Source organism: Ictidomys tridecemlineatus, chromosome 11 (genome assembly GCF_052094955.1).
Source record: "Ictidomys tridecemlineatus isolate mIctTri1 chromosome 11, mIctTri1.hap1, whole genome shotgun sequence".
Lineage (NCBI taxonomy): Eukaryota > Metazoa > Chordata > Mammalia > Rodentia > Sciuridae > Ictidomys > Ictidomys tridecemlineatus.
This window is the reverse complement of record NC_135487.1, coordinates 112,706,446-112,759,254: the sequence shown is the minus strand read 5'-3', so window position 1 is coordinate 112,759,254 and position 52,809 is coordinate 112,706,446. Positions and strand designations below refer to the sequence as shown.

The 52,809-nt window shown below is 39.5% G+C and overlaps 2 protein-coding genes and 1 pseudogene across 2 annotated transcripts; 1 reads left to right on the top strand and 2 right to left on the bottom strand.

The window, feature by feature from the left end:
• The first annotated feature begins 17,335 nt into the window (after positions 1-17,335).
• Positions 17,336-18,069, top strand: LOC144368651 (dual specificity protein phosphatase 4 pseudogene; annotated as a pseudogene).
• A 4,597-nt stretch (positions 18,070-22,666) lies between these two features.
• LOC144368306 (myomegalin-like) lies at positions 22,667-27,745 on the bottom strand. Its single transcript, XM_078027117.1, has 4 exons — positions 27,382-27,745; positions 25,149-26,423; positions 24,731-24,848; positions 22,667-23,146 (listed from the first exon to the last, which is right to left on the bottom strand). The coding sequence occupies exons 2-4, from the start codon at positions 25,276-25,278 to the stop codon at positions 23,143-23,145; spliced, it is 252 nt and encodes an 83-aa protein (XP_077883243.1). The 5' UTR covers positions 25,279-26,423; positions 27,382-27,745; the 3' UTR covers positions 22,667-23,142.
• A 6,839-nt stretch (positions 27,746-34,584) lies between these two features.
• On the bottom strand, positions 34,585-48,084 carry LOC144368650 (uncharacterized). The gene is made up of 7 exons (XM_078027812.1): positions 48,073-48,084; positions 47,081-47,267; positions 45,815-45,863; positions 44,842-45,005; positions 36,920-37,924; positions 35,914-36,080; positions 34,585-34,709 (listed from the first exon to the last, which is right to left on the bottom strand). The coding sequence occupies exons 1-5, from the start codon at positions 48,082-48,084 to the stop codon at positions 37,467-37,469; spliced, it is 870 nt and encodes a 289-aa protein (XP_077883938.1). The 3' UTR covers positions 34,585-34,709; positions 35,914-36,080; positions 36,920-37,466.
• Between the last annotated feature and the right edge of the window lie 4,725 nt (positions 48,085-52,809).

Sequence of the window (52,809 nt, the reverse complement as noted above, 5' to 3'; positions counted from 1 at the left end):
GTGTCTAGGAAGAACAGTCTCTAAATCAGTGAGAATAGAATCTGCAGTTGTCAACACAGGCTGCAGTGTAGTCTCCTGGGAACTCAAACACTGATGTTCAGTTCCCCCAGAGCAACACAGCAGCAGTCTCTGCATTAGGAGTAAGGGTGGGAAATGTTGCAAAGCTGCCAGGTGGTCCCCAGGGCATCCAGTATTGAGAATTACAAAACAGAAGCCATTTGGCACTGCCTGGCTGGGCCCTCAGCTGATGAGGGAGGGGCTTGTGGTAAGACTGGTGAAGCTATGGATTCCATAGACATGGTATGAAGATGCCACAATGCCAGGGACACAGTACAACTCCAAAGATAAATGAGGTCATTTGCAGCCCTGTTCTCCAAGGTGATGTGACCAACCTCAACTTCTAAGCCATAGGGGTGTTCCAAATCCAGCAAACATCGGTAGTTCTAAAGGTGGGTCCAGGATTCTGAGGCATTCATCCTGGTGCCTTTCTCGGATTTAGGAGAAATGTGTTAAAATCTGACTTTGCTACATGGTATATTTATCTCAGCAGTCTCTCCAATAGCCTGGGTGCAGCCTTATGATCTGTTAAGTTGGGAAGGAATAGTGTGAAATCTTTGATAAGCTCCACACCCAGAAGTGCCAATAGGAAGCAGCAAGGAGAACTGAGTGCCAGCCCCTGTCTGCATCATGAGACAGAGAAGTACATGTCAGCATGAATCCAGGGTTATTGTAAAGAGCTTTCAAACTGTGTACAATAGTTTTAATTCATGTCGCCAGTATTTAAATTAACATTTAAGTAAAGTGCATATGTGACAGATACTTTAAAATCCACTAAAAACTTCTCAGTGCTTTGGAGATAAAAGCATAGACAGAAAACTCCACTGAGAGCTCAGCACCCAGGCAAATCACACCTGTGTTCTGCCAAAGACCTCACATCCTGGAAATTTTATTAAGCTGGCATGAGGATGAACATCAGGGACAATTACCAAAGGAAAAATAAAAGTAAACTCCACGAGGAAAATCCAAAGGACAGAGTGCCTGGGATCCCAATTGCCAACTGTGGGACCCCGGAGATCCAGGCCCACTGATTCGTGCGGCCTACCCTGCGGCTACAGAAGGCGTGGCGCCCCAGGGAAGCCATTAATTAGCAAGCAGGGAGAGGCTCGGCTGCGACCAGGTGGAATCCCACCAGCCAAGCCCGCACTGACCCCCGGGCTGAGTACGGGAGTTTAGACGGGGAAGGAAGCGGTACAGTCCCATCCCCCACAGCGGACACTCCACCAAGGGAATCAGCAGTCAGCATCTTGAACAGCTGATATATCCACCCATTCTCTGACAGATCTCAACAACAAAACAGGTGTGTGGCACTCAGCCCATCCCCCATACATCGGGAACTCGCATAAATTCTCTCCTAGACTTGCCGGGGGAGGGAGAATCAGAGTGAGCCTGCATAAAGACTAGGGGGGAACTAGAGGCACCTGACCTGCAACCCCCCCTACCCATCTGCAGCCAAAAGGAAATCTGTCTAGCTAGAGCCGGGGGTGGGGCAAGCAGGAAAAATCCAAAGGACAGAGTGCCTGGGATCCCAATTGCCAACTGTGGGACCCCGGAGATCCAGGCCCACTGATTCATGCGGCCTGCCCTGCGGCTACAGAAGGCTAGCAGGAGAAATCAGGAAGCTAGAGGCAAGGCCCTCAAGATTGGGCAGCTGGAAATTGCAGGCCCGCTGGCGACAGTTCACCCACTGCCCGCATAGCTGGGCGGTAGGAGAACACCCGGCCGCAGGTGACCGATCACCCGCCCGCGGCCTGTGATACTGGGCGGCTAGAGACCGCCTGCCTGCCGCGACTGGGAGCTGAAATCAAACAGAGACAGTCCAGTCACACCACCTCATCAGGACACCCAGGCAAGGAACTGGGGCCGGTCATAGCAAAGTAGTGTCGTCACTGGAGCTGGGACGTCGGATCTTCCTTCACAGTGGAATCCACGTCAGCAGGCATAGTTTAACAACACTAAGGAGAGGCATCAGAGTAAAACAGAACCAAAACAAATCTATAGAAGAGAGTAGAAACACGACAATCAAATAGAGCTGGAAAGCAACGGGGACAACATGAGAAAACAAGGGAAAAAAGGAGTACAAACAATGCAAGACAACTTAATTCTACAAGAGGACATAGAAACATCAGAAGCAGGGATAGGGAAAGAACTCAAGGCATACCTAACTCAAATGGAAAGGAATATTAGAGAAGACATGAGACAGCAAGTCCAAGCAATAAAAATATATTTTGAAAATGAATTAAACAAACAAATTCAAATGGCAAAGAACGAGCTCTACCAGGAGATAGAGATCTTAAAAAAGAATCAAACTATAATCCTAGAATTGCAGGAAACTATAAACCAAATTAAAAACTCAAACGAGAATATTACAAATAGACTTGATCAAGTAGAAGTCAGAACATCAGATAATGAAGACAAGGTTTATCAACTTGAAAAGAGTATAGTCAACACAGAAAAGATGCTTAAATCCCATGAGCAATCTATTCAAGAGATATGGGATGTCATTAAAAAACCAAATTTGAGAGTCATCGGGATAGAAGAAGGCACAGAGATTCAAACCAAAGGAATGGACAGCATATTAAATGAAATAATTGTAGAAAACTTCCCAGAGATGAAAGATGGAATGGATTGCCAAATCCTGGAAGCCTACAGGACCCCAAACATTCAAAACTATAATAGACCAACTCCAAGACACATAATTATGAAGATAGCCAACATACAGGACAAGGAGAGAATATTAAAAGCTACCAGAGAAAAGAGACAGATTACATTCAGGGGTAAACCAATTAGGTTAACGACTGATTTCTCAGCACAGACTTTGAAAGCGAGAAGATCCTGGAACAATGTATTTCAAACGCTGAAAAATAATGGATTTCAACCAAGAATACTGTATCCAGCAAAATTGAGCTTCAGATTTGACAACGAAATTAAAATCTTTCACGATAAACAAAAGCTAAAAGAATTTGCAGCAAGAAAACCAGCACTGCAAAGCATTCTGAGCAATATACTACAAGAAGAGGAATTGAAAAATAGTGCCCAAAACTAACAACAAGAGGTATCTCAGTAAAGGAGGAGGAAAATAACCAAAAAAAGTAAAACTAGCCAAACTAAAATAAATAAATAAAGAAGCATGACTGGAAGTACAAATCATATCTCAATTGTAACTTTAAATGTTAATGGCCTAAACTCACCAATCAAGAGACATAGGCTAGCAACCTGGATCAAAAAAACAAATCCAACAATATGCTGCCTTCAGGAGACTCATATGATAGGAAAAGACATACACAGGCTGAAGGTAAAAGGTTGGGAAAAATCATACCACTCACATGGCCCTCGGAAGAAAGCAGGAGTGGCCATACTCATATCAAATAAAATCAACTTCAAACCTAAGTTAATTAAGAAGGATAAAGAAGGACACTATATACTGTTAAAAGGGACCATCCACCAACAAGACATAACAATTATCAATTTGTATGCACCAAACAATGGAGCTGCAATCTACATAAAACAAACGCTCCTCAAGTTCAAGAGTCAAATAGACCATAACACAATAATTACGGGTGACTTCAACACACCGCTCTCGCCATTAGACAGATCCTCTAGACAAAAACTGAATAAAGAAACTATAGAACTCAACAGCACAATCAATAACCTAGACCTAACTGACATATATAGAATATACCAACCATCATCAAGTGGATACACGTTCTTCTCAGCAGCACATGGATCATACTCAAAAATAGACCATATATTATGCCATAAGGCAAATCTTAGTAAATATAAAAGTGTGGAGATAATACCATGCACCATATCTGACCATAATGGAATGAAATTGGAAATCAATGATAAAAAAAGGAAGGAGAAATCCTACACCACATGGAAAATGAACAATATGTTATTGAATGATCAATGGGTTACAGAAGACATAAAGGAAGAGATAAAAAAATTCTTAGAGTCAAATGATAATACAGACACAACATACCGGAATCTATGGGACACAATGAAAGCAGTTTTAAGAGGGAAATTCATATCCTGGAGTTCTTTCATCAAAAAAAGAAAAAACCAACAAATAAATGAACTCACACTACACCTCAAAAACCTAGAAAAGGAAGAACAAAACAACAGCAATTGTAGTAGAAGACAAGAAATAATTAAAATTAGAGCAGAAATAAACGAAATTGAAACAAAAAAAACCATTGAAAAAATTGATAAAACTAAAAGTTGGTTCTTTGAAAAAATAAATAAGATAGACAAGCCCTTAGCTATGCTAACAAAAAGAAGAAGAGAGAGAACTCAAATTACTAATATACGGGATGAAAAAGGCAATATCACAACCGACACTACAGAAATACAGAAGATAATTAGAAAGTATTTTGAAACCCTATATTCTAATAAAATAGAAGATAGCGAGGATATCGATAAATTTCTTAAGGCATATGATTTGCCCAGATTGAGACAGGAAGACACACACAATTTAAACAGACCAATAACAAAGGAAGAAATAGAAGAAGCCATCAAAAGACTACCAACCAAGAAAAGCCCTGGACCTGATGGGTATACAGCGGAGTTCTACAAAACCTTCAAAGAAGAACTAATACCAATACTTTTCAAACTATTTCAAGAAATAGAAAAAGAAGGAGCTCTTCCAAATTCATTCTATGAGGCCAACATCACCCTGATCCCAAAACCAGACAAAGACACTTCAAAGAAAGAAAACTACAGACCAATATCTCTAATGAACTTGGATGCAAAAATTCTCAATAAAATTCTGGCGAATCGAATACAAAAACATATCAGAAAACTTGTGCACCATGATCAAGTAGGATTCATCCCTGGGATGCAAGGCTGGTTCAATATACGGAAATCAATACATGCTATTCACCACATCAATAGGCTTAAAGACAAGAACCATATGATCATCTCGATAGATGCAGAAAAAGCATTTGACAAAATACAACATCCCTTTATGTTCAAAACATTAGAAAAACTAGGGATATCAGGAACTTACCTCAACATTGTAAAAGCTATATATGCTAAACCTCAGGCTAGCATCATCCTAAACGGAGAAAAACTGAAGGCATTCCCTCTAAAATCTGGAACAAGACAGGGATGTCCTCTATCACCACTTCTATTCAATTTAGTTCTCGAAGTACTAGCCAGAGCAATTAGACAGACAAAAGAAATTAAAGGCATAAAAATAGGAAAAGAAGAAATTAAATTATCGCTATTTGCAGATGACATGATAATTTACTTAACAGACCCAAAAGGATCTACAAAGAAGCTGCTAGAGTTAATAAATGAATTCAGCAAAGTGGCAGGATATAAAATCAACACGCACAAATCAAAGGCATTCCTGTATATCAGCAACAAAACCTCTGAAATGGAAATAAGGAAAACCACTCCATTCACAATATCCTCAAAGAAAATAAGATACTTGGGAATCAACCTAACAAAAGAGGTGAAAGATTTATACAATGAAAACTACAGAACCTTAAAGAGAGAGATAGAAGAAGATCTCAGAAGATGGAAAAATGTACCCTGTTCATGGATAGGCAGAACTAACATCATCAAAATGGCGATATTACCCAAAGTTCTCTACAGGTTTAATGCGATGCCAATCAGAATCCCAAAGACATTTCTTGTAGAAATAGATAAAGCAATCATGAAATTCATATGGAAAAACAAAAGACCCAGAATAGCAAAAGCAATTCTAAGCAGGAAGTGTGAATCTGGAGGTATAGCGATACCAGAGCTCAAACTGTACTACAAAGCAATAGTAACAAAAACAGCATGGTACTGGTACCAAAACAGGCAGGTGGACCAATGGTACAGAATAGAGGACACAGAGACTAATCCACAAAGTTACAACTATCTTATATTTGATAAAGGGGCTAAAAACATGCAATGGAGGAAGGATAGCATCTTCAACAAATGGTGCTGGGAAAATTGGAAATCCATATGCAACAAAATGAAATTGAATCCCTTTCTCTCGCCAGCCACAAAAGTTAACTCAAAATGGATCAAGGAGCTAGATATAAAAACAGAGACACTGCGTCTGATAGAAGGAAAAGTTGGCTACGATCTACATATTGTGGGGTCGGGCTCCAAATTTCTTAATAGAACGCCCGTAGCCCAAGAGTTAATGACAAGATTAAATAAATGGGACCTACTTAAACTAAAAAGTTTTTTCTCAGCAAGAGAAACAGTAAAAGAGGTAAATAGAGAGCCTACATCCTGGGAACAAATTTTTACCCCTCACACCTCAGATAGAGCCCTAATATCCAGAATGTATAAAGAACTCAAAAAATTAAACAATAAGATAACAAATAATCCAATCAACAAATGGGCCAAGGACCTGAACAGACACTTCTCAGAGGAGGACATACAATCAATCCACAAGCACATGAGAAAATGCTCACCATCTCTAGCAATCAGAGAAATGCAAATCAAAACCACCCTAAGATACCATTTCACTCCTGTAAGATTGGCAGCCATTATGAAGTCAAACAACAATAAGTGTTGGCGAGGATGTGGGGAAAAGGGCACACTTGTTCACTGCTGGTGGGACTGCAAAATGGTGAGGCCAATTTGGAAAGCAGTATGGAGATTCCTGGGAAAGCTGGGAATGGATCCACCATTTGACCCAGCTATTGCCCTTCTTGGACTATTCCCTGAGGACCTTAAAAGAGCACACTATACGGATACGGCCACATCAATGATTATAGCAGCACAATTCACAATAGCTAGACTGTGGAACCAACCTAGATGCCCTTCAATAGATGAGTGGATAAAAAAATTGTGGCAGCTATACACAATGGAGTATTATGCAGCACTAAGAAACGACAAAATCATAGAATTTGCAGGGAAATGGATGGCATTAGAGCAGATTATGCTAAGTGAAGCTAGCCAAGCCCTAAAAAACAAATGTCAAATGTCTTCTTTGATATAAAGAGAGCCACTAAGAATAGAACAGGAAGGAAGAGCATGAGGAAAAGACTACCAGTAAACTAAGACGAATGGGGGGAGAGAAAGGAAGAGAGAAGGGAAAACATATGGAAATGGTAGGAGACCTTCAGTGATACACAAAATTATAAGAGGTTATGAGGGGCAAGGGGGTGGGGGGGAAAAAAGGGGGAGAGAATTGAACAACAGCAGAGGAGGTAGAGAGGGAAGATGGGAGGGGAGGGGAGGGGAGGGGGGATAGTAGGGGATAGGAAAGGTAGCAGAATACAACAGTCACTAATATGCCATTATGTAAAAATGTGAGTATGTAACAGAAGTGAGTCTGTAGTATGTATTTGGGGAGTTCAAAACCCAATTGAGTCGAATGTATGAAAGATGATATGTCTTGAGCTCTGTAATGTTTTGAACAATCAATAAAAAAAAAAAAAAAAGTAAACTCCACTTGAGCCTGGAAGAGACGGCTGTCCTGAAAGTGCTAAATACTCTTTGAAATTTGCTAAAACATCTAACTTAATACTGAACTCTAACCACCTGTTTCTAAAAATCACCTCCTGCCCACTTCAGCAACTTCATCACTCTGGTTTTCTCATCCTTTTTGCATAGATTTTACCTTTTAAGGATATACAGATTTGACTTATCTAAGGGCATATGACTTAATTTTCTATTTCTACTAATCACTTTTTAAACTTACCCCTCTTATTAAAACTCAATTTCTTTCTTATAACTAGTTAAAGATTTACTAAGTGGTGTATCCAATCCAAAGTCTCTGTTTAAAATGAATCTAGCAATAAATGCAAGTTTATTTATGCATTATTTCATAAATTTTGACAATGATTTTTTTTATTACTGTATGGCCAAGAGTTCACTTGATCATTTTGCTGTAAAAGTCAAAGATTCCATCAAATAAAAACAAATATACAGCATCAATTAATCAAATTAATAGGAAAATATAGTTCAAATTTGCACCCACAATTAGATGGAAAAGGTAAAAGCCAAAACCAATGGTAAAAAGATGGAGAACCCATGAGTTCTGTGTGTATTCATACAGCCACCACAAATATTTTAATCCAAGGGTCTTGGGGCACATGTACTTAAACTTCTTTAAATACAAAGAGCCACATCACCTGTAAAATGGTGCAGAATGGTGAATAATGAATAAAATACAAAACAATGCAAAAATACTACCTTTTGATAAATTGTTTTTTTTAATTTCTTAATTGATGTTCTATAAATGGTGACATTTAGGTAAATTGTCCTTTAGGTGTATTGATTGCTAGGAGAATGGGTGTTAGACAAATCAGTTTGTGTTGTTCCCAGTTAGAAACAGTTCATCACCTCCTAGATTCTGGGAAGAAGTCTGTTAGAGGCTGTGCAACACTGGCAGAGCACACTGTAGGAGCCCTGTGCATCCTTCTGTGCATCCATCCTGGGGCCCCCCTCCCTGTGTATCTCCCCTCCCCTGCATGTCTCAACTTCTTGCATGACCCCACCCACCTCCTACCTGGGGCTCTGCATCAAGTCCACAGCTGCTAGCCTGACACAGGTCCTCTGCTCAACAGACCCCCTCATGTCCTTTTCCTCCAGTGTGGTGCCCGCCTTTCCTTCTGTGCTTCTGCCTGGTGCTTCCTCTCTGCCCCTTCTGCCTTCCTCTTTTCTTTCTTGGACTCTTGTCCTGCCACTTGGGGATCTGCAGGTGGGTGCTATCTTGGTGTTGCCCTTCTGGTCCCTCTTGCACCTTGCTGATGTGGATGCTGAGGACCACCACACCTGGCCACTCACTTCTCTGATGCAGGAGCTTGTGGGGCAGGAGGCTGGCCTTCCACCTGGCAGAGGCTGACCCCTGGGCCCCTGGCAGGTAAAGAGATGGGGTGCTGACTCTTGGAACCTCCTCTCTGGAGGCCCTCTGGGCCTCAGAAGTCTGCTATTGTTGTTCAGTGCCTTCCTCCTCAGCCCTCTCTTGGGCAAGGGTGTCCTGGTTCCCTGCTAGCTGCTAGGATTTACTTACTGCCTTCTGCCTTTTTCCCACACAGGAAAGGTCCTCAGGGCTCACAGTTTGGCAGATGATGGCCACAATTGGACTGTAAAAGCTTATGCTCATCCTGGTCATATGGTCTAGGATGCTCCCATCCTCCAGACCCCAGTTGGAGTGCTAGGTCAGCATGGACCGCACAAACTCAGTGAGTCTCTGCAAGCATTTTTGGAGGTTGTAGGCTTCAGAACTTCCTCAGAGGCCAGCAGCAGCTCTAGCCTGTACTTTCCCCCAAACTCTTTGGGAGAGGGTTGGGCGCGGCCTCCGCGCGGCCTATGTAAGCGGCTCGCTTCTGAGGGGATATTTCATGGCAGGTGTCCCTTCCATGTATATCTGCCCCTGCATCAGGACTCTGGCACACTCCATTTAGCCCTACATGGTGACTTCATCATGGCAGTGAAGCTGATCTTTCAAGATCAAGACCAGAGAAATAGTTCAACAGGTAGTTGGTGATGATGGGGTGTCCTGCAGGCACAGCTGTGATTAGGGCCATGTTCTCCTCGTTGCCTTGCCAGTTGATGCTTATGGGGGCACTCTGCTAAGGTTATCACAGTGTCCACAAAGCACACAACAAAAAGGCCCATCGAGCACTGCAGTTGGTCCCCTGCACCTTCTCATTTCGAGGACCCCACTGCACCAGTGCTTGAAGGAGGAGCCCTCAATCCTTGGCACAGCCAGTGCACAGGAAGGTGGCCTCCTCCAGGACATTGTCCAGGGTGCTGTCCATGCTCACCACACTGCATTTCTTGTCACTTTCAGAAAGATAGAGGGAATGATCAGAAGAGATTCTATGGGTGTCTGGGAGAGTATTCTTTTCTTCACATTTTAGCTTGTCTGAAATTGGGATGCATCTCATTACCACCAACCATTTGATAGTCACAGAATTATCCCAGATTGTGCACATGTGAATTATAGCTTATAGTGGTATCCTCTTGACTGACCTGCATACCATTAATATAAAAAATGCCAGGTTTGATTGGCATTGTAAAATGGCTTCAAAAATATTACCCTATGACTCAAGTTTATCATATATGCAGAAAAGCATGGAAACAGAGCAGCAGGGTAGAAATTTGATATTAGTGAAACAAATACTCATTGTTAGCAGAACTGATCACCATTTCATATTTTCTTGAGTAGCACTCACAAAATATTTTGAGAGCTAACATAGGAAGATAAGCACAAATAGATGAAGTTGAACTACATTTTGTCAGTGAGGTCTTGCAAAAGGTTGCCTGTCTCATGCCAATCAATGAAGTTGAAGGCAAAGAAAATCACTGTCTCACACTGTCTCATATGTGAGACAGTGCAAGAAGGTTCAGAGGAGAAATGACTGAATGCTTGTCTTGATCTAATCAGTGAATTAGTTGAGTGGTAAACTCAAGGCAGGTGGGGTGTGGCTGGAGGAAGTTGTTCATTGGAGGCATGTCTATGAGGTATACATTTTGAATCTGGAGAAAAGAGTTTCTCTCTTTCTCTGCTTTCTGATCATCGTGTAAGTTGCCTCCCTATGACACACTCTTTATCCATTGATATTAAATTTATATCTAATTACACATGAATATTCATATTATTACATATGCTTTATATTAATGTAGTTTTATGTATAGAACTAAATTTAAGAATAGTGTAGGGTTAGACATAGGGCTAGGGAATGAATATATATATATATATGTATATATATATATATATCTCAAAAGCATGAATATTCATAAGAATGTACACGTGAAAATGTGTATGAAAATATATGTTTTGAAAAAGGCAAGGGTTTAATTTGAATCATAATACACATTTTTAATTTGCAAATGCAGTGATAAATTATGTAAAACATATTGATATATATGCAAATATACCATTGAAAATTGAATATATAAGTCAAAATATACATAAACATATTACTACATACACATTCATGTAAAATTAAGTATAGAGATATTTTGAGAGTTAATATTAAATTATAGCTTGGGTTAAAGTTAGAGAATGAATATGTAAATCAAAAAGAAAAATATAATTACACATGAAAATATATGTAAGTGTACATTTTTCAAATGGAGAAGGGTTTAATAGGAGACATAAATACACATTTTTTTAAAATTATAAACTCAGATAAATGTATATTAATATGTAGTAATACTTATGAAATGGACGTGTCTAATTAACAAAAATATTTATATTATTATATATGATGCTATATTAATATTTTTAGGTATAATATTAAATTTAGGATTACTATTGTTTTTAGTGTAGGGTTAGGAATTAACATATATATATTGAAAATCATGAATATTCATAAGAATGTACATGAGTATATTTGTATGGCAATATATATCCCTGTATATGGGTTTGTTTTTTGGGGAGGTATTTCCAGGGATTGAACTCAGGGGCACCCTTGTCCACCAAGCCACATCCCTAGCACTATGTCAGTTTTTATTTAGAGAGTCTTACTGAGTTGCTTATTGCTTTGTTTTGCTGAGGCTGGTTTTGAACTCCAGATCATCCTGAGACTCTAGAGCCACTGGGATTACAGGTTTGTGTCACTATGCCCTTGGTATATGTTTGAAATAGGGAAGTGAGTCTTATAAATACACATTTTAAAATTGTAATTGTAGAGATAAATTTTATATATGCATATACAATTATATATGTAAATATACCATTTGTAATTGAATATCTAAGTTGAAATACACATACACATTCATATTACTGCACATATACTTATGTAAATGGGTTTAGGTATAAGGGTGTTGTGAGAGTTAGTATTAAATTATGGCTTGGGTTAGGGTTGATGTTTGGGAATGAATAAATTTTTCAGAAAACATGAATATTAATGAACATATACTTGTGAAAATATCTATGAAAATATATATAAACACATATGCTTTAAAACAGTGAAAGGTTTAATGTGAGTTGTATGAATATACATTTCTTATTTTGCAAATGCAGAAATAAAAAATATATATTCATACAAAAATATGCAAATATGCCATTGATAATTGAATATATGTATCAAAATACACAAAAACATTTATGTAAGTACATAAGCTTTTATGTAAAATTAGATTTACTTAAAGGGGTATGCATAGGATTAGTATTAAATTATGGCAAGAGTTAGCAATATAGCTATGGAATGAATATGTATATCAAAAAACATGAATATTTCTAAGAATGTACATGTGAAAATATATAAAAATATATTTTTTTGAAATAGAAAAGAGTTTAATGTGAGACATATACATACACATTTTTAAATTTGTGAATACACAAATAAATATACATATATAATATATATGCAAATATATTTTTGATAATTAAATATATGTGTCTCATTACACATGTATATTCACAATTTTATGTATGCTTCTATATTAATGTAGATTTAGGTATAAGATTATATTTAGGTTTAGTGTTAAATTTTGTGTAGGGTGATGGTTAGGGTTAGTAAAAAAAAATGCATATGAAAAACCAAGAATAGTCATTAGAATAACTCATGAATATAAGTATGAAAATATAAATAAATACATATGTTTTGAACTAGGGAAGACTTTATTTTTTATTTATTATTTTAAAAAATTTAGTTGTTGACTTTTATTTTATTTATTTATATGCAGTGATGAGTATAAAAACCCAGTTACTCGCACATGCCAGTAAATTGCACTACCACTGAGCCCCAGCCCCAGCCCCAGCCCTGAACTAAGAAAAGTTTTAACATAACACATATGAATACAGATTTTTAAAAATAGGACTGCACAGATTTATTATATATATGAGTACATACTTATACATATTCTAATATAACATTGATACCTGTATACATAGTTATTTACAAATGAATATTAAAATTATTATATATGCTTTTATTTAAAGGTAGGTTTAAGTATACAAGTAAATATAGGGTTATTATCACTTTCAAATTTTGGTTTACATTAATGTTTATCTTTAGGGAATAAATATACTAGTTGGAAAAATGAATACACCTAAGAATGTGCATGGTAACATTTGCATAAAAATTAACATAAATATGTTTTGAAATAGGGAAGGGTTAATATGAAATATAAATACAAATTTTTAATATGCAAATGCAAAGATAAATTTTATATATGTATATATAATAACACTTCTGCAAATATAAGTGATAAATGTGTATGTAAATATAAATACATATGAGTATTCATATAAGTATATATGCTTTTATCTGAAGGTAGGGTAGTTATAGGGGTAAAACTATGATTAGTACTAAATTTTGTATATAGTTAGGGTTAGGGAATGAATAAGTATATTGAAAAATATGAATATTTTAAGAATGTACATGTGCAATTTTGATGTTTTGAAATTCTGAAGGGTCCAATATGAGATTTAGGAAGACACATTTTTAATTTGTGAAAGCAGATATATGTATATATATGTATATAAAAATGTATATATGCAAATATACCAATGATATATGAAGGCAAGTCAAATTACACATAAACATTAGGCAATGAATAAGTATATTGAAAAATGAGTAATTATAAGAGTGTACATGTAAAAATGTGTATTAAAATACATAGAAATATATGTGTTTTGGGATAGGATAAGGTGTGATATGTATAAATACACATTTATTAATTTCCAAATGTACAGATAAATTATATGTGAACATATATAAATACTTATGTATACAATTATCAATTGGATATTTGAATATGTATGCAAGAATATTCATATTGCTATATATGCTTTTATATTAATGTTCGATTAGGAGTGGGGTAAATTTAGCATTAATAATTAATATTGTGTAGGGTAAAGGTTAAAGTTAGGGTATTTATATATATATATAAAACATGAATATTCAAAAATATGCATGTGAAAATACATATAAAATATATTTGAAAAATGAACATGGACCTAGTAAAAAAGAACATTATATGGAGAAATGTTGACAATAACTAAAGGAAATCCACTGCCATATATACAGTTGGAAACATATAAGTTTAATATACAATAATAGAAAATAGAAAAAGTACAAGGGAAAAAAAGTTTATCTCAGGTTTTTCGAAGCAGTGAAGGCAAGATAACAAATGCAGTCATAAAGCAAGACTCAAAATTTCCTCAAGGATTTATTGAGAATAGATGATTTGAACATAGAATTCAATTATGAGTCAACAATAAAAAATAAGTGAAAGATCATCAGAAGTTTCAAATAAAGCAAAGACTTTATATAAAAAATACATATGGGGTAAAGAAAAACATTACAAGGAAAATTGGAAATGCTTTTGAGATGACAGATAACAAAGATTCAACAAATCAAAGCAATAGGAGGCTGATGAAGCAGTTCATAATTCCACCTGCTTACATTAGAAAAAGACACAGGATAAAATCAGTGTTGACTCTGATCATGCAACTTGAGAAGCACTAATAATAATTTATTTCTAATAATAATTTAAAATTTGCTTAGAGTAGATATGTACATGGAGTTCAGGGCCAATGAATGTAGCATATACTAACGTGGGATCACAAAGAGTGCAGCACCATAGCAGGCAGATGAGCAAGTGGCCAGGTGCAGAATGGTGTCCTGAAGATGTGTGCAGGTCAGCTGAAGATCTTGACTTTGTTGTCCCTGAGAGGCAGGATGGGGTGGAAGAGAAAGGAAGGGAAAGGACTATTTCTTAGTTGTTTGTACTGCTGGATCCTGGGCACATTGACCACAATCATAGAACTTTTTTTTTTCTCTGATGTGTGGTTTGGTCTTTGGAGCATTTTTCTTCTAGGTCCACTCCCACTCTCTGTGACACAGGCCACATTTCATAAGGTGCTCCTGGAAACTCTGGTACAATTCAGATTTTTCATTAGTGAATTATCTGGCAAGATCATGGAGGAAAGCAATTACTTTGGCAGAGACCTGAAATGAATCCTTTGTACTTGGAAGCACCATCTTCTCTCTCTTGCAGATTACTGGAAGTATACTAATATAGTCTTGCATAATTAAACTCCTGTTAGGAGACTCTTTTCAAAGGCCCTCTTTGGATTGAAATGGGGACTCCACTGTTCAGGTCTCCTTGAATTCTAGAAGTGCAAGAGAGTTGGGGTTGGGACAGAGTCCTTGCCTGGTGACAGCTCCTGTGAAGAGCATCTGGGGAGCCATGTTGAAGCCTGACTCGGACTAAAGCCATTTTAAGGAGCCATTTCAGAAGGAGCAATGGTTTTGGAGAAATAAGGATGTACTTCTTTGGGAAAGGCTGGGGGAGCAGGGAAGGAAAAAGTTACTTCATTTGCAGTGTTGTTGAACAGTGTTGTCATTGAGTGCCAGATTAGAGGTCCTTTCAAACTTGGCTAGAAAGGAGGGCATTTTTAAAGCCCTTGAAGAGGCTATGTAGCAACAAACATCTCTGTTCACCCATGAATGACTTCAAGCCTCAATGTCACCATCAGGTCAGAATGCTCTTTCTCACCCAGAATAACAGGCCCAGGTTCACTACATGTGCTTCCATGAACCATAACCTGCGTTGGCATGGTTCATCCTGTCTTCCTGTTTCAAAGCCCCATGATTGGGTGAGGCTTACTGTTTTCAGAAAAGCCACTTGTGCCCTTGCATGGGTGCCCTGCTTCCCTGGGAGCTGTGTGGGTGAACAGTGGGTTGAAAGAAAAGCATAAAGGGGCTGGGGTTTCTGGGCAGTGGACCCATGTACAGACAGCACTCTTGGACATTCCCACTTTTTCCTTGATTCCTGGAAATCTTAAATGCATCTTCCCTTCTTTTCAATTGTTTATCTCAGGTATTTTGTCACTGTGTTGGCAAGTGACCTAATACAAGCAAAAAGGGAGTCTCAAATTTTCTTAAGGATGTTGTTCAGAGTAGATGATTTGACAACAGAACTAAATGATGAGTCAACAAAGTAAACCTTGTGAAAAATCACCAAAAGTTTTGAAATGAACCAAAGCATTTTAGTAAAGTATACATATGGGGTAAAGATAAAACTTACAAGGAAATTTGGAAATAATTTTGAGCAGAAGATAACTGACATTCAACCAATCAACAGCAACAGGATGCATCTTAAGAAGTTCTTAAAGTACTGCTTCTACTTCAACTTGCTTACATTAGAAAAAGATATATGGATGGATAAAATAAATGTTGACTCTGATCATCTACCTTGATTAGTTACAAAAACAAAACAAAAACAAACAAACAAAAAACAAGAGGGAAGAAATTAGAACAAAGTGGATGGAAAAAGATAATAAGGGCCTACCCTTATTATCTTTTTCCAGGTAAAATAAAGACAGGAGAAAATGATGACACCATAAAGAAAAACAAGAAAACAGAAAAAAATTTCTCAAAAAGTTCACTAAATTTTATGAGGACAAAACCAAGTAAGATAGAAAAGCACAATGAGCCATACCAAATACAAAAGTTATCTGAATTGATCCTATGATGTTACAATGACTTAGTACTATGTATACTCTTGTAATGATGTATGATATGAAAAACAATTATTTCAATGACAACATAGATGACAAGCATCTTGCCAAACCAATTATCAAACTTTCTCCAAGAAAAAGTGGATGCAGTGCCCAGAACTCTGGTGGGTGCTAGGGGAAGAGCAGCAATGAGCAGGCTGCCACCGGAGGTGCAGGAGCAGCAAAACACGTTTGAGGCAATGAAAGGAAGGAGCCAGCGCTAGTCTCCCTTCAACACACACACTTCTGCTGCCACCCCCTAGTGAGTGCAAGCTCATGCAAAGAACCTGAGGCTGCTAGGACTGCTATGTAACCTGAACATGCAGGAGGAAGATGACCCAATATGTGTCTGGCCGTCCAAGCCTCAGGGAACCAATTTGGTGGTCACTTCTTAAGGCTCCTTCTCTTAACCCTTGTTCGCCCATTCCTGTTGCCTGGCTGTCCTGGATGACTATCTATCGCCCCAGTTCCTACACTCCATGGTGACGATTAATTAACTGGGAGAGATGGATGGCAATGTGCTCAAAAGGCTGATGAAGCTAAGCGAGAACCACCAAGGCAGAGGTTGGGAGCTGGTGGTTGCGAAGGGTTGAGGGGTGGGGTGATGGTGCAGTGAATGGCGGCAGCTGGGCTGACAGCAGGGGCAGCCCCCAACCCTGGGGCTGGGCAGCACTAGTAAACGCTTGCTGCTCGATTTTTTACACACCTTTCCTATTGGAGGTTCGGTCAACCTCCTTTGATACAACACCCAGGACAATAGGCGGAACAAAGGCTCCATGAGTCTGGAATCCAATCTGCATGCCCAAGAGGAAGCCTCTTGTACTCTAGCCTCTACTTAGGTGTCATCCTCTACTTTGAATGGAGCTCGCATGCCAAGGGCTCAGGGAGGACTGCACCATGACCCTAGTAGTGCAGGCACTCCATCCTAAGCCCCAGTGAGCAGACATCTGCTTGCTCAAATGTGACTGTGAGAAGTTTTCCTGTGCTTACCCAGAATTCTGTTCCAAAACCAAGGACGCGGCAGACATCCCACCAGTGCCACTGAGTCCTGTCACCTGGGCTGCAGCTCCAGTGGAACTGCTCTGTGCATCCAGGCAGAGGGGTCCCTTGGAGATTCTTTGGTTCTTCTACTTCTAGGGTGCCTACAATGCTTCCTGGATAGACATGCTGAATGCCTTAGGGATCACAGCCCTGTTGAATATCTACTCCGAATGCCCAAACCACATGGAAGGATGCTACCAGTAGAAACGCATCTGGTGGAAGACAACCACAAGTCCAACATGGGCTCCTGGTTCATGGAAGCCATGGAGTAGGACTGTGCGGTAAAGGACTACCGCAGTCCAGGGATGGTGCACTGCTAGGAGGGCATCCTGTGCTCTGCTACCATCGGCTTGGCTTAGCAGGAATGAGGAATGAGCAGCTGAGGCTGGAGAAGGCCTTGAGCTGCATGGAGCAGCTGTCCCAGGTGCTGGCCACATCCTGCCCCTCCTGGCCCGCCAGCCCTTCAGGCCCCTTAGGGGTGCTGCAAGCCCACTCCCACCCTTACCTCACAATTTGTCGTTAGCTTCCCTATCTTCCTGGGTGTGCACTAGGCCCTCAGCTGACTGCTGGACCTTCTTGGCCTCAGCACTACCTCCCCCAGCACTCAGAGCCACTCACCTAACCCCTAAAACCAAGGTTGCTGCCAGCAAGGGATGCAAGATCCTTGTGGGGACTGAACAATATAAAATTTGTTTCAAGAGTACATAATGAGTCTAATGTCTACTATGGCAGATGTCTTTTTCTCCATTTATCATGCCTTCTACTACTGCATAGACAAGTGCAGTTTCCCAGTCTCATCTGAAGAGTTCCAATTGGCATTGATTCTTCAATGAGATGAATTCATGTGAGACAAACCTACATGTGCATATGGGCAATTCGGGGTAGGAGAGGCATGTAGGTAATTTGTGTTCTTTTGAAGTCAGTACATGTCCAGTGGAAGTACTCTGCGCATCCAGGTGGTAGGGTCCCTTGAAGTTGGGTTCCTGACAGCAAGGTGTTAAGTGGCACAAGTTGTGGGGGCAGTGTCCACTGGAATACTTCTGTGCTGTATTTGCACCTTCCTCCTGGCTCCATTTTTTTCTAGCTCTGCAGAATCCAACTAGAGGTCTCTGTCCTTCATGGAAAATTTATAAATTATGAAAATATCTTGAATATATCCCTTAATGTAATATAACTGCACTATATTATATAATTAATTATATAATTATATGTAATTAATTATATAATATAATTACTGGAGGGAACTCTACTCTCTGGATATAAGACCTGGCTGATGCCTTATTTATAAAGATTGAGTTGATTGACCTAAAAACATGCCATTGTTATGTTAATGAGCTTTGATGAAAAATACAAGAACAAGTTTTAGAGGAGAGACTTACTTTGTTTCCCAATTTCAGAGTGTTTAGACTACCACTGGCTGGCTCCAAGGCAGAAATATTATGGGGGAAGGATATGATGGAGGAAATCTGCTCAGCACATGGGAGCTAAGAAGCAGGAAGAGAGAGAGAGAGGATGGGACCAGGACATATATAGCCCAAGGTCATGCTCTCTCTGACCTTCTTCCTCCCATTATGACTCATCTGCTTACAGTTACCAAACAATAGTTGATTCAAATTTTTAATTCATCAAATGGATCAATCCAGCTCTTGTAATCCAACTGTTTCACCTCTGAACATGGTTGCTTTGTTTAATACTTGAGTTCTTTAGGGGACACTTCTATGTCCATACTACAACAATTGACTTGCACATGGTTAATAGTCACTACATTTTTCTATTATTATCACTACTGCTACATATACAGCAACTACCACAAGATGTGAAGGAAGAAAGGATCCATTCATAATAGCAACAACAAACCAAATAATTACAGAAACAATATAAGAGAGATGTGCAAAATCTATTGGAAGGATAATTTAACATACTAAGTTATGCACAAAAAGAGACTTGAATTGATTTTTCTTAGAAAGACTCAATATAATTAAATTTTTTCTTCTGCCTAAAAGATTCATAAGACTATAATTTCAAAAGGAATATCAATATGATTTTTTTCAATTTTAGAACAATACAAGCTGATTTAAAAATTTTTTTCATATTTATTTTTTATATATAGTTGGAAACAATACTGTTAAATTTATTTATTTATTTATATGTGGTGCTGAGGATTGAACCCAGGGCCTCACACATGCTAGGCAAGGGCTCTACTGCTGAGCCACAACCCCAGCCCCAAGAAAGCTGATTTTTAAAAAATCGGATTGACAAAGATTCTAAGGAAAAGCAAATTTACATACTAATGAAAATGTAAGAGAAAATCATATTTAAGAGAATTGTTATACAAAAGTGAATGAGAATGAAAAGCACACAATCAAAACTTTTGGTGGACTACCAATTTATAAGAGTATCCCCTAAAATAAGGTTTCATGAGAGACAATTGTGTTTCTTCCTCTTTTTAAACAGCCTTTTAGTTGTTGATGGACACAATAACTTTATTTTATTTATTTATTTTTATGTGTTGCTGAGGATCAAACTAGGGCCTCACACATGTCAGGTAACCTCTCCACCAGAGTCATGAACCAGCCCCAAAGGACAATTATTTTTAGTCTAGTCAGTATAGAGTGATACTCTTGATAGTGACTGTCACAAATGGTTTATTTAGAATACTATTATATATATATATATATATATATATATATATATATATATATAATATATTATATATATATATAATTTCTATGTAGATTACACTATTGTTTGCCTAAAGAAAAGAGCAGTCACTGATATTGTCAAGACGTTGAGTAGAGCAAAGGGAAGTATCCTAAAGATGCACTGTTTAGAGTAGAACCTGATGTTACAGAATACATAGGGGTAGCTTTTGTATTTTTATATCTCTTTGATTTGGTTTTACTTTCACCTTGGATGTCTTTTTTAATTTCAGCATGGGACATCTTTTTTGGTTTTCTGATCTTTCTTTATTGAAGATATTTTCCCATTCTTACCCTGAAAAATGGAAGATTGCAGACAACAGCAAGAGAAAGAAACCAATAAAAGAATGAAGGGCACATGCTCTTTCTTGGACAGGTCCTCTCATCTCTCCTGCAGGCCCACTGTAAACACTTCCTAAAATGCCTGCTCCCCAGAGAAAGGAGAACACAGTCAATAGAACAGTGGCAGTTTTTTTTCTTATTGCAAATGCCTTGGAAGGTGCCCTTCTCAGGCTGACTGTTAATTTAGAGCTGACTTTAACTAACCCCCAACACATATCAAGTCTACTACAAGAAGCACCACTCCCCACCTGCCCAAATATGGAAATCCACAGGCTGTCAAGAACTCGTGATACTCTGCCCCAGCACAGAACAGTTTACTTCTTTCCAGTAATATGACCAGGCATGTCAGGATTGACCTAGACATTGACACACTACATACTTTCATCTAAAGTATTTTCAGTTTTATTCTTAAAAATGCAATTGGCATGGTTTGAATGAACTTTCAGGTAGCAGAACATGGGAAGGTTCCTGGAGAGTGGCATTCCTGGAAAGGGCATGGAAGCTCTGCACCTCTTCTCCCTTACCTGTTCTCTCTTTTCATCTGTCAATCTATTCTGTAATATCTTTTGTTGATAGACCAATAAATTTGCAAACACAGTGTTTCCCTGAGTTCTGTGAGCTGCTCTAGCAAATTAACCAAGAGTGATAAGGGGATTAGGAACCCCAATTTATAGCCTACCATCTATACATATAATAGATAGATTTTTGAAATGTTTATATGATAAAATATAAATAAACACACACACACACACACACACACACACACACACCCCACAGCCTATGCTTGCTTTTGGAATCCAAAGTGGAGCACAGCCTCATAAGAATCTACCTCAAACTGTGGGATCTAACCCTATTCTCTAAGAAGTGTCAGCATAGAATTGAATTACAGGGCTCCCAGAGGGGATCGACTAGAGAACTGACTGACTGTTAGAGGATCAAATATCCACAATTTTGGTGAAAAAAAAGTCATTCTGCATTAAGTATAAGAAAAGAGAAAATGTACTTTTTTCTATAACTTAGGGATGTTAGTCTGTAAAAATAGAGCTTCTGCCTCTGCCAACTCAGATCTTAGGGACCAGCCATGAAAATAGTAACATAAATAAACATCAACAGTGAAATGTGCCAGTTGGTGATTTCTCATTTTGACACATGGTGAAAAGAACAGTTGGAGCCTTGGCCAGTTCATATTTCCCTTTTACATGGGTTTGAAATGCTTTCTGGGGTAGTAAAAATTGCCTTGGGTAACACAGTTTTCCTACACAATAATTTGTTACCATTTTCTCCAACATCTTGCAATTTTGTTGGCATTATATGAAACTTATTTAAGAGATTAGTAATCACATACTTTACCTCATGCTTCTATTTTATGCACCTCTTTTAAAAATTTGCAATCAAGTCCACAGTTATATTATTAGTAATTTTATAATAAGATCTTACTTTTTATTTTTCATTATGTACTACTATTGTGAATTCCTCTGTAATTTTGTGAAGAATCTGTACTTTCTCTTTTTACTCTGGTTATGGAACACTTTAAAATGATAAATTTCCATTGGGGTATGCCTGTGTGTGTGTGTGTGTGTGTGTGTGTGTGTTTGTGTGTGTGTGTACACATATGTATGTGTGATTTAAACTTTTCTTTAATGTTTTATATGTCTTTGTATCTGAAGACAAGCCAGGATATTTTTCTTATGTTTATGTTATTTTTTCTTATCTGTGCTCACCCAATGTGTCTTTTTATTTTTTGTTCTAGAAGTCAGATTGGGACTCATTTACCTTAGCTTCCCTTTTATACTTCTTTATCTTCTTGTTATAGATGCTGTTACTCCTTGTGCTCTATTTAGAGACAGACTTCAGCTTGGTCTCTCAGTGTGCTAATTCATTGTTTTTGCATTAGAAATAAAAGCTACTCTAACCTTGGAGAAGAAAACTAAGGTGAAAAAAATTTCTGGTCTTGAATTTCTACATTGGCAATGATTTCTTATATTTGAGATAAAGAGGACAAATTATTAATGTAAAAAAGAGTTAAGTTAAACATTATTTGAATCTTAAATTTCTGCTGTTTGAAATTTTCCAAAAAGAAAAAGAAAGTGATAAGATAAGCCACATATAATATTTACAATTTTAATAGTATTCAGGTATCTGACAAGATTTATGGTCATTGGAAATCTTCAAATTTGGATAATAGTAAGACAAGCAACTTAAGGAAGGATAAAATATTTCAACAGATACTACACAAAGAAAGGAATGTAAACATCAATGAACACCTGAAAATTTGCTCAAGAGCAAGAGTCATCAGGAAAACAAAAATGAAGACCAACTCACATCCATCATATTGTCTAAAATTAAAATGACAATGCCAAGTGTTGGCAGGGATTTAGAACAACTGCAGCTCCATCCTCTGTTGTTGAGAGGGATACATGTTACTATCACTTTGAAAACCAGTTTGGTGGCTGCTTATGAAGATGAGCATACACTAATCATGTGACCTGTCAATGCAGGGACCTGTGGTGGCTTTGCTTCTTTTGTGGCTCCTGGAAGGCAAGGGTCTCAATGCTGGAGCACACAGAAGGACAATTAGCGATTTCACCTGCAAGTAAACAAAAGAATTCTGTTCAGATGGAACTGTTAGACCCCAGTTATGATGCCCAGACACTGGAATTAGGGCAAAGCATGCAGGAAGGCATACACATGGTGGGAGGTAGTAAAAAGAATGAGTCAAGGGGATGCACTGGGTCTGGAGGAGATTCCAGGTTCCAGCTTAGAGGATAAGCTTCCCTGTGCACCCAAATCCCTGGTGCCCCAGCCATAGCCCTACTGCATGTCATATGGTCAGATCCTACTACTGTCCTTTTATTACCCAGTTCATACTACATGTTATGTGGTCTGAAGAAAAATAAAGGCCTTGTCATATTCCAGGAAAAGAAGGATGAAGCATGAAACATGCACATGTAGAAACAGCCTGCACTGAAGAGGACATATTGGGGCAAGTTCCCCTGTTAAGTGTGTGTCTCATTTTTCATAAGGAGAAGTCAAATTGACAGGGACCTCAGAGATGATCTAAGTCTAGGTCCACCTTTAACAGATGAAGGGTAGTAGCTCACAGAGGCAAAGGGGCCAGCCAATGGCATACAACCAGTTAACATTTAGCCTGGAGTTAGAGACCAGAAATTTGGAACAAAAGAGTGTGGCCTGCACACTGGAGGGAGCCAGCAGGAACTGGAGGCTGTGGGTTAACTTGGCAGGGATAGGAAGAGGCTGTACAGAGCCAATCCTCTAAGTGTTGTGTTAAGAGGCTCAGGAAAGAAAGCAATTCTTGGGAGAAGAACCAAAGGGAATTAGAAAACAAGAGCTAGTTAATATACATCCCATGCTTGATCACACTATGTGTGTCAAGGCTCTCAGGGTACAACTTAGGAACATTTTTAGAATGCTCAACTGCTCTGATGTTTACCATATAAGTTTAAAGGTTTAATTTCTCATATTTAAAACAATCAGTTACACATCAAGTTTCTCTTAATAGGATTTCTAGGGAATTATTAGCACAGCATTTAAGTGAATGTAGAGAATATCTGCTATATATATATATTTTAAAACTTTTCCCTTAAAGTGTATTTTTTTATTTTCTTTTATTTTTTTTATTGGTTGTTCAAAACATTACAAAGCTCATGACATATCATCTTTCATACATCTTTTTTCATTATCAGTTTTTTCTTTTATATCCAGGAGACCAAATGGATCTTCCTTCATGTTTTTTAAAGAAAATGAGATGTTAAAATAAAATGCTGTTCTTAACCTAATTTTGTGCACTAAAGTCAATTTATAAGGTTATGCCTTATTTGGTTTTTCATAAAGTAGTTCAGGAAAGTCCAGAATGCACATATTGCCTCAAGATCTCTTAGTAGACGACTAATTCACAGAGAGACTTTGAAAATTTCTTCCCTCAGGGACCAACTGAACTGCATTTCTCTGGCTCCTTGCTTGACTGACATCAAGGAGAGAAAATTGGGCTAAAGGAGAGAGATGGTGAGGAGAGGAGAATAATAACAGGGTAGAAAGCTGAGCGGGCAGGAGGGTGAAGGGATGGAATCTTAAGAGGAGGCTATCCAGGAGCTAAGACCTGTGTGGTGAACCTGATATCTCCTAGAAGGTAAAGGAGGTCAGGGTCACTTACAGAGCTGATGTCAGATGGTGATGTATTTGAAGCAGGCTCTGTGACTGTGTAAGATGCAATCGTTGCTTTAGCTCCAAGTTAGTCCTTGCCTTCTTCAAAATATCATGTGTCCTGGTCACTGAAAGAAGAAAAGAGCCCCAGAAAGAAGGAATTTCCAGCTGGACCCTACTTGCTGGGCATGCATTTTCTAGAGCATTTTCTTCTCACCCCTCAATCATGGCCTCTTGCTGACTCCTTTGTCCCCCCCTCCTTCTGCAACCACAATTGCTCATGTCACAGGAGGGTTGGGCCCAGTGCATCAGACTCTCCCTTCCCAACATTCCCAGTGCCTCTGTGGTCACTGTTTATCTGCAGCACAAGTGGGACATATGCAAGACCAGCCCTTTCCTCTACTGCTCCACAGCTCAGGGGCACCTACGCTGGCTGACAATGAACTGCTCCATGTTCTCCTTCTGCTGGTTAGCAGTCTTCAGATGCTCAGCTGTGCTCTCAAGGAGCTTCTCCTGTTTGGATACTTGGGCTCGCAGATCCAGGAGCTCCCTTTCCATTGATTCATCCTGGGGAAGAAGGACAAGCTCTCAGACAACAGTTTGGAGACCGAATGTATCCAGTTCTTTGTGGTTCCTACCAATCAGAAGCAGAACTCCAATCTTCTCAGCAGACTGAGTTCCCTTCATTATAGCTTCTCAATCCCTCAGTTCAGAACAGTTGAGAAAAAGACCACAGGTAAAAATGTTGAGAACCTGAAAGCCCCCAATCAAGGATCAAGGAGACTGTGACTCCAGACCCACAGCAACTCCCAACTGTGAACAAGACCTTCAAATCAGTCCTTGAGATAGTTTTCTCACCCTTCTTCCTTCCATGCAGGACTTGGAATTTCAGAGATACTATGTCTGGGACACAGGGCTACCTGATGACAGTGCTCACATTTCAAAATGTCTGTACAAATCTGAAGATGGTAAAGTGCTTCCTTGTAATTAGCATATTTTTTTCCCAAAACATACTAGTTACATTAATATGGAAATAAAAACTAGTGAGCGGATCCAGATTCTAGTCCAACCAAGGCAGGACAATTCTTTAGGGGCTCTACCTTTTCCCCAGACTGGAACAGAGATAAAAGGTGTGTTGGGATTCTAGGAGCATGATTGAAAGAAGCTGCAGGATCACAGTGACTTCCTTTGATCTTTTGACGAAGAAGCCCTGAGGAATGGAGAACCTTCAAAGGCCCCTGAATTTTAGTTCAAACTTCAGATTTATTGGAAGTGGATATTTATAGATTACCAGGGCATCTATGTCTGTGCTTCTCCATTTCCTTTTCTTCTCTTTGAATTATTATCTTGGGGATTGGGGTGTGAGGACAAAGTAAGGTAATCAGAGCTTCAATGAAAACATCCACCAGGGGTCTCCCTCCAGGATGCTACATTAAGATCCAGCACATTCTAACAACCTGTGTAGCTCCTGACCCTCAGAAAGCCCTGGAACTGAGAATACAGAATCTCATGAAGCAGAAGAACAAAGCTTATACCAGAAGACAACACTGGCCTCTTACCACTTTGCCAGGCAGCCCAGGGCCATGGAAGCTTGGTAAAGCTGCTCTCCAGAACATGGTCAGGAGTGAGGCTGACTCATCTAGGGTATGCTGCAGGGCATGAGCACTGCTTCTTAGCTCATGGAAACATTTGCTGCCTGGTGCCTGTGGAAAGGTGGGAGGGAGCCATGGACATCACTGAAGTTGAGACATCACAGGGCTCACGACATTGCAGCCCTGCACAAGACTCAAGCTTTCTTTGTTGATGAGGCACAAAGCATGGGCTGCTTGAACCTGGAAAACCCTAGCTCATCCCTTTGAGGTCCCAGGACTGAAGTGTGGCTCCTTTTACCTGTAATGACTCCTCACCTGGATACCCTATATAAGGCTGTCACAGCTCATTCCCATGTCATGTCCTCTACAGACCTTTTAACTTCCTTGCATACAATAAAAGACCCCTCTGAACCAGTGACCTTGAGGTACAAGAGGTGACTTCTCACATTGGGCTTGTGGCTCATTAGTTGGTTTATGAATAGGGGTATGTATCTTGCCCTAAAGTGGGGGTTACCTGGATGCAAGGCTCTGTCTATACATCCATGGGTCTCTGGTGGCTCAGACAGCACAGCCATTGGCCCTTGTTGTCTCTTAACAGAGATGTACTCTGAGAAGCATTTGCAGATTGCCTCCCTCCCACTGCCAGGTTCTTACTCTTTCCACACACAAGGCCTTTATGGATGCAAATCCCTTAGTACCTGTCCATCTGATTGATTTTAATCCACATGGGTCAGCATGACTATAACAGATAATGAGCCATGAGACCGTGCTGATTTCAACATCATATGGGCATCAACTCTTAACAAATACTTTACTGAGGATGGTGGCAACACTGCACAGACATCTCTGTGGCTCTGAGGGAGAATATCTAGTTGGCTTCCTGTACCACAGAGTAGAACATAGAATGAATCAGGAGATAGGGAAATAAGGGCTTGGCTAGAATAATTGGAAGATGCTTTCTCTGTCATTGGGAGATGCAGGCCACAAAAATAAATAGGGGAGAAGAAACTAGAATTAAGGACGAAGGGCACAAAGAAAGAGTGAAGGCAGGAGCTGCAGGTGTGACTACCTCTGAGCCCTGAGCGTCAAGGCCAAGAAAGTTGCACGTGGGTGTCAGGAGAGACTGGATCTTTTCAACCAGCTGTTTCCCCTCCCCAATCTGCTCTCTGAGAGCAGTATAGTCATCAATGTGGCCTATGATGTGGCGGCCATGCTTGTTGGCGAAGGAGCCATCCATAGAATCACCCTCTAGCTTCAGAGAGTTCTTCATTCCTGAAGGATCATTTGAATCCAGCTCTGAAAAAGAAAGCCACAATAATAAAGATCTGCTGTTATTCATGAAAATATCCTCAGTTCTCACAGTGCAGAGACAGTGAAAGAGCCCAGGTTCAAGAAAGGCAGCCTTCAGAAATGCAGGGTGGCTCAAGCCCATAGACACATTTTGTTTTCTTTATTTTTATAATCTTTCTTACAACATTACATAATGATAAACTTTCCAGAAGAAAAATTTTGTTTTCATTGACAAGTGGGCTATTCAGGACAATATTATAAACATGAAAGCTTTCTGTATAGAAAAGGCACAGACAACTGAATAAGAATGTGTACAGGGCAATGACCAAAAGACAGCATTAGGACAACTGTGGCAAGAAGAAGAATGAGAAGAAAGGCAGCCACAGAAGAGTCAAGGAACATGGAAGATGCTTTCTCTGTGAGGAAAAAGGATGTCGCACACAGAAAATTTTCTAAACTCACGTGACACACTTATAGAGGACCAGGAGATATTTGCATTAATAATTTTCCTTCATTGTGTCCAAGCCCTTTAGTTGTCATATTTATATCATTTGTCCTGGTGACAATGACAGTATCTGAGCCAGGAGAAGAGAAAGAAGAGCTGTGGAGGACCAGAGTTAGAAAATCTATGCCAACACCCAAATACAGTGGAAATACCTGAATCTAGGGAGTAAAAACAACCAGTGTCAAGGACATCACAAACAGCCTGCAACCCAAATCATGCACAGTCTAGCCTTCACCACACAAGATCTAAGGTGCCAGGACTTCCCTCTCATATCATTAGCCTATATATGTCACATAGAAAAGCAAAAGTCAACAGATTGATATGTTTCTATTATTTAGAAAAAAAATGTTTGATGGATGGATATTCCACATGAATGTAACTTCCAGTAAAAACTTGTTAGGTACAATTCATAAACCAACTTTGAGTATAATTTTCTATGTGCTTTCTAGTACAATGCCTTGTAGTGAAACTTAAATATGCACAAAATCACATACATATATAAAATACACATACATATGCATATATATGAAATATGTATATGTTAAAATATTTATCAAGGGCTGGGGTGCAGAGTTCAGTGGTAGAATGAAGAAAAAGAAACCACTCTATATAGTGTGGCAGGTCTAGCACACACAGAAGAACTTGGGTTCAAATTATCTGTATTACAAAAGTAGATCAAAATGTAAACTATCAAAAAAAGGAGTTCCTGGTAAGAGGAGAGTGAGTCATAGCCAGGTTCCAGTTCAGGCCTCTGGAAGCTGGGAACAAGAGGAAGAGCAGGGACTGAGCCATGCTCCTGCATCTCAGCTGGTACATGGGAACACACTGACAGGGAAGCCCTGTCAGGAGGAAGTGAAGAGGAAACTCAACACCACACCCACCATGGCAGCTCCAAAAGGGCAAGGCAGCAACCTAATGTATGCTGAGCACTTCCTGCCAGCTGGGTACTGTGCTTAGCTGTTTACAGATATATCTTACTTACAGGCCACAATAAAAAGTCCATGAAATAGTCCACTTTCATCTGACATTTGAGGACATTAACTGAAAAACGAGTATTCAGTGCAACCAGAGAAAATAAGGATTAATATGACCCAAGAATATCTGGCATGAGAATGTCAAGGCTCAGACTTAGAGAAACCAGAGCAGAAGTGATTGAGGATATGGCCATGCAGGTGATGGGAGAGGGTAAATTAATTGGTACCCCCAAAAGGCAAAACAGAAGACACAGAGTGGAATGTTGTGTCAAGAGGCTGGGGAGTGGGGCCTCTGTTAACACTCAAATTAAAACTAGGGAGGCAAGATAGAGGCTGGATATGGAAGAGAGCCAGAGAAATCTGGTGAACATGCTTATCTGAACAGGCAGGCAAGAGACTGGGGCAGGACTGAATGTCAACCACGTGAAATAAGTGTGCCTTCCACCCAGCACTTTTCCACAGCCCTGGTTTCCTTAGGGACACGAGCATTGTGCCACAAACTGAGGTCCCCCTAGGTGAAGAAAAGGAAGCCCTTCTAGAGAGTGTGGAAGGTCTGTGATGCTGAGACGGAGCCTAGTGAGGTGGAAGGAAGGCCAACTAAAAAGCTAAGCACCTGATTAGGTCTCTAAGCCCTGTAAACCCAGCTTGTCTATTAATGTCTCAGTTTCCCCTTTGTCAGTTGGATCATGTAAAATATAAAAATATAGTAAAACCTGTCCTACTATAAATGACATTGGGAAACACAGGCTCCAGGCCAGTATGTGTCTCCCACCTATAGCCAAACTTCCATAGAAATTTGTTTTTGCCTTTTTAGGTTTCATAATGATTTTCTTACCTATATTTCTTTTTTAAGATTAGAACTGTGTAGTTATACATAGTAGTGGGTTCATTCGGACAAAAAAATACACACATGCAATTTGACTTCAGTTCATGATTGCCCCCTTCCCTCTCTCTTTTTTCTCCCATTCCCCCTAACATTTCCCAAATCTCTTTCATCTACTCTACTAGACTTCTTTTTTGCTCATCTATTAATTTATATTTGATTGCTTCTTTCTACCTATGCATAAAGGTGGCGTCCCCTGTGGTATATTTATATGTCCACCTAACAACTTTTTAAGAATTCATTCTGGGGCTGGGGTTGTGGCTTAGTCGAGAAAACTTGCCTCAAATGACTGAGTCCCTTTGATCAACCCTAAGCACCAGGTTAAAAATATATATAAATATATTGTGTTCATCTATAACAACAACAAAAAACAATCGTCTGCATTGCCTCCCCTTACCCATCTCTGCACTCTGCCTCTCAATCTTCTCCATTACTGCTCTTTCCTTTATCTGTATGATATCCTATCCTGCCCTCCCCATTTCCTTTGTTCTACTCTAGTTTCTGCATGAGAGTAAATATTCAAGTTTTGAGTTTTTGTGTTTGGCTTATTTCACATAGCATGATATTTTCATTGCTATCCATTTACCTGTAAATGCCATTATTACATTTTCTTTTATGCCTTTGAAGAACTCTAGTGTGTGTGTGTGTGTGTGTGTGTGTGTGTGTACGCGCGCGCGCGTGTGTGTTTACATACATATCATATATATGTGTCAGAATCATAAAATTTATTTATCTATTAAGGTGATTCCACCATTTAGTGAAATGTGCTTCTATAAACATTGAGGTGGCTGTCACTGAAGTATGCTGATTTTAGAAGTTTTGGCAAAATACCAAGGAGTGGGCAGATCCTCACAGGATGCTTACATCTCTAGTTTTTTGATGAATCTCTACAGTGGTTTCTGGACTTGTACTAGTCTGCAGTCCCATTAAAAATATACAAGTGTATATTTTCCCCACAACCTTGCCTGCATTTTTTTATGTATATTCTTGAACATTGCAATTCTGGAGTCAGATAAAATTTTAGTATTTCTTTCATTTGCTTTCCCTAATTGCTAGTGATATTGAACCTTTTCTCATTTGGCTATTTGTAATTTTTTTCTTAAGAAGTTTTGATTTCATTTTTTTCTATTGCCCATTTATTGATTGGGTTATTTGGGATATTTTTGTATGAAGTGCTTTGAGTTATTTATATATTTAGAGTATTAATCCCTTATCAGATGAGTAGCTGGCCAAGATATTTTACCATTCTGTAGGCTCTCTCTTCACACTCTTATTTCTTTCTTTTGCTGGGAAGAAGTTTTGTAATTTGATGGTGTCCCACTTATTTATTCATAGTTTCAGTTCATGTACTTTTGAGGAAGCTGGTGCCAGCAATTATATGTAGAATGTTGGCCCTACATTCTTTTCTAACTGTTGCAAGGTTTCTGGTCTAATTCCAAAGTGTTTGATCCATTTTCATTTGAGTTTTGTGCAGGGTGAGAAATAGGGTTTTAGTGTCATTTTTCTAGATAGTTATCTAGTTCTCCCAGAACCATTTATTAAAAATCGTCTTTCCTCCAATGTATATTTTTGCACCTTTGTTAAGTATCAGAGGGCTCTAAGTATTGGATTTGTCTCTGTCTTCTATTCTGTCCTATTGGTCTTTGGGTCTATTTTTGTGACAATATCATGCTGTTTTGTTACTAGAGCTCTGCAGCATTACTTATTGTCTGGAGTTTTGTATTTAACAGTGGTACCAATAATAAAAAACAAACTGAAATAGAAAACTACTTCAAGAATTAGACAGTAGGAGACAACTATGTAGGCTAATATATTAACATCCCAACTTGAAGTGGTGGAAATTACAATATATATTTAGGAATACAGTATTTTTCTTCTGGCAGAGCTATTTTTGTTTAATACTTTTACTTTATTTATTTTTACCTGGTGCTGAAGATCCAATCAGTGCCTCACACATGCTAGGCAAGTGCTCCGCCACTGAGCTACAATACCAAATCTAGGAATACAGTATTTTTATTGAAAATTCTTTTTAAAAATATTATTATTTTTACATAATAGCATATTTTGGCATATTATACATACATAGAATAAGTATAACTTGTTGAAAATACGATCCCCCATTATTGTGGTTGTACATGACGAAGAACTTCATTGTTTGTCTATTCATACATGAAGATAGGAAAGATGTGTCTTATTCATTCTCCTGTCTTTCCTATTACATGTTCCCCCCTTCTCTTCATTCCCCTTTGTCTAGTCCAATGAACCTCTAATCTTTCACTCTCTAGTTGTAAGTTAGCATCCACATTCTGCCTTTGGGTTTGGGACTGCCTTATTTCACAAAGCATGATAGTCTCCACTTCCATCCATTTACTGGTGAATGATATAATTTCATTCTTTGTTATGGCTGAGTAGTATTCCATTTTGTATGTATACCAAATTCTTTATCTATTCATCTGATGTAGGGCACCTAAGTTGCTTCTATAGCTTAACTATTGTGAATTGAGCTGCTATTAAATATTGAAGTGGCTATGTCACTGCGGTATGCTGATTTTAAGTTGTTTGGGTATAAAGTGAGTGGGATAATGGGGTCAAATAGTGGTTCCATTCCAAGTTTTGTAAAAAAGCTCCACACTGCTTTCCCGAATGGTTGCACCAATTTCCAATTCCACCAGCAATGTATTAAGTGAATCTCTTTCCCCACATCCTTGCCATCATTTACTGTTGCTTTTATTTTTAATATTTACCATTCTGAGTGGGGTGAGTGAATTCTCAGTGTAGTTTTGATTTACATTTCTCTAATTGCTAAGATTATAAATACTGCAACCTCTAAATCAACCAAGTTCAGGCAGCTTCTCTGATTTCAGGTTTTTCTGTACTCAATCTGTGTTTCTCTGTGTTCTCCCCTCCCTTTGTGGGGGCTCTTTGCTGCTTTCAGTACCCATGTGGCAGGTGAGTTGGCATCTATATATTCTTATATTTTGTTGTTGTACTCAAATTTCTGATTCCCTAGTCCAACTGAATGTACACTATTATATTTTGTAAAATTCCTTTTTTATCAACCTCAGTAGGTGTCTATATTCCTGCTGCTCTGCTCATGATACAAGGTAATGCAGCTTTCCACTATCTCACCATCTTCTGGTCTTGCAATACAGCTTTTTATCCAGGATGATTGCTCATCAATTTTAACACTTTTCAGGTTGATGCCATCCCATTTGTGGATGTTCCATTTTATTTCTTGAACTTTAGGAGTGTACTTAAGGAATTCAGTTCCTGAGCCTCAATGTTAGAGTGTTAGGCCTACATGTTCTTCTGGTAGATGCAGGGTTTCTGGTCTACTTCTCAGGTCTTTGATATGCTTTCAGTTCAGTTTTAAGAGAGAGGGGCTAAATTTCATTTGACTACATATGGATTTCCAGTTTTTCCAGCTCCATTTGTTGAAGAGGCTATCCTCAGCACACTATAGTGATATAGTCACATCAATGTTTTTAGCAGCACAATTCACAATAGCTAAGCTATGGAGTCAACACACACACACACACACACACATACATGTATTACTCAGCCATAAAGATGAATAACTCTATAATATTTGCCATTATATGGATAAATCTGGAGACTACCATGCTAAGTGAATTAAGTCAGTCTCCCCAAATACAAATATCAAATGTATCAAATGTTTTCTCTGACATTTGGAAGCTAATCTACACTAAGGAGGGAAAAGTGGAAGAATACAAATTCCAGGTATTAGACAAAGGGAAATGAAGGAAAAAGAGTACGGTAAGGAAAGGAAATGAATGGTAAGAAAAGGAATGAACCTGACATAATTTTGCTATGTACATATAGGAACACAATGCAAAGAATGTCACCTTTATGTACATCAAAAGCCTGGGGTCCTAATTAGATTAAGATATATTCCATGCTTCTATATGATCTCAAAATGGGCTCTACTCTCATGAAAAACTAAAAAGAAGTAATAAAAACATAATAAAAATGACACTTTAATTTGCATGTCTAAGTTAACAATCCAGGGGGCTGGGTTTGTGGTTCAGTTGTAGAGCACTTGCCTCGCATGTACAAGACCCTGGGTTTGATCCTCAGCACCACATAAAAATAAATAGGTGAAATAGAGGCATTATGTCCAACTACAACTAAAAAACAAATATTAAAAAAAGATAACAACCCAGGTTTGAGTTAGACTTGTTCCCTATGAAAACCCCCAGAGAGAGATCCATGAGCTACTAACTTAGTAAAGACTCATTCGCAGCACAAAGAGGTAATGAAGTCAAGGAATTCAGGTACAGAAGGCAAAAAAGTGTAGAAAGTATACAATTTAAGAGAAGGTAGCATGTGTCTGAAAGATGCTCTTCATAGGGTTGGGACTGGGCTTCCCTGCAGCAGTTATCAAGAATATTAGGAGAGCAGGCATGAGAACAGAGCAGATTTCAGAATGTAAATAGGAAATGTAGATGGAAGGGCAGGTCAGGGCTACTAGGCCATGGGAAGTACAGATAAGACCAAACAGAGGCTCCATCTCCTGTTGGAGACAAGCACAGGTGAAGAGAAATCACTGCAGAAGGAGGAGCTACAATCTTACAGAGTTAAAAGGAGTCAAGTGCATTCCAGAGCCAACATACCTGAAGCCTGAAGGCCAGGGAATCTGCATGCTAGTTTCCTCTTGCTCATCAGAATTTTTCTTGTAATTATCTTCTCTTTGCTGACACCTGTGGCATCATTGAGGACATGCTCTGTAAGTATGTGCAAATAAGACAGGATTTGTAAAATCCAATAGCACCCAGATATATTTGCAAACACTAGAATATCAGAGTGGAGGTAGGTTGTGCTTTGGGGAAGGAAGAGATAATAAAAATCAAGCAAAATCAAAGGAGAAACACATTATTAAAGAAAGGAAAACTCATCCTAAGGAATTTGAAAATATGCATAATAATGATACACTGCATGTATACCCATTATATATGATAAAGCACATATATAAACAATGTGTAATACACAAGAGGGATCTCTATATTTATCTGATGGATAACTGCTCCTTTGGGCTCTTGACTCCACCTGTGCATGGGAAACTTGCATCTATGATATGTATGGGCTCACATGTCCACTCAAAGGCCCTTGGGCCTTCTCTGAGGAAGTTGAAAGAAGAAGAGGGTTCAGTAACAATCCCAATTCTCCCTTTGCTAACCACTCCTAAAAACCCATTTCTTATGTCCCTGCCAATTGACCCAACCTAGCGAACCAGGCACAGTGACAGAAATCATGTGTCCAATGGACATGTCATTTTTTGTACATGTGCCTAGGTATTCTTGGGTGGGTGGTGCCCATACAGAAGTTCCTAAAATAAAGTAATCCAATTGACAAAGAGGGCTTTGAAGTAACTATGACTTCATATTTTGTATCCAAATAAAATTAATCTTAGTCACTATTTCTGGAGAGAACATTCTACAGAGACACCAGGGCATGGGACAAAAAAAGGAATTTATTGATCTTGATCCACAGGCAGAAAAGATCATGAATAGAAATGGTGGACATCATATTTTTCTTTCTGGGGGGGGGGACAACAGGGATTTAACTCAGGGGACTTGATCACTGAGCTACATCCCAGCTCTATTTTGTGTTTAATTTACAAATTGGGTTTCACTGAGTTTCTCAGCACCCCGGTGTTGCTGAGGCTGGCTTTGAATTCATCATCCTCCTGTCTCAGCCTCCTAAGCCACTGGGATTATAGGCCTGGGCCCCCATGCCAAGCACAGCAGACATACTTTAAAGACAGAATCAGTCAGATCCACCTGACCTCTGTACCTACTCTGAAACAAGATGGGTCTCCTGCCTCTGCATGCATATATCTCAGCCTACACAGTAGAGTTGAGTGCAGAGAATTTTTGCTTTCCTAGGGAGAAAAGTTAGATTCATTTGAATTATGATAGGAATACTCACTGGCTTCATCCATAGCAGAACTGACTATAGGCTCAGCTGATGGGAAGACAGAACTTCTGACAAGTTCTTGTGTGTTAGATGAATTAGGATGATCCGAGGATAGAAAATAAGTTTTCTCCAGCAGGAGGTCATCCTCTTTCTCCTCCTGCAGTTCACCATTGGGAATGCTGAGACAAGGAAGGATAACAGAAAAAAATCAAGGTGGTTTAGAAGCTACAGCCTCCCAGTTGGTTATGATTCAAAGTTGAAGAGTGGAGTCCCCTAACAGGTGCCTCCCTTCAAAAATGATCTAGAAAACCATTTTCAATTCATGGATATAGTTTAGGTGCCATGGTATGAGAGAGAGAGTGAGAGCCACCAGTGTCCAGTGTACTGGCCAGATAACAAGCTGATGAGAAAGGAGGCTCAACTTCATCTATAAAGTACAACTACAGAAGGATCATACAATGAGAAGCAAAGCTGTAGTTGAACCTAGGGCATGACTGATACTGACACTTGCATATAGATGTCCAGCAAATACAGTCTGGTACATGAGAGAGTGCCCCAAAAATGTGTGCCTTCTAGAACTTTTTCTATCCATTTTTTTGACATAATACTTTTTTTGGGGGGAGGGGAAGGGGTAGAAAGGGAGTGTATTTCTGTTTTTCTTGCTATGACATACCTGTCTGTGATTATCAGGCCATAGTATAGAAAGATAGTATGCCTCTAATTTTGATTATTCAACTTAAAATAAACAAGTGATTTTGTTAAAAGGAAGAAATGACCAAGACTGACAGTGCAGTTCTTCTCAGTCACGCTCACTGTACCAGCACCAGGAAGATAAAAGATAACCTTGCTAAAGGGCTCCATCACACTGGGCTTAGTCAACATCACCCCTGCAAACAGTAGTCTTTTTTACATTTGGTCATCGAATGTGTCTACTTTTGACCTCATGGTCTATTCTTTCAGGTTATCCTTAACCCCTTATTTTGCCCTTTCTTACAATCTCCAGATTATTTGTTGTTACCTGGAATTCAGTGAATTTTCGTCTTTTTCATCATCATTTTCATGGTTTTCTACAAACAATTCAAAAACATCCAGGAGTCATTACATAGTGCTATTTCACCCATTTCAACACAGAGCCCATGTGGGGTCTTCAGCCACCTTGGCTAGACAGGAAAAAGAATCTTCAGGAAATCTTGAAAGTTATTACAATTTAGATCAGGAATGAGCAGAAAAAAGAGTCATGGAAAATGGAGTGGGCTAAGGGGTGAAGACAAAATGACTTCTGCCACGTATAGCCCAAATAAAGTTCAGTTGTCATAATCTTTCCCATCAGTTTTCACAATTTTTCTTTGTGTGTTGACTTAGTCCTGTTTGCCAAGGAGGGTCCAAGAAAGAGCCATGTGCTAGTGACTTATGAAGGCCATGTTCCCAGAATAAAGAGGCAGCAGAGTCAAGGAAGCAGGGTAGATCAAAAGCCTAGACAGTGTGTGATTCCAGGGAAGGTGGCATGTGTCTAAAAGATGCTCTTCATGGGATTAGGACCCCCAATTAAGCTGGGCTTTCCTGTGTCAGTTACAGGGAATATCAGGACAGCAGATGTAGGAACAGAGCAGATTTCTGAATGCAAACAGGAGGTGGAGATGGAACAGCCTCTCAGGATGGGAGACCATAAAATAGAGACATAAGACCAGACAGTCTCCATCTGCTGTTGGAAAGAACCAATGGTGAAGAGAAATCACAGCAGAAGGAGCTACATCCTCATAGAGAGAGCTAAAGAGGTAAGTGCATCCCAGAGCCACAGAAGCTGTCACCACTCTACCCGAAGCTTGAAGTCCTGGGAATCTGCATGCCATTCTCCACTTGCAGAAGAGTTGTTTTCTTTTCATGATCTTCTGTTTCATGACACTCATGGTATCAGTGAGTACATGCAGCTCACATCCAGGTGTTTTGACAGCCAAGCCTCCAAGGGCATCACCCTCAAGCTTGGTAAGGGTCTGCAGCTCAATGCAAGTATCCAAATTCAGTTCTGAAAATAAAACAGGAACTATTATCCTGTGACACAACTATTGACCCCAAAGAGTCACCTAATCAAGAAAGCAGCCTTGCAAAAGAAAGTCTAAGGATTGATGTGTAGCTTATAGAGACTGATACTTTCAGGGCTGGGGTTGTAGCTTGGAGTTAGAGCACTTGCCTCAAATGCATGATGCCCTGGGTTCTATCCCCACTACCACATAAAAATAAAGACATTGAGACTGATACTTTCATTTTGTTGATGATTCTGGCATATCCAGTATGATAAACTTGACAGGAGGCAAGTGTGCTTCCAATTCTTGAAAATATTCAAGAAATATGGAAGTTATAGACACCTATAGCTCCCCAATATAAAAGGCAATAATACCACTAGAGATCTAGGCAGAGCTTTTAGTCAGGAAGAGATCATCAAAGTTAAGCAAAATCATAGTAGAAGGAAAACTATATGAAAGTAGAGAACTGGGGAAGAATTATCCCTGGAATATTTTAAATCTTACTCTGACTGACTTATTTTATATACAGGCATTATTACTAATAGAACTACTGTATATGCCTAACATATAATGGATATATCTGATGAACAGAAAATTATGAACATTCACATGTGGGATGGTATAATATCAATATTCTGGCCACTAGAAGTCAGAAATAATTTAGAAACCTGAGGGAAAAAAAGAGATGTTTGAAAAGCAGATGCTCAAAAATTCCCTGTGAGACACCAGAACAGAATCACTCAACTGAGCCTGTAGGCTTAGTCTTGACTGGGATTGTGGGAGCACCCAGTAGAGTCCAGCAGGAAGAAAAGATGGTGAACCTCCGCAAGTTTTCACACGTGCTTCAAGAACTACACACCAGTGACACACACTGAGCCCATGCCAGGGAGTGCTCCACATGAGGCACAGGTGTTTCTCCTCTTACATGACCCTCAGAGGTTTGTAATAAGGGCAAGGGTGCCCACATCTGTCAGATGAGTGTGGCACCTGACATGAGAACCAGTGTCTCCAGAAGCTGATATTGAGGGAGACAGAGAATCAAGATGAACACAACCCAGATTAAGGGGACAAGGAGGGACTAAAACTCAGTCTTCACATCTGAGCAGAATTGAGTCCTTGTGAGGACACTGGCAACATGGCTATGGAGACAGACGAATGGAGAGGATGGACTCAGTGTGGAATCAGCAAGAAGACATTTATGAACTTTCTGTGTGAAGGTGTCACATTAATTTAAAGAGATGAGGAAAGGTGAAAAGTGAGCTGGATATGTCAGGACACAGAATTGTGGGCCCATGATTTATACTATTATTGAAAAATTGCTCTATATCAAAAGAAAATATCTTTTGTGAAATTATATTTATCAAATAACCAGAAGTTATCTGAGGATTTGAGATTACAGAGTCAAAGCTTTCATTAAAAAAATTTTTATTTTTATTGAACTGGTACTATGGAAATTATTTTAATAAACCATGAAAGAGATGAAAGCACCTAAGATATGCCCTTGGTAAAGGCCAGCCCAGGACCTGAGAATGTATTTAACCATAGGCCCCAGGCTCCAGCTCACATCACTATGTCAGAGAATCACAGATTTCAGTCTGACCGAGAGAACATGGAGAGGCCCACCATCTCTGCCACCCACAATATTCTGACAACCAACATGTGGATCAGAGCTTACAAATTCCCTTTCCTTTCCTACCTGGGAAGAGCATCCACTGTTTTCCAGGGTCAGTGTTGGCTACACAGCTATCGATAGCAGAGGAAAGGCTCAGCCTGGCTCCACCATCACCACAGATTAACTGGTGATCCAACATTGTCCCCTGACAACTACTCATTTGGGCATTTACATCCAGGTGTGCATCAGAGGCTTGCATCTCTGACACACTGGGGCTCACATGACCACTCAAAGGCTGTTGGAGGCAGGCCTTCTCAGTGACACCAAAAGGAGAAGAGGGTAACTATCCCAGTTCTTTCTTTCTTTAGTACCACCCCCAAAGAATACCCATTTCTTATGTCCCTGTCTGTTGGGGAAACCAGCTTGTGACTCAGGTACAGTGACAGAGATCATGAGTGTAATGGATATGTCACCTTTGGTTTCTGTCCCTGGATGCTAAGAAGGCCAGAATCAATAAATGGGACGGCAAACTGCAAAGCTTCTTCAGAGTAAAGGAAACAATTAATAACGTGATGAGAGAGCCTACAGAATGGGAAAAGATTTTTACCACATGCACCTCAGACAAGAGCATTCAATCCTCAGGATGTATTAAGAACTCAAAAAACGAAAAACCCAAAAGAAAAAAAAACATTAAATAACCCAATAAATAAATGGGCAAAGCACTGAACATGCACCTCACAGCCAAAAAAATACTAATGGCCAAAAGATACATGAACAACTCTTTATTATCTCTAGCAATTAGAGAAATGCAAATTAAAACTATGCAGAGATTCCATCTCACTTGAATTAGAATGGCAATTATAAAGAATTCAAGTAACAATAAATGTTGGTGGGGAATGGGGTGAGAAAGGGACCCTCAAAAATTTGAGTAGGACTGAAAATTAGAGCAGCCACTATGGAAAGCAGTATGAAGATTCCTTAGAAAACTTGGAATGAAACCACCATTTGACATCATCAACAGATGAATGGATAAAGAAAATGTAATGTATATAGAGAATGGAATATTACTCAGCCATAAAGAAAAATAAAACAATGGCATTTGCAGGAAATGGATGGAACTGGAGATATCATGCTAAGTGAAATAAGCCAATCCCAAACACCAAAGGCTATGTGTTCTGACTTCTAGATGCTAACTGGAAACAAGGGAGGTTGAGGAAGGGAATAATAGAAATCTACTGTATTGGACAAAGGAAAATAAAAGGATGGGAGGAGAGGGAGAAACAGGAAAGACAATAGAATTAACTGGACTTAACTAGCCTTAACTAGCCTTGTATTTGAATACATAACCAGGGTAAATTCACATCATAAACAAAAAGAGCGAGATCATCGACAGGATAAGTTATACTCTACTAATGTGTAATTTGGAAAATACATTCTACTGTCATATGTTACTAAACAAGAACAACAACAACAAAGGCAGGTGTCCAGAAAAGAGTGTCCCTGAAGAAAAATCATCCACTTAAGATGGCTTTGAAGAAAAAAAAATGAGTTTAAGGCTATTTTCCCAGTATTATTAAACTCCATCACTCTTTGTAGAGAGGACATTCTATTGAGACTCAATGACGTGATTGAAATTAAAAGGTTTATTGATCTCTCTTCCCAGGGAGGAAAGATCATGGAAAGAATCTAGGATACCATGGAGAGGGGTGTCCAGTGGTTGTATAACATTCCTAGTTATGGGATCCTCTCTGCATTTTGGAAGCCTATGACTCCTTCTGGCCTATATACCACCTACAATCCATACACATATACAGTCTGTTGCCACCTGGAGGCTGTTAGCCGTTATAAGCAATGCAGCAGAGGAGCTGGCTCCTTATTGTAAATCAACCGTATGAAACTGTGAAGAGATATCGGGTCCATAATCCTTATATTTTCCACATACAACAGAGGCAAATTGGACATTCCTCCTGATATAATTGAGTTCTATGTCCCTAGGGAAATGAATAGATGTCCTCAGAAATTGAGCTGACTGGAGCTTTCCAGCAGCCTCATGTCTATCCAGGTCAGACTCAGGAAGAACTGGGTACAATAGGGCCTGCTGCCCACTACTGTGTTCTCCACACACTCTCCTTGAAAATCCCTCATTCTCACCATGATCTGCTTCAGTTTTCTCAAAATTTCTTCAATCTGACTGTTTGGCTCCATCACCCTGAGAGCACACCTCATCAAACTCTCATCACTGGTGTCTAGATTCTTCCACTCTCCTCCTCACTACCTTCTCTTCTTGTGAACTTCCCAAAAGATCAACTGTCTCATCAGGTTAACGTTTGTTAAGATGCAGCTGCACAGTGTTACCCATGCTGGCCTCATACTCCAGGCCATGAGAGAACCTCCTGCTGGGACCACTGAGCCCAGCCTCACTAACCTCTAACTCAATGTCCTGCTCTTACCATGTTCCTACTCTGCTTGGGAAAACTGCATTCCTACATCCCCCTGAATAATTCCAACTCCCTATCCTGCATTTGAAGTCCTCATTCCTTGCCTTACAAGGTTATCCAACATCACATCCCAACACTCCAATACACCATCCTTCCTTGTCAGGCTGTCTCCTCCCTGACTCTCACTCTGCTTCTCTGTCTTCCAGCATTCATGTCTTTGTCTACAGGTGCTGCTCCCTGCCTGTCATGTACTGTGTGTCCCCAAGTCTCAGTTCATCCATTATTAATCATCTGTCATTGAAGATACTCAGTAACATGCATGAGAGATCCTCTTGACCTGAAGGAGAAAGTATCTTAAACCAATATACCTGTTTGTGAAAGCAATGGTGAAGCAGAGAAAAAAAGGAGATTAGACCCTGAAGGATTGAAAATGGCCACTGACACAAGAATCTCTTCATGGACTCTTGGCAACGTGGACAGTTTCTTCACAAAGGTCTTGTACAGCATGCTTTCTACCAGCCACTCTGTCGTTACATAATTTTGGTGGGAAGGAGAACTCCCTTTATATGTCCAACCCCTGAAATCCTGGCCCATTCCTTTTCATGAAAACCTATTTAGTATCATTATATCAAATCAAATTTCCTCCCCTTCAATCTACTTCTTTCAGTTCCTTGAGGCTGAATCCCTCAATCATTGGGTACAATATTTATTTCCACTGTGTCTAAACCTCCAGCCCCTCCTACATATAGTATCTATTATGAAAAGTGGCCAAATCTGTGAAGTCCCATGGGAAAGTCTCACTTTCCCTCAAGGATATTACATTTAAACTACCTTGAACTCAGACTGAAGGGCTTTGGGGTAGTTTGGTCTCAAAGTGGCTGTAATTCAATGTAGACTCACTCTCTCTACCACTTCCATGAATGACTACAGAGCTACTACTATCCTCTAGGTCATCTGCAATAAATATTTTAAATTGTGTTAGAATTTTCTCCTGTTTTCGGTTGCCTGCTTTTATCAGGGAGGAACCTTGCTGACATTTTTCAATGCTCACAGTAGAAGATCCTCTGCAACTATTGGAGCCATTTATCAAACTCTAAAAGTATTGTTACATGTCATTAGTGGGCAAGATGCAAAAGTCAACAAAATATCAAGTTGTAGCTTAGTTATATTCATGTTGTTTCTGCAGGGCTTTCTATGTACACAGAGGATAGGTCCGAGCAGAGAGGTCAGCACCACTACTGTAGTTACAGCTGTGTCCTGTTCACAATATACACATTAGGGTCAGTGAACCCACACAGGATGAATATTAGTACAATTAGAATGTTCTTTTTCTTCATTTCAGATTCATGTATAAAGGTGAATGTGTCCATCTCTAATTGGAGGGAATGGATGAGGCACTGGCTCTTCCCAGGGACAAAGTATACTGATTAATAGCTCAAAAACCCATGTGAGAGGCTTTATGAATTCTTTGTTCCAGAGAAGCAATGTCTGTTTCTCTTTGAAATTGTCTCAAAAACATTTGTAACATACAGAATTAGAAATGGGTGAACACCCAACCCAGCCTCCTCTTTGAAAGATCAGGCTGCACAGCAGTAAAAATATGTTGGCTGAGGAGCCAGGCAGACATGGGCCCTGTGTTCCCACCACACACTAGTGGAGATTTGGGGGCAGTGACCATGCTGAATCTCAGTGTCCTCAGCACTACTGTAGAGACACCACCAACTGTGAATAGTGTCTCTTGAGGATTTAATGGAGTAGTCTGTATACAGAGATCCCTTGGTAGTGGTTACAGTTCACACATGTATTTTATTTCTGTTTCTGAAATGTTGTGACACTGAGATTAAACTTTTGCATCACTGCACCTCAGTGGAAATGGGAAAAAGAAAAAGATGGTCACACCTGAAAAGGCACGGACTAAAGCAAGGGTTGGAAAATAAATTTAGTCAGTTAATTTTACTATAAAACATTCTAATACAGTGAGACATCAGACTTCTGCTCTTCCTAAAAACTGATTTGATGAGTAAAGACTCCCAAGAATTTCAAAAGTTTATCGAAGGAAAAGTTGAACTCTACCTTGAGTGAGAGGCAAGAAGAATATATTTTTTTTTCTCTACATACTCTATAAAGCTTCTACCACTCATGGCTCTTGTTCAACAAGAGTGACATTCCTGGGAATTGTGGAGAGAAATGCTCTCTGCTGTCTGAATAACTGGGTCAGTTCCCCATCATGTACACTGGCCATTGACAATTTACATGAGAACATAACTCTCAAATGGAACAGATGATTCAACATGTAATCTATGGAGGAAAGAATCATTTGTGCTCCTTTGGGTTGAAAACTACAGCAATGTATGGTGGAACAGAAACAGGAATGATTAATTGAAGGATAGCCTTCTCAGAGGAAGTTGAGAAAGTGTGTTAACACTCAAGAACCATAAAAGACCTCCACAATGATTTTTGAATATTCTATCTCATGAAAAGAAGAGAGGAAATCATGAGAAAATAAATGCAATTTCCAAGGACACTGCAGAAGGAATGATTTAACCCCTTTAAAGACTGAGGTCTGACCAATCCCTCCTGGAACAAGTTGTAGTGATGTCTGTGAGATGCTTCTAATCCCCTCCTCCTAACTCCAGTCTACCTGCAACTGTGGCTGGCACATTGCAGACCAGGATTAAAAAAAACTGACCTGGCAAGAAAAATAACAAAGCTTCAGATCCACCTGACCTCTACATCTGCTGAGAAACAAAATGGTCTCCTGGCTCTTCAGGCATATGTCTCAGCCTAGATAGTGGAGTTGAGTGCAGAGAATTTGTGATTTACCAGGGAGACAAGTTGCATTCATCTGAATTAGGATAAGAGTACTCACTGGTTCCATCCACAGTAGAGCTGACTTTAGGCTCATGTGATGGGAACACAGAGCTTATGACAAGTTCTTCTGTGTCACATGAATTAAGATGACCAGAGTACTGAAAGTATTTTTCATCCAGCTGGAGGTCATTCTCTTCCCCTTCCTGAAATTCACTGTTGAGGCTGCTGAGACAGTTGAGGCAGGGAAGAACAAAAGATGAAATCATGGTGATTTAGAAGTTACAGTCTCCCAGCTGGTCCCGATTCAAAGCTGAAGGGTGGAGTCCAAAACAGCTGCCTCCCCTCAAAAATGATCCAGAAAACCATTTTCAACTCAAGAACATAGTTTAGGTGCCACGGTATGAGAGAGACCAAGGGCCACCAGTGCTCAGTGTAGTGATAACAAGATAACAAGCTAATGAGGAAGGAGGCTTAACTCACCTATAAGACACAGTCACAGAAGGATCACACAATGAGAAGCATAGCAGGGGCCAACCTTGTGCATAAAGCATGGTGAATTTTAGACACAAGTGTCTGATCAATAGTCTCCTGAATTGAAGAGTCTCAGAGACATTATGCCTTCTTTGCACATCCATATTATGACATGATATCATTTTTATTCTACCTATTTTTCTTGCTATGGAATACCTGTTGATGAGCTCAGGCTAACAGTACAGAAATGATTTTTGAGTCTCATCCTGAGTTTGACATTTACAAAGGGAACATATGATTTATTTAAGATCTAGAAGTGCCCAAGGCTGCTCAGTTATTCTTGAGAAGACTTACTCTTACAATACTATAAAGAAGACAAAGAATTTTGCTAATGGGTTCCATCATCTTGGGTTGAATCAACAACTTCACTGCAATCAGCACTCCTACTGTGCCTTTAAGAAACTTTGACTATATTTGACCTCATGCTCTGTACTTTCAGGATTCCTGCACCCCTTTTATTTTATCCATTTTTTTTCTTGCCCCTGGTCATTCATTGTTACCTGAAATAAAGTGACTCTTCTTTATCATTGTCCTCATTGTCATGATGTTCTGTAAATATATTCAGAAATGCAGAGGTCATTAAATAACTCCCCTTAACTCATTCCAATACAGACACCTCCCTCAGAAGAAGACATAATTTATGTATATATAATTCAGGGAGCAACTAAGGGACTTAACCTGGGAGAACTCACATGTTGAGTTTAAAGAAATGGTCTGAGATGCTATGCTGATCCATCATGCACAACGTCTCTGACTGGGGGGATCATTATGGAATGCTCTTCATGTAATTGGACAAAGTCAAAATGCATTTTGGTCTCCTGATTCCTGGATACTCATCCAGGTTCTTCTGGATTTCACTAACTGCAGCTTCCTTCCTTCCACAAAGCTCATTCCAACACTTAGTGGCTCTGGGCCCCCTCACAATTCTCAAATAGAACCAGTTTCATTCTCTATGAAGAGGATTAAAAGCCCTGAGCCTCATTTTTCTCAATACTAGGGATTTTTTTTAAAAGATCGCAAAGTTAACTTTGGCAGTGTACTAGAAGGAAATTCCTCTTTCAGAACTGTTCTGGTATAAATATTACTACCACCTGATTCTAGCATTTTAATGGAAGCAAAATTAACCATTTCAATGTTCTCTCTCTTTTATGTTTTTGGTACCGGTGATTGAACTTAGCAGCACATGCCCACTGCACTACATCCCCAGGCCTATTTTGTATTTTATTTAGTGATGGGTCTGAGTTGTTTACTGCCATGCTTTTTCCTGAGGCTGGCTTTTTAAATTTTTAAAATTTTCTTTTTAGTTTTAGGTAGACACACAATATCTTTATTTTTTATTTTTTTATGGTGCCGAGAGTTGAACTCAGTGCCTCATGCATGCTAGGTGACTGTCCTACCACTTGAGCCACATCCCATGCCCTCTGAGTTGGCTTTAAACTCAAGATCCCCCTTCCTCAACCTCCTGAGCAGCTGGGATTAGAGGCTTGTGCTTGTAATCAAAGAATTAAACATGAGCAAGAACACTTAGGAGAGATAAGTTGTCCTAGGTTGTAAGAATAAGGTCATGCAGAGCCCTGATATGCACACACATAAATGGTACCTGTGAGTAGGTTACAGTCTCTACAACTTCCCTGATCTTGTTAGTTCTAGGTTTACCATCCTGAATTTGTCACTGGACCCTCAGAAGTATAATTAATAGAAGTGCATTTGTGTTTTAATGGGGTAGTCATGAACTGCAGATAGACAAAGGGAAACTTCATGCTCACCCAAGAGATCAGCACTGAAGCAGGTGGGCTGGTGGATAGCTGATGATTGAGAGTGACTGGGGCAAGTGTTACAGCCCTCATTCAATACATCCTGCAGGATTTCTTTCTCCTCCTGTGGGGCTTGTCTCAGACTGGAGGGAAAAAGAGTACAATTAAACGAGAGGATTAAATATGAGTCCCAGTTGGTCTAAATAGAGGCCTAAGGGAGTGGTCACAGAAGGGCAAGAGGGTACTCCTTTCAAAGAGAAAGAAAATGATCCTCCTAGGATGTGGGCAGGGTGCACATGTCTTTATGACAGGAGATAGGAAGAGGGGCTCAATCTACTGACTAGAAAAGAGTTGAGGACAGAGACTCCACTCTCCCTGTGTGATACAACCAGGAGCCACAGCATACACAGAAAATGAACTTTATGTGTGTGTTTGTGCACACATTTGTATATGTGTGTGTGTGTGTGTGTGTGTATTCCCCCCACCCAAGGCTATGACATCCCTGCCAAAAAGTCTTATCAACCAGAAAGAAATCGATTTATATCTCATACTCAATGGACCCATAGAAGACAGGAGATGTAGATTCTGTCAGGTTAAAAACAAACATTTAGTTAGTTTGATTATTTCTAGTTGGATACAGACAAGAACCACAGAGAAAAGAAAAACACCTCCTTAAAAGATGGACTTCCTCCATGGTTGAGGAATGCAGTCATACCAGCAGCTTGTGTTTGCCTTTGCATGTGAATAGTGTGGACACTTTGTACCTCTTGGTTTGCTCATCTGGGGACCCTCCTCATATTTAACCCATCCTCTTCCAGGCTCTTAACACTCATTGTTACCTGGGAGCCAGTAATTCCTGTTCTTTTCCACTCTCCTCCTCTGCACCACTCCCTGAAATCAAATTCAGAAATGTCCAGTCAGTCAATGAGTAGTTTCTACATCACTCACTACAAACACAGGGGAAGCCTGAACTCAATGGAGAATCATTAGTCCCAGACCTTTACCAACACGGCCATTATATGTCTGTGGATCTGATATGGTACAAACTGGATCCTGATATAAAAGATTTGAGCTATTCTTGAGGATGAAAAGGCATTTTCATGTCTCCAGTAGACATCAGTAACTGGGAATTAACCTATGCCCACCCTACACTTCCCTGTAAACTAGAAGTTGCTATAGTCTTTGTGTTTCATTATTCCATTGTTAGTAATCTGAAGGCAAAATAACAATATCTTTACTTCTAGAAATGATGGATTTCCTTTTGATGAAAGAAAAGAGGAGAAAAGGTTTTGGAGAAGATCTTTTTCTCAGAGGGGAAACAGACAATCATACCTCACTTTAGTGACCATAAACCTATCTGCAACTTACGATATTTCTGGAACTCGTTGGCCAGGGTATACACGGTAGATTGACATAAGATGAATTTTTCTTCCAGATCACGGAAATTCAGTTTGTGTTCTTGTAATTCGGCTTGTAGTCCCCGTATGATTTCTTTCAATTTCATCTGAGGCTCTCTGTCAAGGTTCATTTCAGCCCCTCCATCAGGGGAAGGGCTGAAGAATACTGCCATGTTTGTACAGTAAATATACAGCCAGGACCTGCAAAGAGGAAACCCAAACATGTTATGGGTTAAAAACAAATGAATCCAAGAGCTGGATGCAGTGGCAAACGCCTATAATCACAGAGGCTCAGAAGGTGAGACAGAAGGATCTAGAGTTAGAAGTCAGCTTGAGCAATGACAAGGTGCTAAGCCACTCAGTGAGACCGTGTCTCTTAATAAAATACAAAAAAGGGCTGCATATGTGGCTCAGTGTTTGAGTGCTTCTGACCCAAATATTTTTAAAAAAATAAAATAACCCAAGTAGAATTCATTGGGATTAAGGGAAGGCAGCAGCTGTCACGATTCACTTATTGTTGAGAACTAAGTACTCAGCAGTCCACAACACTTCAAACTCCTTCACCTTTCAAACAAGGATTCACACACCTGAGTCTATAGCATGAACTCAAGACAGAAATGAGGAGGTAGGGCTGAGTGCGCTAGGTAACAGTCTAACAGAATCAGAAGGTGGGAGATGTCATGGAATGTGGGAGCCTCTGCCTTCCAATGGCCTCATGATGGCTGACCCACTGGTTTCCTCAGAATGTCACTACAGATGTAGACCACCACTCATTGGGCAGTCTCAGTACTTGTGTACCCTCATGGCAACATTACCAACTTTTCTTTGTTCCCTTCTCCAAACACCATATTTCACATTACTCCTACAGGTATATTTTGAGAATCCTCGAAGTAAAAATGGTTTCCCAACAAGTTAAAATTATCTACAGGACTACCCAGTGGTCACCTCATTATTTCCTTAATAATAAAGTGGATCATAAGGCTTTTCCTCAAGGGAACAATGCAAAACTGTCAATGTAACATAGTCATAATGTTCTTCTCTGAATATGCAGCCATTATTTCAAAATCCACTAAAAATACAGAACAAAGAGTAAACCATGAGTGTTTGAAATTGTGTTCTGCACTCTCTTAATATTATTTTGTTATACTCTATTTTTATTGTGGCCTCTTTTCTCTCACTGGGACATCTGCTGGCATATAGGACTCTGAAGGAATTCCTCACTTATTAAAAAAAGTTCCAATTGGCTCAGGCAATAGGAACATGGAAAGGAGAATAGAAACATGGAGGGGAGCCATGCTAAGTCTTTGTGAACCCTCAACTGTGGGACGCTCATTGGAAAGAAAATTTCCAGATCCCTCTTACTAAGTCCAAAGCAGATAATGTCCAGTGCTGACTCTGCTCTTCATGGCAATCTTCCCTTCACTAGGTCAGGATACTGGTGTCTGCAATCAATGTTCTCACCTACTGAGAACCATGGCTGAATCTGAAGCAGATACGTTAAGCTCTTTTCAGTAAGGATTGGATACCCTTCCTAGCATGCTGCAGGGAAATGAGCCCTGTGCTTTATCTGTAGTACCTCAGCAAATGCATTCATTTGCTTTAACCCACTTATAATGTAAGTTCTCTAGATACATGGAGATTTTACATTTTACACACGTCACAGGGTAAACTGAGGAGCAAAGCAGGGGAGTTAGTTTATTCTGCTTCTATGAACACAAGAGTCATGGACTCTCATCCACTTGAATGTCAGAAAGCCTGGCTTTTAGCCCCACCTTCCTCCCTTTGGACTGCAAACCTGAAAATTACTTCAATTATTTACCTGCATTTGAAATGCAGTTTGAGTAAAAACAAGAGTTGAACTTTGAGGAATGACAATATTAGTTTGTTTTGAAGTGGATAGAAAATGCTGAGGTCTAGAGAAAACATCAGGATAATCTTCACAAGGAAGAACTTATGTGTCTTACTTATCCTGCCTCTTTCTCCAGCTGGCCAGAACATACTCAGTATCTGTTGATGTCATCAAAATCATCTTCAGATCTTGAGAATATGGATTTCTATGAGCCAAACTGGAGAGCAGGTGTTGGTCTGAGAAGTCATACATCATTATGCTGGGACCTGTTGGAAACAACCAGTAGGGGGATCAACCTGACTACCAACATTTTTTGATACAGCACTGGCTACACTCATCAATTAGCCCACTATCAATTCTTTCACTTGCTGTTCACCAGACTGACAGTTCTTTAAAGCTAAGATAATGTTCTACCCATCTCTGTGTTCAATTTCCAGTGAAGACCAAGCACTGAGGCACCTGGCAGGATACACTGAATGAGTGCATAAAAGTGGTTGCCTACCACTGTCTTTACAATAAAGTCCCTTTACAGTGTCATCTAAAGCCTTCTAGTTAGTGTCCCCTTCAATGAATCCACAATGCCACATACAGAGTCTTGCACATAACTCTGCATATGAAGAAGAGAAAACTACCCTAAAAACACTTTCTTTCCCAACTATAATCCACATTGCACTCTAGGGTTTGTAATTGGGGCTCTTGCCAGTTTTAAATTTTTTTATTAAATTTTTAATTTGTATGAAAGTTAAAGGTTGACTGAAGAAAAGGCTTACAGTTGACTTACTCTTATTCTAAAAGATAGGTCTTAGAAAAGAATCCATGTGCCAGTGATTTAGGAAGACCATGCCTCCCAGGAGAAAGAGGCAGTGGAGCTGAGGGAGCTGGGAAGAGAAGGCAAAACAGCCTACAAAGTGTTATTTCAGGGACAGCCCCATGTGTTTAAAGGACAATTTTTATAGTATTTGGACACTGAGTTGGCTCTGCGTCAGTGTGGCAGTTACAGAGAAGAGCAGGACAGCAGCTTTGGATACAGAAAAGTGTTCAGAGTGAAAACCACAGGAGTGAGTCAACCTTATGCATAACCAAAGTTGAATTTTACACTCTCCTATCAAGTGAATATAGCTTCCTGCATGTGGAAGGTCCCAGAGAACTTGTGCCTTCTACCTACACAATATTTTGCTATGTTGTTGCTATGTGTGTAGCTGCTGCTTTTGCTATAGCAGAACTGTCCAGGATCTTGGAATAACACTTCAGAAAGAAGTTACTCATGTCATTCTCATTTTAATTCTTTCAAAGGAACAAGTGACTCTTTTAACGGAGAAAGTCCCCAAGTCTTCTCAGACAGATGATAAAAATGCTCAACAGAAAACAGGCAATTCAGAGTAGTTTAGCAAGGGAAACCAGTGACACCAGCAGATGGTTTTTACCTTTGCAGCTATTTTGGCCTGTTTATGTGCTCTTTTTGTCTGATAATTACCCTTCCATGATGATTCCCTGGGGGCCAGTGATTCAAGTGATGCTTTTCTTCATCATGATGCTCTTCACTATTTCCTACAACTGAATTTATTAAACTCCCTTTAGATATTAGGCAGTTCTATCTCATCCATTAAAAACTGTAGCCTATCATGGCACAGAGAAAATATCGGTATGAATTTAGAAAGATCTCATGCATTTCGTTAAAGAAATGGCCTGCCCAGGTATTCTTATCCATGAAACAAAGTGGCCCCCATAAAGTAGATCTCACGAGCAGCATGCTAGTTGTTTAAAAAATGTCCTTTTTTCCCCACATGAACAGAAACTGGAAACAACTGGTGAATGCTGGTAAATTTCAGCTATACCTACCTCCCATTACATGGCTGATTACCAGGCACAGTGATTTACTTCCCAATACGCCTTTCATAGAAAACATATTCATTCCTCTTCAGGGAAGAAAGACAACCCTGTCCCATGACACTCCATACATCTAGAAACTACACAGGACCCTCCATGCCTGCTCCTATCACTTAACCAGGGAAAATTCTCTCCATGTCACTTCTTAAGTATTAAAGTGTACCCTACATCCCACCCTCAGATTTTACTACTTCAACTCCCTAAAACAAACCCTGAGAGTGACTTTAGAAAGTACACTCATAAACATTCCCTGTTTACATGCTACATCTATCATGCCATGTGCATTTTAAGCAATATTTTTGAGAAGAGAAAACATAACCAGAAAAGATAAATCTCCCTTGGCCCACAATTAAATCAGCCTGCAAATTCCTTAAAAGTTTTCTTTCTTAGGCCATGCTCTTTTCAATTTCACAAACTTGCACCTGTCACATTCTCCTTCCTGAAAGTATGCTAGGTATTTGCTGCCTGCCATCTTAAAGGCACATGCCTGGTTCCGGAAGGAACATTTGGGATAGTATGACCTCTGCCTAGTGGGTGAATCTACTGTCCTCCCACTTAGGCAGTCTCCATCATTCAAGACCACACACAAGATGCAGATACCAGGAGAG

Coding starts and splice junctions, on each gene's coding strand:
- LOC144368306 (XM_078027117.1), bottom strand. CDS start 25,278: ATGGAAAGGGAGCTCCTGGATCTGCGAGCCCAAGTATCCAAACAGGAG. Junction 24,849..25,148: donor GCAGTTCATTGTCAGCCAGC/GTAGGTGCCCCT, acceptor TTCTTCTTTCAG/TGACCAGGACACATGATATT.
- LOC144368650 (XM_078027812.1), bottom strand. Junction 45,864..47,080: donor CTTCAGTGCTGATCTCTTGG/GTGAGCATGAAG, acceptor ATATATTTACAG/AACATCATGACAATGAGGAC. Junction 37,925..44,841: donor CTCTACTGTGGATGGAACCA/GTGAGTACTCTT, acceptor TTTTATTTTCAG/AACTGAATTTGGATACTTGC.